We start from the raw sequence: 68,527 nt of genomic DNA, 5'->3' as shown, positions 1-68,527 counted from the left end.
GGTGTGTGTGTGGAGCACAGCTGTCATCCATGAAGCTCCTTCAGGAGACTGGTCCAGAGCTAGACCACCAGGAGACTGGTCCAGAACTAGACCATCAGGAGACTGGTCCAGAGCTAGACCACCAGGAGACTGGTCCAGAGCTAGACCACCAGGGGACTGGTCCAGAGCTAGACCACCAGGAGACTGGTCCAGAGCCACACCACCAGGAGACTGGTCCAGAGCTAGACCACAAGGAGCCTGGTCCAGAGCTAGACCACCAGGAGCCTGGTTCAGAGCTAGACCACCAGGAGACTGGTCCAGAGCTAGACCACCAGGAGACTAGTCCAGAGCTAGACCACCAGGAGACTGGTCCAGAGCTAGACCACCTGGAGCCTGGTCCAGAGCTAGACCACCAGGAGACTGGTCCAGAGCTACACCACCAGGAGACTGGTCCAGAGCTAGACCACCAGGGGAGGAAGGGGTGAGAAGGTCTGGTCAGGGTTCCCACCAGCAGGGTGGGGCCAAGTACCTCCTGTCTGGGTCTGGGCCAAAACAACCCAGCAGCCTGACCCACACACACACACACACACATTCACACACATACACACACACTCTCACACACAAATTTACTCTCACACACGATCTTTCTCAAACACACAATATCTACTCTCTCATACGCATTCTCTTTCTCTCCCTCTTACACACACACACTCTCTCTTCTCTCTCTCTCTCTCTCTCTCTCTCTCTCTCTCTCTCTCTCTCTCTCTCTCTCTCTCTCTCTCTCTCTCTCTCTCTCTCTCTCTCTCTCTCTCTCTCTCTCTCTCTCTCTCACACACACCTCCAACCCAGCAGGTCCCAAACACACACATTTAAACACCTCTCTCCCAGTGCCCCCCACCCCCACATTCCTCCAGCTCCTACACAGCAGGAAGATCACGCCACTTTGAGCCCCACAGGGAACCACGGTAACAACCACCCCACAGGGGTCAGAGGTCACTGGTGGAGGCTTCAGCACCATGCCGCCACCCCCCCCCCCCCCCACACACACACACACACGCGAAAAGGAGAGATGTGAGGACTCGCGCTACACTGCCTGACGTCACGTCCGGTTGGTTGGTGTCTTCGTGCGGCGATCGGGGGAGCGCATGCCTGACTAGTGACCGCATAACGTAAACACGCGGGGAAGGTGGGGGGCACGATGACCTCATCAAGAGCGGTCTGTGTTATCATCATGTTCACACTCGGGTGCACGCTGCCGCCATGGAAGGTGAACGCGGTGAGCGCGCACTGTTTAGAAAATATGCGGTGTGAATTACAAGACGCCGGGGATCGTACAGAACAGTATCATTTAAACGACATCAAGCACGTCTCCTTTGTTGTCAAAGGGATTAGAATTAGCAGAACACCAGTATAATGTCTGATCTTTCTAAACGAGTTCCAGTAAGCTATGCTGCCCTACATTAATGTAAAGCTGTTGGTGGATTTAAGCCTGTGTGCAGAGGGTTACTTGTAATAAATTGGACATCTGCGTGATAGCCGATGCAGGTTCTAGAATTAATGGTATTCAGGCTGAGAAGACACATTTGACTAAGATTTATATTTTTGAATTCCTCAACACTCTCCATAGTAAAGTCAATGTATCACTGTCGGTAATGGTTCACTGGAGAATGGAGATGTGAGAGACAGCAGAGACGTGTCTGAAATCTGAATCAAGAACAGTCGGAACGCTGCCTATATACACACCTACAACCTTAGAATGAAAAATATCTATCTTCCTAAAAATACGAAAGCACTTACATGTTGCTCCTGGCAGCGCATGTCCCTCCACATTGGTATCTTTGCTTTCCATTTTGCTCATTCAATCAAGCGCTTTTTCTGGTCTCCCTTTCACACTGTCTTTTCATTCCTCAGGCGGTACGGAGGAAAAAAACTTGGTTGAGTCACTCCCGGTGCTCCGTAGCGCGCTCCCTGTTTCCAAGTGGAAAACGCTGGCAACTCCGCCGAGCCGCTACCCCGTCGGTACTTTATAAAATAAATGAGTAAATCACGCGGTGAATAGGCAAATCTGTTGTGGGGAAACTCTCGCGGCTACAGCACCGGCAAGAGTTCCCACTAGACCGGGGCCGCAGCGTTAGAGGCAGAGTGAGAAAGCGAACCAGGGACCGAGGTACGGGAAGTTAGTCACACAGACAAAACAGCTGATCACGGTATGCTCATTGTGCCGAAGGTCCCAGGCTGGCTGGACTGGAATGGTCCATAATCAGAGAGGGGTGCATGAAATGGTAGAGATTAAATCTTTCTCCAAACTGTGTTTATATCAACACAAATATCCAACTAAAATACAACGCAAGCGCGTAATAACCATGATTATATTCAACGGACTAGGCGCGTTAAAAACTACAAACGTTATCTCCGACACAAGTGAAGAATTTACCTCGATTCCGAATAGATTCATCCGCTAGAAATGAACAACTTACTGAACAGTCCATACGGCAGTTTAGTAACTGATAACATGTTTTGTCCACAATATGCGAATTGTTTAGTTTTTGTCTATCTATATGTAGCCTACAATATGGTTTTATTTGAGGGGGCGGCTAAAGGGACGTCCTCGTATTTCGAGGTGTTGTCACTTGCAGTTAGTAACCTCCAGTCAGACCTGCAGAAACATTTCACCGGGAACATACCAGACAACAACTTTTAACGTTAAAACGAGGCGTAGGCCCAACACGGGACAAAACATGTTTCCGATCGTGCTATCACTAACTAAATATCTCAAACAATATATCTTGGACAAACCACAGAGATTAGCGAGCCGGCATGTTAAACCCCCCCCCCCCCCCCCCCCCCCCCCCCCCCCCCCCCCCCCCCCCCCCTCTCTCTCTCTCTCTCTCTTAGAAGCCCCCCCCCCGACCCCCCTCCGAGACACGGATCTCTTAAACTTTCTTAAACTTAGACTTAAACTTTCACCCCTGGACAAGGCATCAGACTCCGTGTAATGAGATGTTGGTAGAGTGTTTAAAAGATGCTGACGGAGGCGGATCTAGTCCTCTGGGATCAGGATTGAGCTGGAGCCGGTGTCTGATTGGGTGTAAAGGGAACAGGAACGAGCTGGAGCCGGTGTCTGATTGGGTGGAGAGGGAACAGGAACGAGCTGGAGCCGGTGTCTGATTGGGTGGAGAGGGAACAGGAACGCAGGGCAGCACCATCCACCTCCAGCTGTCTGCAGTCTCTCACACACTGAGCTAACACACAGATCACTGCCAAACACCATCCTGATGCACATTCGTCTACATGCAACAGGTTAGATGGATACAAGCACGCGCTCAATAAATACAATTTCACGTGAATGCTGAGTAAAGTTATTAGTATGTTATAGGAGACCAGCTCATTACCCCAGACACAGAGAAGGTAGAGAGGTCCAGCTCATTACCCCAGACACAGAGAAGGTAGAGAGGTCCAGCTCATTACCCCAGACACAGAGAAGGTAGAGAGGTCCAGCTCATTACCCCAGACACAGAGAAGGTAGAGAGGTCCAGCTCATTACCCCAGACACAGAGAAGGTAGAGAGGTCCAGCTCATTACCCCAGACACAGAGAAGGTAGAGAGGTCCAGCTCATTACCCCAGACACAGAGAAGGTAGAGAGGTCCAGCTTGTAGAGGAGATCTTCCCTCTTGTCCTGAAAGACACTCACCACCTGTGGATCTCAAACAGCATCTGCTGGGGGGGGTGGGGTGGGGGGAGGGGGAGGAGTTGGGGAGGAGGGGTGATGTGGCACGCTTGAGGGAGAACCCCCTAACCTCCCACCCCCCCTTAATACACCCGCTGGGGGGGGGGGGGGGGGGGGGGGTCAGGCTCCTTTGTGCAGCTGTTGAGCCACGTTAACACAAACCACCAAGAGCCACCTGCCACTGCAACTGGAGCAGGGGGGCTGGGGGGCTTAGAGGCTGTGTGGCTGTGGGGCTGGGGGGCTGGGGGGCTGAGGGGCTGCAGCTGACACCTCTTAAGGATAGGAAAGAAGAAGAAAAAGAAGAAAAGAGTCAGAGAGGATGGAGAAAGGCTGGAGAGAGGCTGGAGAGAGGCTGGTGAGAGGCTGGTGAGAGGCTGGAGAGAGGCTGGTGAGAGGATGGAGAGAGGCTGGAGAGAGGCTGGAGAGAAACTTAAGGTATTCTAAGATTGTTCTTGTGATTTCATCTCTGTCACAGGTCCTTTGATTCACATAAATGTGATCTGGTACTCAGAGAGTCACAACTGATGCCCTTCAGCCCATCTCATCCAGTTCAAGCTTTCTATCTCCTACCACTGATGGAACTGAAGTTAAATGTTCTTTCAGAGGGTTCGATGTCTAATTTTAGGAAGACGAAAAGGCAGTTAAGAATTAATACCCCCATCTTCAGAGAATGATTCACCCCAGAAAGAGCTGGCGGCTTGTGAATATTTATATGTCCATGGCTTGTTCACTCATAACTGAATGGTCCTTTTCAGAATAGGGACATGTCTTTGTGTTATCCTATCCTACCTCTTCTCACTCCTGCCTCCATGCTCACATTCTCTTATACAACTACACGCCTCTCCCCTCCCACGCTCCCCTGCCCTTAGACTTCAACTGACACCTGCATCTTAGAGTGCTGACTTTGAAGTCTGGATATCTGTTTTAACATCCATTTGCACATTTGTATTTTTCTGTCTGGTCTTGATGCATGACTGTGTTCAGCTTGTGGTAGTGCGGTCTCCCCTGCCCTGGCCCCCTGCCCCAGCCCCCTGCCCCCTGCCCCCAGCCCCAGTCCCCAGCCCCCCTCTAATTGGGAGCAGGCCTGTGTCACTGAGCAGGGCTGTGTCAGTGAGCAGGGCTGTGTCACTGAGCAGGGCTGTGTCAGTGAGCAGGGCTGTGTCAGTGAGCAGGGCTGTGTCACTGAGCAGGGCTGTTTCACTGAGCAGGGCTGTGTCAGTGAGCAGGGCTGTGTCACTGAGCAGGGCTGTGTCACTGAGCAGGGCTGTATCAGTGAGCAGGGCTGTGTCACTGAGCAGGGCTGTGTCACTGAGCAGGGCTGTGTCAGTGAGCAGGGCTGTGTCACTGAGCAGGGCTGTGTCAGTGAGCAGGGCTGTGTCAGTGAGCAGGGCTGTGTCACTGAGCAGGGCTGTGTCAGTGAGCAGGGCTGTGTCACTGAGCAGGGCTGTGTCAGTGAGCAGGGCTGTGTCACTGAGCAGGGCTGTGTCAGTGAGCAGGGCTGTGTCAATGAGCAGGGCTGTGTCAGTGAGCAGGGCTGTGTCACTGAGCAGGGCTGTGTCACTGAGCAGGGCTGTGTCAGTGAGCAGGGCTGTGTCACTGAGCAGGGCTGTGTCAGTGAGCAGGGCTGTGTCACTGAGCAGGGCTGTATCAGTGAGCAGGGCTGTGTCAGTGAGCAGGGTTGTGTCAGTGAGCAGGGCTGTGTCAGTGAGCAGGGCTGTGTCAGTGAGCAGGGCTGTATCAGTGAGCAGGGCTGTGTCACTGAGCAGGGCTGTGTCAGTGAGCAGGGCTGTGTCACTGAGCAGGGCTGTGTCACTGAGCAGGGCTGTGTCAGTGAGCAGGGCTGTGTCACTGAGCAGGGCTGTGTCAGTGAGCAGGGCTGTGTCACTGAGCAGAGCTGTGTCAGTGAGCAGGGCTGTGTCACTGAGCAGGGCTGTGTCAGTGAGCAGGGCTGTGTCAGTGAGCAGGGCTGTGTCACTGAGCAGGGCTGTGTCAGTGAGCAGGGCTGTGTCACTGAGCAGGGCTGTGTCACTGAGCAGGGCTGTGTCAGTGAGCAGGGCTGTGTCACTGAGCAGGGCTGTGTCACTGAGCAGGGCTGTGTCACTGAGCAGGGTTGTGTCAGTGAGCAGGGCTGTGTCAGTGAGCAGGGCTGTGTCAGTGAGCAGGGCTGTATCAGTGAGCAGGGCTGTGTCACTGAGCAGGGCTGTGTCAGTGAGCAGGGCTGTGTCACTGAGCAGGGCTGTGTCACTGAGCAGGGCTGTGTCACTGAGCAGGGCTGTGTCACTGAGCAGGGATGTGTCACTGAGCAGGGCTGTATCAGTGAGCAGGGCTGTGTCAGTGAGCAGGGCTGTGTCAGTGAGCAGGGCTGTGTCACTGAGCAGGGCTGTGTCAGTGAGCAGGGCTGTGTCACTGAGCAGGGCTGTGTCACTGAGCAGGGCTGTGTCAGTGAGCAGGGCTGTGTCACTGAGCAGGGCTGTGTCACTGAGCAGGGATGTGTCACTGAGCAGGGCTGTGTCAGTGAGCAGGGCTGTGTCAGTGAGCAGGGCTGTGTCACTGAGCAGGGATGTGTCACTGAGCAGGGCTGTATCAGTGAGCAGGGCTGTGTCACTGAGCAGGGCTGTGTCAGTGAGCAGGGCTGTGTCACTGAGCAGGGCTGTGTCAGTGAGCAGGGCTGTGTCAGTGAGCAGGGCTGTGTCTCTGAGCAGGGCTGTGTCAGTGAGCAGGGCTGTGTCAGTGAGCAGGGCTGTATCAGTGAGCAGGGCTGTGTCACTGAGCAGGGCTGTGTCAGTGAGCAGGGCTGTGTCAGTGAGCAGGGCTGTATCAGTGAGCAGGGCTGTGTCACTGAGCAGGGCTGTGTCAGTGAGCAGGGCTGTGTCACTGAGCAGGGCTGTGTCAGTGAGCAGGGCTGTGTCAGTGAGCAGGGCTGTGTCACTGAGCAGGGCTGTGTCAGTGAGCAGGGCTGTGTCACTGAGCAGGGCTGTGTCACTGAGCAGGGCTGTGTCAGTGAGCAAGGCTGTGTCACTGAGCAGGGCTGTGTCAGTGAGCAGGGCTGTGTCACTGAGCAGAGCTGTGTCAGTGAGCAGGGCTGTGTCACTGAGCAGGGCTGTGTCAGTGAGCAGGGCTGTGTCACTGAGCAGGGCTGTGTCAGTGAGCAGGGCTGTGTCACTGAGCAGGGCTGTGTCACTGAGCAGGGCTGTGTCAGTGAGTGAGGGCTGTGTCACTGAGCAGGGCTGTGTCACTGAGCAGGGCTGTGTCAGTGAGCAGGGCTGTGTCACTGAGCAGGGCTGTGTCAGTGAGCAGGGCTGTGTCAGTGAGCAGGGCTGTGTCACTGAGCAGGGCTGTGTCAGTGAGCAGGGCTGTGTCACTGAGCAGGGCTGTGTCAGTGAGCAGGGCTGTGTCACTGAGCAGGGCTGTGTCAGTGAGCAGGGCTGTGTCACTGAGCAGAGCTGTGTCAGTGAGCAGGGCTGTGTCACTGAGCAGGGCTGTGTCAGTGAGCAGGGCTGTGTCAGTGAGCAGGGCTGTGTCACTGAGCAGGGCTGTGTCAGTGAGCAGGGCTGTGTCAGTGAGCAGGGCTGTGTCACTGAGCAGGGCTGTGTCACTGAGCAGGGCTGTGTCACTGAGCAGGGCTGTATCACTGAGCAGGGCTGTGTCAGTGAGTAGGGCTGTGTCACTGAGCAGAGCTGTATCTGTGTCACTGAGCAGAGCTGTATCACTGAGCAGGGCTGTGTCAGTGAGCAGGGCTGTGTCAGTGAGCAGGACTGTGTCACTGAGCAGGGCTGTGTCAGTGAGCAGGGCTGTGTCACTGAGCAGGGCTGTGTCACTGAGCAGGGATGTGTCAGTGAGTAGGGCTGTGTCACTGAGCAGGGCTGTATCACTGAGCAGGGCTGTGTCAGTGAGCAGGGCTGTGTCAGTGAGCAGAGCTGTGTCAGTGAGCAGGGCTGTGTCACTGAGCAGGGCTGTGTCACTGAGCAGAGCTGTGTCAGTGAGCAGGGCTGTGTCACTGAGCAGGGCTGTGTCAGTGAGCAGGGCTGTGTCACTGAGCAGGGCTGTGTCACTGAGCAGGGCTGTGTCAGTGAGCAGGGCTGTGTCACTGAGCAGAGCTGTGTCAGTGAGCAGGGCTGTGTCAGTGAGCAGGGCTGTGTCACTGAGCAGAGCTGTGTCAGTGAGCAGGGCTGTGTCACTGAGCAGGGCTGTGTCAGTGAGCAGGGCTGTGTCACTGAGCAGGGCTGTGTCACTGAGCAGGGCTGTATCACTGAGCAGGGCTGTGTCACTGAGCAGGGATGTGTCAGTGAGTAGGGCTGTGTCACTGAGCAGGGCTGTATCACTGAGCAGGGCTGTGTCAGTGAGCAGGGCTGTGTCAGTGAGCAGGGCTGTGTCAGTGAGCAGGGCTGTGTCACTGAGCAGGGCTGTGTCAGTGAGCAGGGCTGTGTCACTGAGCAGGGCTGTGTCAGTGAGCAGGGCTGTGTCAGTGAGCAGGGATGTGTCAGTGAGTAGGGCTGTGTCACTGAGCAGGGCTGTATCACTGAGCAGGGCTGTGTCAGTGAGCAGGGCTGTGTCACTGAGCAGGGCTGTGTCAGTGAGCAGGGCTGTGTCAGTGAGCAGGGCTGTGTCACTGAGCAGGGCTGTGTCAGTGAGCAGGGCTGTGTCACTGAGCAGAGCTGTGTCAGTGAGCAGGGCTGTGTCACTGAGCAGGGCTGTGTCAGTGAGCAGGGCTGTGTCAGTGAGCAGGGCTGTGTCACTGAGCAGGGCTGTGTCAGTGAGCAGGGCTGTGTCACTGAGCAGGGCTGTGTCACTGAGCAGGGCTGTGTCACTGAGCAGGGCTGTATCACTGAGCAGGGCTGTGTCACTGAGCACAGGGATGTGTCAGTGAGTAGGGCTGTGTCACTGAGCAGAGCTGTATCACTGAGCAGGGCTGTGTCAGTGAGCAGGGCTGTGTCAGTGAGCAGGACTGTGTCACTGAGCAGGGCTGTGTCAGTGAGCAGGGCTGTGTCACTGAGCAGGGCTGTGTCACTGAGCAGGGATGTGTCAGTGAGTAGGGCTGTGTCACTGAGCAGGGCTGTATCACTGAGCAGGGCTGTGTCAGTGAGCAGGGCTGTGTCACTGAGCAGAGCTGTGTCAGTGAGCAGGGCTGTGTCACTGAGCAGGGCTGTGTCACTGAGCAGAGCTGTGTCAGTGAGCAGGGCTGTGTCACTGAGCAGGGCTGTGTCAGTGAGCAGGGCTGTGTCACTGAGCAGGGCTGTGTCACTGAGCAGGGCTGTGTCAGTGAGCAGGGCTGTGTCACTGAGCAGAGCTGTGTCAGTGAGCAGGGCTGTGTCAGTGAGCAGGGCTGTGTCAGTGAGCAGGGCTGTGTCACTGAGCAGAGCTGTGTCAGTGAGCAGGGCTGTGTCACTGAGCAGGGCTGTGTCAGTGAGCAGGGCTGTGTCACTGAGCAGGGCTGTGTCAGTGAGCAGGGCTGTGTCACTGAGCAGGGCTGTGTCACTGAGCAGGGCTGTGTCACTGAGCAGGGATGTGTCAGTGAGTAGGGCTGTGTCACTGAGCAGGGCTGTATCACTGAGCAGGGCTGTGTCAGTGAGCAGGGCTGTGTCAGTGAGCAGGGCTGTGTCACTGAGCAGGGCTGTGTCAGTGAGCAGGGCTGTGTCACTGAGCAGGGCTGTGTCAGTGAGCAGGGCTGTGTCACTGAGCAGGGCTGTGTCACTGAGCAGGGCTGTGTCAGTGAGCAGGGCTGTGTCACTGAGCAGGGCTGTGTCACTGAGCAGGGCTGTGTCAGTGAGCAGGGCTGTGTCACTGAGCAGGGCTGTGTCACTGAGCAGGGCTGTGTCAGTGAGCAGGGCTGTGTCACTGAGCAGGGCTGTGTCAGTGAGCAGGGCTGTGTCACTGAGCAGAGCTGTGTCAGTGAGCAGGGCTGTGTCACTGAGCAGGGCTGTGTCAGTGAGCAGGGCTGTGTCACTGAGCAGGGCTGTGTCACTGAGCAGGGCTGTGTCAGTGAGTAGGGCTGTGTCACTGAGCAGGGCTGTATCAGTGAGCAGGGCTGTGTCACTGAGCAGGGCTGTGTCACTGAGCAGGGCTGTGTCAGTGAGCAGGGCTGTGTCAGTGAGCAGGGCTGTATCAGTGAGCAGGGCTGTGTCACTGAGCAGGGCTGTGTCACTGAGCAGGGCTGTGTCAGTGAGCAGGGCTGTGTCAGTGAGCAGGGCTGTGTCACTGAGCAGGGCTGTGTCAGTGAGCAGGGCTGTGTCACTGAGCAGGGCTGTGTCACTGAGCAGGGCTGTGTCAGTGAGCAGGGCTGTGTCACTGAGCAGGGCTGTGTCAGTGAGCAGGGCTGTGTCACTGAGCAGAGCTGTGTCAGTGAGCAGGGCTGTGTCACTGAGCAGGGCTGTGTCAGTGAGCAGGGCTGTGTCAGTGAGCAGGGCTGTGTCACTGAGCAGGGCTGTGTCAGTGAGCAGGGCTGTGTCAGTGAGCAGGGCTGTGTCACTGAGCAGGGCTGTGTCACTGAGCAGGGCTGTGTCAGTGAGTAGGACTGTGTCACTGAGCAGGGCTGTATCAGTGAGCAGGGCTGTGTCACTGAGCAGGGCTGTGTCAGTGAGCAGGGCTGTGTCACTGAGCAGGGCTGTGTCAGTGAGCAGGGCTGTGTCACTGAGCAGGGCTGTATCAGTGAGCAGGGCTGTGTCAGTGAGCAGGGCTGTGTCAGTGAGCAGGGCTGTGTCTCTGAGCAGGGCTGTGTCAGTGAGCAGGGCTGTGTCAGTGAGCAGGGCTGTGTCAGTGAGCAGGGCTGTATCAGTGAGCAGGGCTGTGTCACTGAGCAGGGCTGTGTCAGTGAGCAGGGCTGTGTCACTGAGCAGGGCTGTGTCACTGAGCAGGGCTGTGTCACTGAGCAGGGCTGTGTCAGTGAGCAGGGCTGTGTCACTGAGCAGGGCTGTGTCAGTGAGCAGGGCTGTGTCACTGAGCAGGGCTGTGTCACTGAGCAGGGCTGTGTCAGTGAGCTCTCTGCGTATGAACTCAGTGGGAGATGCAAAGTTCTCCTGTATCAGAGCAGCAGCAACATGTCATGACAACAGCAGTGTGCAGAGCTGCTACTGATAAGAGCACAGAAGACAGTGACACAGTGTCCAGCTCTGACCTCCACCCGGGAACACACCAGAGGTGCTGTGTGGGAGAGGTAAACCGATACACCCTAACTGAGCTGACATCCAGCTACGAGGAATGATGTGGACCGGACATGAGTCCACTGAATGATAACACCATAACACTGAATGATATTATAATAACACTTAATGATAACAGTGATAACACCGAATGATAACATAATAACACTGAATGATAACACTGAATGATATTATAATAACACTTAATGATAACAGTGATAACACCGAATGATAACATAATAACAGTGAATGACAACACTGAATGATACTATAATAACACTTAATGATAACAGTTATAACACACTGAGTCTGCTGGACTGCTCCAGGAGCCGTGCCAACGCCACAGGAGCCCAGAGGTCAGAGGAGGTCAGAGGAGGTCAGAAGAGGTCAGAGGAGGACGGCTACTGTGAGTGGTCAGTGTCACCCTCTCCCCTTCAGGAAGCACAATAGCAAGAATGTCCAGAATGTTCCTGGAGAGCGGAGGGAGTCTTTAGTGATGCAGAAGCTCCACGCACACTCTATTATTATCATGACGGTAACATCTACGGATTGTCTGCTGTAATGTTGTGAGGCACAGCCAAGGAGAGGGGAGGAGATAGGAAGTACTAGGGTAAGGAGACAGGAAGTACTAGGGGAAGGAAACAGGAAGTACTAGGGGAAGGAGACAGGAAGTACTAGGGGAAGGAGACAGGAAGTACTAGGGGAAGGAGACAGGAAGTCCTAGGGGAATGAGACAGGAAGTCCTAGGGGGATGAGACAGGAAGTCCTAGGGGGATGAGACAGGAAGTCCGAGGGGGATGTGGTCATGGTGGGGTAGCCATGTTTGTCTTGGATTAAGACTATTAGTCTATCAAGTTAGGATGTGTAAATGTCGGGTATATGATTTTTTATCACGAAAATACCAAAGGCCATTGGACAGGGAGTCGGAATGCCCTTTGACTCGTAGCAAAGTGTCAGTCTATTGTACCAGGCTTTGCAAACAGGATGCACTGAGCAAACAGAGTCAGATGAAGAGAGAGAGTGAATCAGAGAGGGGAAGATAGAGAATGAAAGAGTGAGTAAGAGCGAGCAGGGGGGATGGAAATAGAACCAAAGAGAGAAAGAGAGAATTTGTGAGACTGCTGTTTTACACGAGGGGAGGCACACACATGCTCAACAACAAACTGCCTGGCAGATGATGATGTAATTACACAACAAACGTGCTGTCTACACACACAACACACACACACACACGGCTGTCTACAGGCAACAGGGTTCTCCCACAGCACGTGGACCTGGCTCTCTCCATCATGCTAGCCCCAGGGTCACACACACACACACACACACACACATAGCTTCTGCTCCAGCGCATTCCCTGTTTGTGAGTGCAACGCTTCATTTCACCTCCCCCCTCCCTCTCTCCCTCCACCTACCTCCCTACCTCCACCCTCCCTCTCTCCCCCTACCTCCACCCTCCCTCTCTCCCCCTACCTCCACCCTCCCTCTCTCCCCCTACCTCCACCCTCCCTCTCTCCCTCTACCTCCACCCTCCCTCTCTCCCCCTACCACCCCCCTTCCTCTCTCCTTTCCCCTTCCTCCCCCCTCCCTCTCCCTACCACCCCCCATCCTCTCTACAGCCCAAGCCCCTCTTTCTCTCCCCCCTACCACTCCCCCCTCTCCGCTTCTCTCCCCCCTCTGGCCTTTCATTACCATAACAAACCATGCAGGGAGAGGGAGTACCAGAAAGCAGAGTGGGGAGGGAGGGAATAAAGGAGAAAAGAGGGAGAGAAGAGGGGGAGACGTTCCCAGGTCTGTGAGACAGGTCTGTGAGGCAGGTTCCCAGGTCTGTGAGACAGGTCTGTGAGGCAGGTTCCCAGGTCTGTGAGGCAGGTTGCCAGGTCTGTGAGTCAAGTCTGTGAGGCAGGTTCCCATGTTTGTGAGGCAGGTATCCCACCCCTACCCCACCGGAGCCCACAGTGGTTCGGTCCACACTAATGGAGTGGAGAGAGATAAGAGTGGTTCGATCCACATTGTGGAGGTGGATAGAAGGGTGGTTTGGTCACTCTATGGGGGTGGATGGAGAGATGGGTGGGCTCAAGCAGCTGTAAGGCTTGGCATGCTGAGAAGACAGTAATCCCTGAGGAGCTAGGCCTCCCAGGGTGACCAGCCCCCAAACCCCCCCCCCCCCCCCCCAACTCTGATCCTTATTATGCACCTATCAGTGAATTAGCCCTGCTTCGCAAAAAATTAGGAAGACACAGGAAGAGGATGAGGAGGGGGAAGAGGACGAGGGGGGAAGAGGAGGAGGGGAAAGGAGTGGAGGAAGAGTTGGGAGTAGAGGAGGAAGAGGGGGAAAATTAGGAAGAGAAGGAACAGGAGATGGTGGAGGAGGGGAGAGGAGGAAGAGGAAGGGAAAGTGTAGTGAAAGGAGGACACTAGTTGAAGTGTTTCTTCGATCAAACGCTGCGGCGTTTATTACACAATGTTCATTTCTGGTGCGGCGTTTATTCGATGGCGGCGTTTAATAAGTAATACACAAGGAGGTCAAACACAAAGCCAAGTGTAAAATTGAAGCCAAGCGTTTAGTCGGGAGTACAAGTGCGAACCATTCACAACACTTTTACAAAGACCCCACTTACAATGCTTCGTTGCGGGCACTGTGACAAATGAATCACGCAGCCAATTAGACTGTCGTGTCATTAGTATTTCAAAGTCTATTGATTAAAACGCAGGTTTAATTACTACCGGTGACCTCCTTGTCTATTCTTCGAAATTCAGTTTTTGGTGCAGCGTTTAATCGAGGGCAGCGTTTATTTGAGGGCGGCGTTTAATCAAAGAAATACAGTATACATTGTACATACAGGGGCGCCGCCAGGAATTTTGGGCCCCATAAAATTTAAACAATTAAAAAGTGCATTTCTATTCGTTTTTCTATCTTTTGAGGCCCCTGTCAGTCAGGGGCCTTGGAATTGTCCTAACGTTTCCCCCCTACTGTGCCAGCCGCGTTGCGGTTGTGCACTGACCTATATGACAGACATACTATATGACACATAGCAACATAGTGTGTTATTTGAAGATGAATATGAAAAGACTGTTAAGCTGACTTCTGAAGGCAAAATCTCATATTCTGTCATTGAACGCTCTGCACAATGCTGTCTTCTCTCACTGCATCACAGCAGTTAAATAAAGTACAGTAAAGCAGAACTTTACTTTATCCCTAGAGGGCCAATTTGTTGTGTAACAGTAAAAACAAGACAAACTAAAGAGAACACGCAATCAATATGAAAACAAGAAGTACTTTACAGCAAACACCAGAGTCAAATCAGTCTACTATCAACCAAGACATGGAAGAGAAGACACATCTAATCCCAGCTAAATGACCTCTGAAAACAACAGAAGTTGAATCTTGTTAGTTGGACCAAGCCTCTTACAGTGGAGACCCCTTGTTGTGGAGACCCCCCCCCCTTGTTTTCAGTCAGAGTTAATGAGAGGCGACTCCTGCCGTCTGCGACAGCTGTCAGCCAGACCACACCTCTGAACAACATATTCAGTTTGGAGACGCTTTCATCCAAGCGACAGAAGACTTTGAGATGTGGTCACTTTCCACTCTGTCTGGTAAATACAGACTATTCCTTAACTCTGACCACCGAGAGACTCCGCTTCTGATGATTGATGCTGTTCTGATACCTGCTCCTGGACTCTCTACATGCACTGTAGTGCATGCAGAGACAGGTATGTCGCTACGGATAAAAACATCTCCTAAACTAATAAAATGTAACCAGATGGATGTTTTGATCACTGTGTGACGGTGACAACAGGAAGTGAAAACCTAAACCCAGACTCTGGATTAAGTCGGGGTGGGGGGGGGGGGGGGGATGAGGAGCTGAGATTAAAGATATCTGATGAAAGCAGACTCATCACTCTTCGCCTTGACACCAACTAAGGACGACAGAACAAATACCTCCGTCGATTTACTGCTCCTCCACAGTACCATTCGCTAAGCCTTCTGGGTAATTGGCTGGGTAGCTAGCGGTCACTTGAAAGGAAGGCCTAGTGTGTGTGTCTGGATGGGGGGGGTGGTTGTAGATATGACACATTTGTCACACACGTACATAGATGTGACATATTGTTGTGTACCTGTGTGGTTCTTGAGGTTCTAATGGAAGCTACTGTCGTGCAGGAGATGAAGGCTTTAGGGTTTGATTTAATGGAAGGACATATTTAGACGGGGGGGGGGGGAAGAGAGAAGGAGAGCCAGAGAGGGAGAGAATGAGAGAAAGAGACTGCGGGGAAAAAAGACACAGAGGGAGAGTACGGCTGTCAGATTTTCCATTCTCTCACAGGCTGAATGTGAAATCTAAAGCGATGGGCTGCCAGAAAAGCCCAGCCTAGTGAACAGATGATCCACAGACCAGAGCAGGACTCCAAACTCAGACACATGATCCAGGCTGCTCCAACGCCACATCACAGCTCCTAACCACAGGGACCCTGAAACATCTAGATGTGTGTTCTCTGAAGATAAACGTGTTTCTGCTGAATCAGTTCAAACAAACATCATCCAGGCCCATCATCCATGACCCCAGTCTTTCGAGGTTATTGACATGATTGTTTGTCTGCGGGCCACAGAAGCCAGGCCGATCTGAACCAGGATCAGAGAGCCAGACGTGCCGACCCAGAACATGAGGTGGTACTGCCAAGGAATCACATTGATGCATGTAGCAGAACGCTTTCATCCAGAGACTTCCAAAAGAGAGCTTTACAAAAGTGCACAGGTCACTGATCATAACAACGAGATGCCCCAAACATTGCGGGTAGCCCAAAACATGAAGCATACATTGTGAAAACTAAGTAAGTCCCAAGGGGAAGAACAAGGAGCACACAGCCAGGACGCCTGGAGCTGAAGCTCTCTGAACCAGCCGCAAACCTTCATACAACAATCATAATAAGAAGGCTAACATTTTGAACGTACAGAGGTGGGGGGGGGGGGGGGGGATTGACCTGTGTCTTCTTGATCTGCAATCAAATGCTCCAACTACTGAGCAACACACACAAAACTACAGATGAAAGGTGATGATGATGGTTCCAGATCAGAAGGATCAGCAGAACGACCATGTTTGAAGTTGTGAGGCAGGCCTGCTGTGACCCAGCCCAAGCCAGCCCAGCCCACTCTTCTTCTCCTGGAGGGAACAGCACCGGGCAGGGGTTCACACACCCTCTGCTGGTCACACGTGGAACTGCAGGTTATTTACCTCAGAAGGCAAGCTGGAAAACTCCACAGAAGAAACTCATGTGTCAAAAGACAAACTTAACTCAGAGAGCCAAGCCTGTTCCCATAGTGAGGTCCAATCCTCCATGATGCTAAGCTAGATGACTCATACCAAACCAAGCGTGTTTATGTCACTGACTTTCGTTCACATAACTCAAGTGGGGCCTCTAAGGATGCTGGGTAATAATGACACACTGGAAAAAATGGATAGCACCACACAGACACACAGGAAGAGAGACAGAGGGGGGAGAAGAGAGAGAGACACCAGTGTAGCAGTTCCCGTAATCCTGAATGAGCAGGATGACAGGACAAACCAGGCAGCAGTCTCCTTGGTGATCAACAGTACAAACACAGTCGGGCGGAATGAGAGGAATTCAGACAGAGCAGCACACCCTCCTGCAGACCACGGTCCCACACTGACGCAATCCCTCCCTCCACCCCCCTTCTCTCCGTCTCTCTCCCTCCCTCCACCCCCCTTCTCTCCGTCTCTCTCCCTCCCTCCACCCCCCTTCTCTCCGTCTCTCTCCCTCCCTCCACCCCCCTTCTCTCCGTCTCTCTCCCTCCCTCCACCCCCCTTCTCTCCGTCTCTCTCCCTCCCTCCACCCCCCTTCTCTCCGTCTCTCTCCCTCCCTCCACCCCCCTTCTCTCCGTCTCTCTCCCTCCCTCCACCCCCCTTCTCTCCGTCTCTCTCCCTCCCTCCACCCCCCTTCTCTCCGTCTCTCTCCCTCCCTCCACCCCCCTTCTCTCCGTCTCTCTCCCTCCCTCCACCCCCCTTCTCTCCGTCTCTCTCCCTCCCTCCACCCCCCTTCTCTCCGTCTCTCTCCCTCCCTCCACCCCCCTTCTCTCCGTCTCTCTCCCTCCCTCCACCCCCCTTCTCTCCGTCTCTCTCCCTCCCTCCACCCCCCTTCTCTCCGTCTCTCTCCCTCCCTCCACCCCCCTTCTCTCCGTCTCTCTCCCTACCTCCACCCCCCTTCTCTCCATCTCTCTCCCTACCTCCCTCCCTTCCTTTCATTCTCCCTCCCTCTCTCTTTCCCTCCCTCTCCCTCTGTCTCTCTCTTCACTTCAGAACATCACGCCACATTCTATCAACCTTTTTTTTCTTTATTTTTGTTCCCGTCGGTTACAGACAAGTACACTGAATGACTCTCCGAGGAGTAGGTTGTTTCAGACAGAGCCTCCTTCTAGACGTCAGGGGTCAGAGGTCACCAACACACAACATTAGTACCATTTGTTTTTTATGTTGTTTATGTCTATGTTTCCTGAAACGTCCACTTTCACCTTGAGCATGTAAAAATGATAGAGTACTGCTTAGCTTAGATAGACACCGTCTTTTAGAAGAGCATTGTTGTGCTATGCTGCACTCACCTTACAGCTGTAAAGTGAACAAAACACATTCAATCAATGAAGTAACTGTCTTGTTTATTTACATAATGTGTCAATATATACAAATGTTAGTAGTAGTTTCAGTATAAAATTGCATCAGTGTAGACAAGTTAAATATCTAATCTCAGAATATGTCATGAGCAACAACTTTGATATTTTTCTCTCCTGAATTGTAAAGTTGTCATCTTAGTACATTCATAGGCCTATCTTACTTATTTCATGTGACCAATCAGTGGACACTGTTCTCAGGAAGTGGGCTGAGCTGGGCTCTGGAGTGACCAATCAGTGGACACTGTTCTCAGGAAATGGGCTGAGCTGGGCTCTAGACCTCCTCTTGGCAGTGATGGCAGCCCAGATACGGCACAACATCCCTCCTCTGGAAACAACACAGACCTGTCACAACACAAATAGCACCCTGGCAACACACACTCACACACATATATATATACACACACACACTCACACAAACACACAGTCACCTTCGACCCTGCTCCCCCCCTCATTAGCGTTCCTGTAGCGACTTCCTGTTTGTGTTCCGTGGGAGCGTGGTGATTGGTGGGGGCATCTCACCTGATCCCACAGTACACCAGGTCATCTCTGGAGGCCGTCAGCAGGAGACAGTCCAGGCTGAACCTGTGAGAGAGCAGCTGGAGAGACAAACACAGTCTCATCACCAGCACCAACACAGTCTCACCACCAGCACAGTCTCACCACCAGCACAGCCTCACCACCAGCACAGCCTCACCACCAGAACCAGCACAGTCTCACCACAAGCACAGTCTCACCACAAGCACAGTCTCACCACCAGCACAGTCTCACCACCAGCACGTCCTCACCACAAGCATCAGCACGTCCTCACCACAAGCACAGTCTCACCAGTTGTCAGTGTGTTGTCAGGGTGTTATCATGATGCAATCAGTGTGTTGTCAGGGTGCAGTGTGTTATCAGTATGTTATCAGGGTGCCATCAGTGTGTTGTCAGGGTGCAGTGTGTTATCAGTATGTTATCAGGGTGCTATCAGTGTGTTGTCAGGATGCTATAAGTGTGTTATCAGTGTTATCAGGGTGCTATCAGAGTATTGTCAGGGTGCAGTGTGTTATCAGTGTGTTGTCAGGGTGCAGTGTGTTATCAGTGTGTCCCCTACCTTGTCTATGGTGTCCTGGTCCACAGGAACAGCCCTTAGCCAGTTGACCAGGCCCTGGTCGTCATCCCTGGCAGCACTGGGTGGCGCAGCGCGTCTCTCTACAGGAAACACAAGATCCGAAGGCGTTGGGATACATAAATCAAATGTCAACAATAACATGAAAATGTAAAACTGTAGGGTCCTAAACCTGACTCAGAATCAGAATGTAGGATATCTGCTGGCGTGGTTATCTGTCGACAGATCTTGGCTATCTGCCGACAGATCTTGGCTATCTGCCGACAGATCTTGGCTATCTGCCGACAGATCTTGGCTATCTGCCGACAGATCTTGGCTATCTGCCGACAGATCTTGGCTATCTGCCGACAGATCTTGGCTATCTGCCGACAGATCTTGGCTATCTGCCGACAGATCTTGGCTATCTGCCGACAGATCTTGGCTATCTGCCGACAGATCTTGCCTCCCTGTAATACCACACCACACCCCTCTGCCTCCCTGTAGTACCACACCACACCACACCCCTCTGCCTCCCTGTAGCACCACACCACACCCCTCTGCCTCCCTGTAGCACCACACCACACCCCTCTGCCTCCCTGTAGTACCACACCCCATGCCTCCCTGTAGCACCACACCTCTCTGCCTCTCTGTAGTACCACACCACACCCCTCTGCCTCCCTGTAGTACCACACCACACCCCTCTGCCTCCCTGTAGTACCACACCTCTCTGCCTCCCTGTAGTACCACACCCCTCTGCCTCCCTGTAGTACCACACCCCTCTGCCTCCCTGTAGCACCACACCACACCCCTCTGCCTCCCTGTAGTACCACACCACACCCCTCTGCCTCCCTGTAGTACCACACCCCATGCCTCCCTGTAGTACCACACCTCTCTGCCTCCCTGTAGTACCACACCACACCCCTCTGCCTCCCTGTAGCACCACACCACACCCCTCTGCCTCCCTGTAGCACCACACCACACCCCTCTGCCTCCCTGTAGTACCACACCCCTCTGCCTCCCTGTAGTACCACACCCCTCTGCCTCCCTGTAGTACCACACCCCTCTGCCTCCCTGTAGTACCACACCCCTCTGCCTCCCTGTAGTACCACACCCCTCTGCCTCCCTGTAGCACCACACCTCTCTGCCTCCCTGTAGTACCACACCACACCCCTCTGCCTCCCTGTAGTACCACACCACACCCCTCTGCCTCCCTGTAGCACCACACCACACCCCTCTGCCTCCCTGTAGTACCACACCCCTCTGCCTCCCTGTAGTACCACACCCCTCTGCCTCCCTGTAGTACCACACCCCTCTGCCTCCCTGTAGTACCACACCCCTCTGCCTCCCTGTAGTACCACACCCCTCTGCCTCCCTGTAGTAACCCTAACCTCCCTGTAGTACCACACCCCTCTGCCTCCCTGTAGCACCACACCACACCCCTCTGCCTCCCTGTAGTACCACACCCCTCTGCCTCCCTGTAGTACCACACCCCTCTGCCTCCCTGTAGTACCACACCACACCCCTCTGCCTCCCTGTAGTACCACACCCCTCTGCCTCCCTGTAGTACCACACCCGTCTGCCTCCTTGTAGCACCACACCACACCCCTCTGCCTCCCTGTAGTACCACACCACACCCCTTTGCCTCCCTGTAGTACCACACCCCATGCCTCCCTGTAGTACCACACCTCTCTGCCTCCCTGTAGTACCACACCACACCCCTCTGCCTCCCTGTAGTACCACACCACACCCCTCTGCCTCCCTGTAGTACCACACCCCATGCCTCCCTGTAGTACCACACCCCTCTGCCTCCCTGTAGCACCACACCACACCCCTCTGCCTCCCTGTAGTACCACACCCCTCTGCCTCCCTGTAGTACCACACCCCTCTGCCTCCCTGTAGTACCACACCACACCCCTCTGCCTCCCTGTAGTACCACACCCATCTGCCTCCCTATAGTACCACACCACACCCCTCTGCCTCCCTGTAGTACCACACCTCTCTGCCTCCCTGTAGTACCACACCCCTCTGCCTCCCTGTAGTACCACACCCCTCTGCCTCCCTGTAGTAACCCTAACCTCCCTGTAGTACCACACCCCTCTGCCTCCCTGTAGTACCACACCACACCCCTCTGCCTCCCTGTAGTACCACACCCCTCTGCCTCCCTGTAGTACCACACCACGTCCAGAGGTGGCAGCAAACCACATCCTTCTCATTACAAGGTCCATGAACGCACTATAGACACGGCCCAAAATATGAATCTCCCTGCATCCTCCTGAATAAACATCTGAAGGTGTGCTCGGCCACAGAAAGCCTGGCCCAGCGATGATGCACTGTGCTCAGAGTGAGATTGGACGGCGTGGAGGTGAGGCCATACAGACCTGGGGGGTTCGCAGCCTGCCTGAGATGGTCGATCTCTTCCTGCTTCCTGTGGACGGACATCCTGACCAGATCCTGGTACTCCCTCTCTTTCAGCTCCAGCTGAGTTAGCAGTCTGGAACGCAAACCGACACCATCACTACCTCCTTCACTACCCCCATTACTTACTCCTCACCCCATCAGTAAAAGGGACCTTACAAATAAAGATTATTTTACCTTACAAATTTTAAATTATTGGTTGTCAGTAAGAACATGATAGACCAATGGGTTTGTTAAATGTTGAAGTAGGCCTCTGTACAGGATGTTAGCTACTGCTAGTGTTTACTATGATCTAAAAACGGTTAAGATTCCTAACTATTGAATGAACTAGGAATTAATGAGCAGACAAGAAAACAAACACTGTTTCGGCACCTTCTGGTCTCCAGTCGTAGGTTTCTCAGCTCCTGACTGAGGGGGCAGAAGCTGCTGAGGGCGAGGGCGGTAGGCGAGTCGAGGCTGGCCGCGGCGTCCTCCGGGGCCTCTGTCGCCCCCGGCAGAGCTGGAGGAAACACTTCAGGAAGCTCAGGATCACCTGCATGCTCCCGGTCAGAGGAGCTGTCCTCCGTCTCAAAGGACGACTGAAGCTGGAGCCTGAGCGCTGGAAAACATGGAGGAGTGAGAAAGAGAGGGAGAGAGAGAGACAGAGGGTCTCACCTGAGAGACAGACAGACAGACAGACAGACAGACAGACAGACAGACAGACAGACAGACAGACAGTTACCTGGCAGCAGCACTGTGATGGCGTCCCGTACGGCCTGTCTCAGGAGGTTATCCAGAGCAAACATCCAGTGAGGCTTCACCTGCTGATGCCTCAGAACCTTCTTCACCTACACACACACAAACCCAGGTTTGTTCTGCTATCCTAGGTGAGGGTTACTATACATTTCACACACCATTTATATATTCTAACAAACTTCATACATTTACCACACATTTCCGTACATACTTTACCACACACATCATACATAACTACACACTTCATATATTAGATTTCATTTATTACTACACACCTCCTGCTTTACAAACCCCAGAGCCTCTTTGCACCCCCTCTGATGAGTGTGGAGACCTACCGCGTCCTGAAAGCTGAACAGCACCGCCTGCAGGCTGTTGAGGGGTACTGCGGCGGCCAGCAGCGAAGCGCGCAGCTTCAGGAGACTGCTGGTCAGCAACTTTCTGTCCGGGGAGCGGATGTTCTCCCTCAGGCAGCCAATCAGATCGCAGATGTGTTCCACAGTGACACACGCCCCCTCTGTCTTCTGAGAGAAGCGAGGTCCGAGGAAGGAATGCACACACACACACACAGATACACACAGTCAGACACAGACACAGACAGTCACACACACACACACCACATTCAGAGAGTGGTGTCCCAGCCCTACCGGAGGCAGCGTGTCCTGGATGTTGGCGAGGACGAGGCTAATGTCGTCTGTCAGGACCCTGTGCAGGGTGGCCCTCCTCTCGCTGTCCTTCCTCAGCAGGAACAGGCCCAGGTTCTCCCCCGTGGACGAGGGGCTGCCCAGGTCCCCCACAGGCTCCTCCGGAACCCTGGACACCAGGGGGCGCCACACGCGTCAACAAACCACCTCAGGGGCGAGCCTCGTAGGCCGAGGCCCTACTGCAGGGGCTCTGGTTCGATTCCAGCCTGGGCCATTTCCTACATGTCCTCCCCCCTCTCTCTCCCCCCTCTCTCTCCCCCATCTCTCTCCCCCCTCTCTCTCCCCCCTCTCTCTCCCCCCTCTCTCTCCCCCCTCTCTCCCTGTCCCTGTAATACTGTCGCTGGCTCTCAACAAAGCAGAGATGTCAAACATAAGACACCCACCCACAGCTTCCATTTGAACAGAAACAGGACTTGCTTTTTCAATAATAATAGTAATAATAATAGTACTAATGCCTTCCACCCTATTTATACTGGTCCCTTCACTGTGGGCAATCTCAGGGCGCTAGGTCGTTAAAAAACGAATTCAAGCCATCAATAAATAGCAAAAACGAGATTGATTAAAACCCATTAAAGAGTGCATCCACTTAGGATAAGTGCTATTAAAGATAAGGCTTAAAACTTCCACAGCAGTGCTGCTGGATATCACAAAGTAGCGTGAGGTACGAGACGCCTGTCACTAATGACTCACGGCAGGAAGCAGCTGCTGGTAGGCGGGCTTTCGGCGATGTCACTTCCCCTGAGGCCAGACTTCGACCAGCGCAGGTCGAGGGAGCAGGAGAGGTCGACCATGTCAGAGGTCGTGTCCTCCACAAACACCGCGACAGGCACAGACATGCTGCGCTGGTATTCTGCATCACATCAGTTCACAGATCAGACATGCTGCGCTGGTATTCTGCATCACATCAGTTCACAGATCAGACATGCTGCGCTGGTATTCTGCATCACATCAGTTCACAGATCAGACATGCTGCGCTGGTATTCTGTATCACATCAGTTCATAGAAGTGGCAGGTGAAGCCTCTGGAGCAGGTGAAGCCTCTGGATGTTTGCTCTGGATAACCTCCTGAGACAGGCAGTACAGGGGGTCCTGACCCGGAGAGAGGGGGATCTGACCTGCAGAGAGGGGGATCTGATCTGCAGAGAGGGGGATCTGATCTGGAGAGAGGGGGATCTGATCTGCAGAGAGGGGGATCTGATCTGCAGAGAGGGGGATCTGATCTGCAGAGAGGGGGATCTGATCTGGAGAGAGGGGGGTCTGATCTGGAGAGAGGGGGGTCTGATCTGCAGAGAGGGGGATCTGATCTGCAGAGAGGGGGATCTGATCTGGAGAGAGGGATCTGATCTGCAGAGAGGGGGATCTGATCTGGAGAGAGGGGGATCTGATCTGCAGAGAGGGGGATCTGATCTGCAAAGAGGGGGATCTGATCTGGAGAGAGGGGGGTCTGATCTGCAGAGAGGGGGGTCTGATCTGCAGAGAGGGGGATCTGATCTGCAGAGAGGGGGGTGCGATCTGCAGAGAGGGGGATCTGATCTGGAGAGAGGGGGATCTGACCTGCAGAGAGGGGGGTGCGATCTGCAGAGAGGGGGATCTGATCTGCAGAGAGGGGGATCTGACCTGCAGAGAGGGGGGTGCGATCTGCAGAGAGGGGGATCTGATCTGCAGAGAGGGGGATCTGACCTGCAGAGAGGGGGATCTGGGTCTGGGGCTCCGGCCGGGGCCTGGTCCTCTTCCTGGGGCTGGTTCTCAGGAACCCGTCCCTCAGGAGCAGGGAGGCCGTGGCCCTGCCATCCGGGTCGGGGTTGAAGCAGCTCATTAGGAAGCGCTTCGCCTCGTCAGACATGCAGGCAGGAACCTCCGGGTGGATCTTGAACATGCCCACCTGCAGATCACATGACCTTCCCTCGTCAAGCTGGTGGAGGTGTCAGCATTCAGGATCAGACAGTTCTTCTGCAGCTGCACTGTTCTGTTCTGATTAGCAGATGTGGGTGAAACTGAGGTATTCTGCTTTTTGCCCTGAACTTTCACATCTGTGCTGTGGTGAGGTGCTACATAGGTGTGGAAGAGCGGGCTTCCTGTGAGTCACCAACTTCCTGTTGTGGTACTCAGGTGTCCATGCAGACGCCATGCCCTGCTGTAGCTGTCTGCTCAACAGACCAAGCCTGGGTGTTCCATAACAGCCTGGGTGTTCCATAACCCCAGATCCTAGCACCTTCAAAATTTTTCTGACAAAAGCCGCGGGTTATACCCCGATTTTACATCGTTCTTGTGGTGGTGCGGTTTACATTTCGATGCGGCTTAAAGCATGGTTTTATAACAAAACAACAGTAGAAACACTTTTCTGAATGCTATTTAACTCGTTAAGGAGTAGTGCCGCACATATGTGATCGTTCGAATGCGGGTCTCACAGCGTAACGTCGCATGCGATTTCAAACATTCCAACTGAATATCTTCCAATGAACAAAAACTATGGCACAAACGCTTTAGTATGGCTTCATAATGTACTAAATGAGACAAGTAACAACATTGCATGGTAGTAGCATTGCTACGAGTATTATGCTAGCTAACTTAGCCCGTCAGCTAACTAAAGCTAGCTAGCTGCCGTTTCAGAAAAATAACTTGCGCTTTGGGGACTGTCGGAAATATTTAGAACTCACGCGTCTAAAGGTAAATATTAGTTTATTCCTGGGCAATAGAAAACATACGTTACGCACTTACTTTAGTTTTCGAAGTGTTTTATACATCCTACAAGATCGCCTATACTCGTGCATTGCTTGGTATCATTGTTCCCGTATCAAGTGCGGCATGTATTCCCGCGCGGTTTATACTCAGATTTACAAACACAAAGTTCCTATTCTGGTGGGGTGCGGTTTATAGAAAATGCGTCCTATTTTCCTAAATGTACTGTAATAATAATCATAATGTACACTTTTATCCACAGAGACGTGCAGTCCAGGCGGTATTTGAACCTGCGGCCTCTTACATCTGCAGTCCAATGAATGCTCTAACCAGTAAGCTACAGATCAGAACAGGCTGAGGTGAGGGTGTGTTGCCTTGAACATGGCTGCCTGAGGGCTTCCCAGCTCGTGGAAGGGGGGCTTGCCCGTGGCCATCTCTATGACAGTGCAGCCCAGGGACCAGATGTCCGCCGGCTTGCCGTAGCCCCGGGGTCCCTGGTCTATGATCTCTGGGGCCATGTACTGCAGAGTACCTGGAACACAGCACAGCCAGCACTGAGCCCACATGCTCCACAGCACATGAGGTACACACACACACACACACACACACTTCATACCTGATGGTATACTTTATACATAACCACACACTTCATGCATTACAATACATACATGAACATACATACATTTATAAGTAGTTGTATGCTACACACTTCATACATTACCACACATGTGCTACAGGTAGTCCCTCCATCCCTCCCTCCTCACCAGTGAAGGTCTCTGTACAGGGGTTGATTCCAGCCAAGCGTTTAGATGTTCCGAAATCAGAGATCTTCAGAACGCCACTGTAAGTGTTGATCAGCACATTATCCCCCTAGTGGACAACACAGGAACTACCATGGTCATTACATCTTTTCAGCTTCCAGGCACGGCTAACAAAAAGAATACTTTGTGTGCAACACTAACATCTCAATTAAAATACTGCATAGTGCATTGCAGCAAAATCAACATGGTGCAACATGTAACTATTTAGAGGCCCACCTTGATGTCTCTGTGGACAATCTGGTTGTCGTGGAGATATCGGAGTCCCTCCAGGATCTGTTTGGTGTAGAAGGTGATGGTGGCCTCGTTGTCCTTCAGGGGCCCCCACTTGGAGCGCAGCAGCGACGACAGGCTGCCTGACGGGGGCGGAGGAACACAGGGCTTCACCTTCTACAAGAGCTAGATCTACGATGCGCTGCTAGGACCAATCCATATGTCCTTCAAATGTCCCCATTTCCAGTCTTTAACCATCTCGATAAAGGGAACATAGTTAGCTAGTTAGTTTTTCAGGATGTTGCTTTGAGGGTTATATGGACACCAGCCACCAGGGGCAACACTCCCCACATGGATCGCAGTGTCCCCACATTATGGTGAAATCCCAGTTGTTCACTCCCCTAACACGCCCTGACTTCCTGTCACACTCAGACGGCAAGTTCCTGGAACCCAGAATAGATGTGTGTCGTAACTGGCCTGTCTGGATCCCTACACAGAAGTATGAATCCACCACACCACTGAGGTGAGAGACATGCCCTGCTAATTACAACTGAAGCTACGCCCAAATCCTCACAATCCAGCTCCTCAGAATCATCTCCAAGGATGACATCATGTCACAACTGTCAAAGAAAATGTCTTGCTGGACTGTGTTGATTTGAATATAGTCAAAGACGGCGGTTTCAATACAATTTATTTAGACTATACAATTACATATGAATAAACAAAGCTTTGCTGATCAGTCATTAACGAAGGGGGTGCCATCCACGCAGATCGTTCGTTCCATCTTCAAACAATACTTTTAATGAACACAAACAATGAAACAGGACACAGTCCTTCTCTAGCCTAAGTTCAGAGCATCTATGCATATGACCAACATTTCTACAACACGCCACACACAGCTGGTGTGAACATGATGGCCAGCGAGAGATGATTCTGGAATGAATGTATGAAATAAACAAGTAAGGGGTTGAGGCAGAGACAGACAGCTAGAACCAGAGACTAGAGAGACAGACAGCTAGAACTAGAGACAGACAGCTAGGACCAGAAACTAGAGAGACAGACCGCTAGGACTAGAGACTAAAGAGACAGACAGCTAGGACCAGAGACTAGAGAGACAGACAGCTAGGACCAGAGACTAGAGAGACAGACAGCTAGGACCAGAGACTAGAGAGACAGACAGCTAGAACTACAGACTAAAGAGACAGACAGCTAGGACCAGAGACTAGAGAGACAGAAAGCTAGAACTATAGACGAGAGAGACAGACAGCTAGGACCAGAGACTAAAGAGACAGACAGCTAGAACTAGAGAGACAGACAGCTAGGAGCAGAGTCTAGAGAGACAGACAGCTAGGACCAGAGACTAGACAGACAGAAAGCTAGAACTAGAGACGAGAGAGACAGACAGCTAGGACCAGAGACTAAAGAGACAGACAGCTAGAACTAGAGAGACAGACAGCTAGGACCAGAGACTAGAGAGACAGACAGGACCAGAAGACACCTGCTGGGGGTGTACCTCCAGGGTTAGAGACAGACAGACCCAGAAGAGGGGTTGTACCTCCAGGAACTTCCTCCATGAAGATCTTGATGAAGTGGTCCTGGCTGACTGAGCCCAGGTACTGCACAATGTTCCTGTGTTTCAGACGCTTGTGCAGGGCGATCTCTTCATGGAGGGGCTGGGAGTAACTGGACACACACACACGCAGTCGTTAGCACTAGCTTAGCTATGTCACCACCCTTTTGTTTGTCTAATGTAAAACAGACAATGCAAACTAGGACGCTAATAAACATAGCTAGCTAGCTAGCTAGCTTCATGTAACTTCCAGCTTTGTCAACAACCACACAGAGGGGCGAGGTCACGAGGTCATGACCAGCAGAGTGGGAGGGTGGTGAACCGCTGAATGCTACATTAGTTTGAAAACAGAAGGATTCTATTTGAGTAATACTGAAGCAGCTGTCACATAGGAGAGACAGAGCCCGTTCTGTGGCCTGCAGAGGGTGAGCTTCATAATATCCCCTTCCTGCTTGTCAGGCTTGGGGCCACTAGCCCCTCTGAGAGATCAGCTCTGAAGCTCAGAGACTGTAGGTCGAGGCCTGGTAAACATGCACAGTCTGTGGGGAAAACTGTTCTGGGGTGGAGCTGCACAGGGAGATGGCTGCCAAATAGTTTCTAGAAATATCCATTAGTGCTCCTGGGAAAACATGTTTTCCAATCACAGGGCTGCACTTTAGTTAACTACAGTAAACTATTATAGCCTTTCAGATAATCATGTGATCATTTAGCAGACGCCTTTATCCAAAGCACTGGCCAGAAGGGGGATTTGAACCTGGGACCTCTTGATCTGCAGTCAAATACTCTAACCTCGAGCTACACCCATCCCCAGGTCCCTGGGATGATGGAGTGAGAAGGGAGGAGAGAGTGTGTGTGTGTTCCTTACGTGCTGTCTCTCTCTGGTATCTCCTTGATGGCGATGCGTACTTGGTTGCTCAGGTCTCTCCCAGCGTACACCACTCCGTACGTGCCTTTACCCAGAACCACCTTGTCTCCGCTGGGGCTGGTCTCGTAGATGAACTACCGGAGGGAGACCACCCGCTCGGATCACAACCGTGTGTGCATAGGACTGTGTGTGTCTGCATAGGACTGTGTGTGTGTTGCAAGTGTGTGTTGTATGTGCATTTGGTCGTGGGACAGAACGTAGATGTGTGTGCAGTACATGCGTGTGTGTGTGTTTGTGTTGCTGGGAATAGATGTGGAATTTCACAGGCTACCATAACCAAATATGTGGAAAGGGAGCTGAAAAACAGATGTCTTCCAAGACACCACTGACAAACACGCACAAACACACAGTGTGGCAGAGGGGGAGGGAAGAAGGGAGAGTAGCCAAGGTAGGAGAGAGGGAGGGGGAGGGAGAGAGAGGAACAGGGAGAGGGGAAGGGAATATCTAACCTCCAGTACTCCTGCAGTCAGAGAGCTGGGATCCTCCTGTGTAGCTTCCGTCTGTCTCAGGAGAGAGTTCACCAGCTCACAGAACCTGCCAGAACACAGGGCGTAACGAATGCCCTGGGGCGCTCACACACACACGCACACCTGTAAACACACCCATGCTTACAGACAAACACACACTTGGTCATGCACGCGCACACCCCCCCACACGCAGTGAGGCTCACCCTTTACAGTGGAGTTCGCTGGGAAAGCACAGCTGGAAGTCGTCAGAGTTGTAGAGGACGTACAGGAAGCAGCTCCGCTCGTCAAACTTGGACACGCTGAGGATGACATCACCATCAGCAACACCATGGACCCACTACACATGTTTATAGAGGGATGGTTCTGCTGCACGCTAATGTGACTGAGTTAAACTGGTTAACCCGGTCCTCATTATAAACACTGCCCACCCACGCCACTAAAGACCTAGCTTTTCAGTGGCGTAGCTGGTTAAAGGGGTGTTTAGGAAAGGGGGTGGTCCACGTGCCTACACCTGCTACACTCATTCAGGAATGATGTCAGCATCATCAACATGGAAAACACAGCTGCAAGACTCTACATGTAAAGTACTTACTCGTCAATACAATTAACCATTAAAAAGAAACTAAAACATTTGGGGAGTTACGATTTGGGGAAAGCTTTAAAAGAAGGGAAACAACCCCCCCCATCCCCGACTCCGCCCACAACCATGGTGACTTGTGATGTGGGAGGACAGCAAACACAGGAGAGGTTTGGCAGAGGATGTTTACACAAAATTCTGGAACAAATTAATCATTACAAATGCTTTACACCTTGGAGGAAGTCATTCTAGGATTTGGGGGCATTTAAATATCTAAATTAACATCCATTATCAAGGACAACACTGCTGGAACATGGGGTACGCCTTGGAGGTTTGTTCTTAAAAACACCATAACATCCGACCATGTCACATCGGGGCCAAAGCTGCACAGAGATACAGCTGGAAGGGGCGTCTGGAGAACCATCCACTCTACTACTAACAAAGTTTCCTCTTTCAGCCAAGTCAAATGTTTACATGCAGAATCATGGAATATTCCTGGACACAAGTATCCTCACAAGAGCCTTTCGTCCTTAAGAGGGCTGGAGACAGAAGACGTCAAGAACGTGTGTTGTAATGGAGGGGAACAGGGGGTAGCGTGTTGTTATGGAGGACAATGGGGGGTAGCATGTCAAACACAAACGGAACAGAAACAATTACTTCTTTAGCCAAAGTGGCGACTGACTGAGCAAGCAAAATAAGTGTAAAGTACACAGTGAAGTGGATCCTCTGCTTCAAAAGTAACACAGATGCCCAAACACACACACACATCCTGTGAAACAGCAAAGTTTAAGGAGTGTGTGAGAGAGGGTCCATGTGATGTGCTGTGATTGGTCCATGTGCTGTGCCGTGATTGGACACACATACCTCACACCCCGGATGGCAGCAGCTGGGAAGGTCCACTGGTGCAGGCCTTTCTGAGGAGAGACACAGCACGCCATCAGCGCACACACAGTTTACACACACACACACACACACACACAGTGTACACACACAGATACAGTGTACACACACACAGATACACAGATACAGTGTACACACACACAGATACAGTGTACACGCACACACACACAGATACACACATACAGTGTACACACACACACAGATACAGTGTACACACACACACAGGTACATTTACATTTAGTCATTTATCGCTCTGGATAAGAGCGTCTGCTAAATGACTAAATGTAAATGTAATTTAGCAGACGCTCTTATCCAGAGCGACTTACAGTAAGTACAGGGACATTCCCCCCGAGGCAAGTAGGGTGAAGTGCCTTGCCCAAGGACACAACATCATGTGACACGGCGGGGAATCGATCCGGCAACCTTCTGATTACTAGCTCGACTCAGCTCAGCCATCTGACTCCCAGATACAGTGTACACACACACACACAGATACAGTGTACACACACACGCGTCTGTATTTGGTTTCGAAGAGACCTAGTGGAGCAGACTAACTGAGGTGTGGATGAAAACCCAGCACACCTTCTCTGGTTAAACATTCACTGGCTTTAACAGCGGCTCCCAGAAGGCTGCTGGAGCGAGCCGTCACAACAGTCTGGCCTCACAGCAGTGCCCTGCTACGTGACAGTTATCCTCCTGGGGGGGGGGGGGGGTACCCTATACATGACAGTACTTATTCTCCTGGGGGGGGTACCCTATACATGACAGTACTTATTCTCCTGGTGAGGAGGGGGGGGGGGGTGGGGTGGAAGGGAGGTGGGTGGGTGGGTGAGGCAGGTAGGAGGTGAGTGAGGTGTGTAAGGAGGTGGTCAGATGGCTGAGCGGCTAGGGAATCAGGCTACCAATCAGAAGGTTGCCGGTTAGATTCCCAGCCGTGCCAAATTACATTGTGTCCCTGGGCAAGGCACTTCACCCTGCTTGCCTGGATAAGAGCGTCTGCTAAATGTAAATGTACGGAGGTTGGCACCTCAGGTTACCTGGGGGGGGATGACGTGTTTGAGCTGCACGGTGCAGCTGTCGTCCTCCTCGCTCACGCACACGATGCTGGGCTGCAGCAGCTTGCTAGGCTCCATGACCAGCACCTCAAACAGCAACACAACACATTTACACTGGAGAAAACGGACTACATTACCCAGCATTCAGTTACACAGCAGACTACATTACCCAGCATTCAGTAACACAGCAGACAGCTGACTACATTACCCAGCATTGAGTTACACAGCAGACAGCTGACTACATTACCCAGCATTCAGTAACACAACACACATCTGACTACATTTCCCAGCATTCCCTCACACTGGAAATAATAAACTACATCACCCAGAATTCACTTACACCGGAGATAGCTGACTACATTACCCAGCATTTGGTTCCACTGGAAATAACTGACAACATTACCAAGCATTCAGTTCTAACAGTGCTAGCTGACTAAATTACAGAGCATCCAGGTACACTGTAGCTAGCTCTCGACAACAACCTACATATTCTGCTGTGCTGTCTAGCCCCGTCCATTAGAGACCAGGAGGATATGGGAGCTGTAGTCTTACATTAGAGGCCAGGAGGATATGGGAGTTGTAGTCTTACATTAGAGACCAGGAGGATATGGGAGTTGTAGTCTTACATTAAAGACCAGGAGGATATGGGAGTTGTAGTCTTACAGGGCAGCGTCCGGTGGACTCGGAGGGCTTGCAGGCCTGCAGCAGCAGCTCCATCCAGAAGTCCATGGTGTCCTGGTGAGGAGAGCGCACCTCCGGGGGCTTGGAGAACTGACGGTACAACACATAGGTCTCCATGATGGAGCCCACGTACCTGCAGACAGGACAGCATGTGAGCCTCCTGCCAGGGACACACAGGACTGCTGTGTCCCAGAGGGGCTCTGGAGGGGGGAGACCTTCAGACAGGGCTCTCTGTGGGGCGTAGATGGGGGTTCAGCAGGGGGGGGAGGGGGAGGAAGGGCTGGAGGTGGTGGGTGGAGGGGAAGGGAGGAGGGGAATGGAGGAGGAGGAAGGAGGGGAGGCCTCACCACATTGGGGCCTTGAGGCGGTAGAGTTTCTCTGAGGCCTGGATGACCTTGCGGGGCTCGTTGGCCAGGATGCTGGCCCCCAGGTAGAAGCCCACATCCCAGTAGTCCTGCATCTTCTCCAGGGAGCCCTTCCTCCCCAGCAGGGTGCTCAAGGTCACGCCTGGACACACACACACACACACACACACACACACACACACACACAGAGAAGCAGGAAGACACGCACACAACGGCAGGACGACTCAAACACACACAGGCAGGAAGACACACATACACAGGCAGACACACACACACACACAGGCAGACACACACACACAGGCAGACACACACACACACACACACAGGCAGACAAACACACACAGGCAAACACACACACATACACAAACCCAAGCAGAGACACGCATGCAAGGTTTATTTAGCCATTTATAAATGAATGAGATTGACTATGTATAGCTGTTTTAATAATGTATGAGTAATGTCTTATAAAGGATTAACTTTTCACTACTAACTAATGCATTAAGCAGTAGAGGAATTATACAGTATTGTCTAGTGTAGTAAGGGTTCTTATGGTTTTAGGGCATTAAATAATCATGACCTTGGAAACACAGACTAGGCTAAACCACTAATGTATCCATGTACACCAGTGTGTATGAAGACATTATAGAACGGTACAAGTAGCTAAGCGGCTTGCTCAACTAGTAGGTTTACGAAAAGAGATTAATAAAATCCTTCCTTTAGTTCTTTATAGTGATAGTATTTAACCCTAGTACTAACCCTAGCCCCCCGCAGTCCTGTTGACATGAGCACAGACAGGGATAAACACAGGAGGTACTGTAACTCAACACACCTATTTTTCGCAGCTCAATTGAGGTGTCAAATTCATGCCCTGCAGCCATGAGCAGGACCACGTTGTTGATTCCAGAGTGGAGGCTGGGCTCGCTCTCAAACGCCTTGCCGTACCTGCAAGCCCAGGCGCGTTGGAGCGCGTTAGCGTGGGAGCGCGTTAGCGCACTAGCATGTTAGATGGAACACACCTCACACCTCCCTGAAGGCCATCAGCTGATCTCCAGCTGATTTGAAATGTTAAGATGTGAATGATTGTTGTACGTGCCTTTGCTTAAATGCTTCTGCTGAATGAATACAATATAAACATGTACTGGAGTAACAGGAACAGAGAGGGTTAGGGAGGTCAGGTGAGAGGGGGTGGTGCTGGGTTAGGGAGGCCCAGAGAGAGTGGGGTGGTGCTGGGGTAGGGAGGCCCAGAAAGAGGGGGTGATGCTGGGGTAGGGAGGCCCAGAGAGAGAGGGTGGTGCTGGGGTAGGGAGGCCCAGAGAGAGGGGGTGGTGCTGGGGTAGAGAGGCCCAGAGAGAGGGGGTGGTGCTGGGGTAGGGAGGCCCAGAGAGAGAGGGTGGTGCTGGGGTAGGGAGGCCCAGAGACAGGGGGTGGTGCTGGGGTAGGGAGGCCCAGAGAGAGGGGGTGGTGCTGGGGTAGGGAGGCCCAGAGAGAGGGGGTGGTGCTGGGGTAGGGAGGCCCAGAGAGAGGGGGTGGTGCTGGGGTAGAGAGGCCCAGAGAGAGGGGGTGGTGCTGGGGTAGGGAGGCCCAGAGAGAGAGGGTGGTGCTGGGGTAGGGAGGCCCAGAGACAGGGGGTGGTGCTGGGGTAGGGAGGCCCAGAGAGAGGGGGTGGTGCTGGGGTAGGGAGGCCCAGAGAGAGGGGGTGGTGCTGGGGTAGGGAGGCCCAGAGAGAGAGGGTGGTGCTGGGTTAGGGAGGCCCAGAGACAGGGGGTGGTGCTGGGGTAGAGAGGCCCAGAGAGAGGGGGTGGTGCTGGGGTCTCACCAGTAGCTGGCCTGGTCTCTGCTACTCTGCTCTCTGAACCCGGAGCTCAGGAACATGTCTTTGTAGATGCGGCCACACAGACAGTACACGTCCGACGCCACCTTCCCCTCAGACTCCACGAGGGGCAGGATCACAGACAAGGCCAGGGCACGATCTCCTGGACGATTCCTCCTGGTCATCACAAACACGAGGAGGGTAGGGGGAAGGGGGAGGAGGGGAGTGGAGGGGAAGAGGAGAGGAGGGGAGAGGAGTGGAGGGGAGTGGAGGGGAAGAGGAGAGGAGGGGGGGCAGGGCGAGGTTAGAACAACAATCTCCTAGCTGTGGACTAGGAACAGTGTGGACCAGGAACAGTGTTCCAGAGAAATCCTCTCTTTCCCCTGACAAGGGTACTCAGTTTCAGCTGATAGCCTTATCCGAACATCAGGGTAAATAAGGGTGTAACTACTCAAACAGGTGCTACAAGACAAGTACCTGTTTAGTGCAAATATGTAATGGAATTTGATGTTCTGTTGGGCTGTGACGAGGCACATGGGTAGGTCAGTCAACGTCTCCACCAGCTTGATTATAGCATCGTAGTCCTGCAGAGACAAACCAGTCTGCATCACAGTACATTATTCACAGCTATAATCCTTATCACATAGTGTACTCCATGTGAAGACAAAATCTACAGGGAAGATAGATGAATTCTCACTACTACTGACTACTGCTGCAGATGAATGTTTGTAGTAAAGATCTTGTTTCCATTGCAGAGAAGAATAGAGACATGTTGGTTTACCGATGCAGTGTTTGTTTAACATAGTTATGTTAGCTGTGCATTTCCTTTAGTGTTGACAGACTGTGGTCATTCATTCTACAGAGGTCAAGAGTGGGCGTCATTGTGTTAACCATCCTACACACACACACACACACACACACACACAAGCCTCAACATCAGACCAGGAAGCCCATGCAAAACAGTCACCACCAGTCACCAAGACTTTGCCCTTCATTTACCTGCATGTCCTAAGGTCAGTAGGACCTACCTGCATGTCCTAAGGTCAGTAGGACCTACCTGCATGTCCTAAGGTCAGTAGGGCCTACCTGTATGTCTGTAGGTCAGTAGGGCCTACCTGTATGTCCCTGTAGGTCAGCAGGGCCTACCTGTATGTCTGTAGGTCAGCAGGGCCTACCTGTATGTCTGTAGGTCAGCAGGGCCTACCTGTATGTCTGTAGCTCAGTAGGGCCTACCTGTATGTCTGTAGGTCAGTAGGGCCTACCTGTATGTCTGTAGGTCAGCAGGGCCTACCTGTATGTCTGTAGGTCAGTAGGGCCTACCTGTATGTCTGTAGGTCAGCAGGGCCTACCTGTATGTCTGTAGGTCAGTAGGGCCTACCTGTATGTCTGTAGGTCAGTAGGGCCTACCTGTATGTCCCTGTAGGACAGCAGCAGGTTCATGACGATGTCGGGGCTGAGCAGCTCCACTGTGTCCAGGCGGGCCTGGATGCGGCCCAGCTCCTGACTCAGGTCCTGCCCGCTGAAGCGCTCACGTGCCGTCCGGATCTCACGGCGGATGGACTCGCGGAAATACTCGCTGTGAGGAGAGGACTTCAGTCAAGATCAGGGGCGCTTCTGGGGGGGGGCAGTGCCCCTGTGACAAATGTTTGAATAAGGCTCAATACTTCTGAACACAGTATTTTGCCTGTTAATGCCTGCAATGAGGAAAACTAACAATAATGTTTAATGTAACTAACTGCCCCCCCCCACCTCCTCCTCGAGTACCAGCGAAGGAAAAGATCGGGCGACTCCCCCCTCCCCCCTTTTCGTTTCTCTGGTAGTCTTGTAGGAGGTCTGACCTGGAGTGAATGTGCACGTTGTCCAGCAGGTGAACTAGCCGTTCCACCAGCGGGGTGAGCAGAGGCTCGAGCATGAAGCTGGGCTGCATCAGGTCGTTAATGCCCTTCATGAGGCTCGGGTCGCAGGCCAACACCTTGCCCTGGGGAGTCACGATGTACGGGAGGAAGGTGTAGCTTCCACACTGTTCCTGGGGAGAGACCGAGGTTTGGTCTTTATAGAAAGTTATTTTGCAAAGTTCACAAACTAACTTTATCAACGTGCTGGCTAGCAACGTCCGCACCATGTGCCGCTTTCTGATTACAATGTTTGGCTCTAGACAATAGCCTACTTTGACTTGACTGACTGTGTCCTATCAGATTTCAGTTTGCAACACATCAGATAATATACTGTACTGGAACCTATAGGGAAGGCCCGACTTATTACCCGATGGATTCTTAACCGTGTCGAATGTCATTGTAACATACTGTAGCTTGCTGATCTAAAAATTGGCAATGCCCGCTTTCAATAACAGTGCGTTGTGAATAATTGACCGTTTCCAAAGCTGATCATCTGTAAACCAAATTGTAATTAAGCGGCTAGAACACAGGGACTGCATCTGCTGTAGCCTACCTTAAGGGCTTGTAGGTCACTCTCCTGCTTGTAGAAGTACAAAATGATGTTGTTGGTCATGCTGAAACTCTCTCTCACACCCAGGTGATAAAACAGCGACGGCTGGCAGAAGGTGTCGCTCATCTCCACGACAGCAACATCTGCAGGGGGAAAAGTCCAACACATTCCTTTACATGTCTCTGACAAATGTTTATCACACAAACTTTCTCAAACCGCCAAAATATGCTTTGGTTGCTTTTGAGTAGGCAACATGCCTGCACTTGCCTGCGTTGTAGAAGCTATCCAGAATGTCCGTCGTTCCGAGCGAGATTCTTTCGAATGGAATGGATTGAAACACCGCATGTGTGTCCGCGCAAGCTTCCTTGAGACATTTTAATGACAAATTCTCTTCAGCTTGAGGCACCGATGCATCTTCGGTCACTATGTACGCCACAGCGACAGCCCTATTGCGACTCCGGGGTGAAATCAGGTTTTTGTTGGTGCTGCTTAAGTCCAACGTCAGGGGATCCTGCCATAGAGTTCCTGACACCCACACGGGATCCTTTCTCTTCACCTCGTGCAGGCTCATTCGCCGGCGTTCGGTTGTATACATGCTGTCGATACAGCAAGCAGTCAGACGCGCTCATTCATGCTGCTGTACCCTTTTCTGTGATAATAGGAGAAGTGATCCTGTATTCCCCAGGTGTGCCTTGCCAGTCTCTCCTCTCCGGTGACATTCCCGTAACCCCTCCCATTTCCACTCGCCTTCTTAAAAGTGAAACTCAAACTTAGGGCTGGTTTTTATGGCTCTTCTGCGACATCTGCTGTCAAACAAGGTTGCTCAATTTTTATTTATTTTTTAAACCCACAAAACAAAAAAGAAGAACTTGCTATGACCTCATCGAAACCTTGAATAAATCGGCACAGGAATCGCAGTACAGAAGAAAAAAACAACACATGTATTTTTCAGACTTTATTTACAATACAAAACATCTCAACAGAACTATGAATATGGATGTGAGGACGAAACAAAAGCTGGAAAAAAAGAATCTTGTTTGGAATACTTGTGCAATGCGGTACACTGCGCGTGAGGACTTTACACGGCACTCCGCACAGCTAGCACAAATGCACAAAACAAAGGCAGTGACATAACTCTTGAAAGTTGCAATTATTCTGCACAAACACACAAATGAATCCATAGTTCACATTCAGTGCATCCTGTGCAGTTACAGTTAAATTCCGGACATAAATAGGCTAGTCTCCAGCAATTATTCTTTGTATCCAATGTTCTAATCCAAAAATAGATCTTTTTGTAAAGTAATTCCCATGGGCATGAAGCACTTAGTTGGCCGTTACATGAGCACTGTCAGAGATTGTAGACATGTGACCATCCTACTGTCCTTGTCTATCGACCTGAGAATAAGGAGTCTCTACCTTCAGACCTCTAGGCCAATGGCAGGTAAATGCAGTGTGTTTTACAACAGTACACTATACAATGCAAACAGACCTTACAACTTCTGGTTAGTCCCGTTCACCCTGAACGGTGCCTAACCCCCAAAAAACAGCGTCAGTTCAGGTCGTTGATCCACTCCTGGTTTGGGAGGCAGGCTACAGAGGGACAACCCCCTCTACCCAGAATGCCTCCTGGAGGGCGGGGTCACTCGTCCAGCCCGTCATCCTCCTCCTCCTCCTGCTTGGCGTCCACCTCGGCCGTGTCCGAGGTCTCGTGCAGGATGACGTACTCGCGGCTGCTGAAGCCGAACTTGAGCACGTCCTTCTCCTTGAGCTCGTAGTAGCGCTGGGCCTCAATGCGCTGGTTGTTCAGGTAGGTGCCGTTGCCGGAGCCCAGGTCGATGATGTAGGGCTTCACCCTCCGGCCCGAGGTGCCGTCCGAGCGCGTGAACTCCACCAGCCTGTGGGCGCGGGGAACTACGTTACTAAGAAGGCAACACTACAACACAGCAGAATGACCTCACCCAAAAAGCAACCTTAAAACGAGCCACCAGAACATTGTTACCCAGAGGGCAACCTTCAGACAAGGCAACAGAACTACATTACCCAGAATGCAACCTAAAAATAAAAACACTTGGAACCACAACAGACACGGCAACATTACAACAGCACATCAGAACTAACTACATTACACCGAAGGCAACATTACAACACATTATCAAGCAAGCACTGTACCAAAATAACTTTATTAATCAAGGAACCAATTAAATTAACAAGGCACCAGAACTAAAGTACCAAGAAAACAGCCTCACCAAAACAGACTAGAACTACATTACCCAGAAAGCAACACCAACAAACTGAAAATCTAATGTCTAAGCTTGTGTCAAACCTCCAGAGAGGTTCAAGAAGGGACCAAGTGGAAAGAGGAGGCCTGTTCTCACCTGTACTGAAAGACAGCGTGCTGCTTGGAGCAGGAGGGGTGGTCGATGGGGATGTCGGCAATCTTCCTCTGCCTGCCCAGCAGGTAGGCACTCTGCCTGTGGATGTACATCACTGGGAGAGGCTCGTCGTTCTTGAAGGGGTACAGTCTCCACCGGCGCTTGGGGATGCGAGCCTCTGGGGGCTCGTTGTACTTGATCACCACCCCTCTGAAGGTGTTGGTATCTTCCGTCAGGGCCCCAGACAGTCCAAAGTTGGGCTTTTCCTTGTCCACGGGGGGGGAGGCGCTGCCCTCCCTCTCCTGGGGTTGACCGAAGGCTTGCTCCTCCCCGCCCTCCTCAAACCTCTGCCGGTTCTCTCTGCGTCTGTCGTCATGCTGCTGTCGATCTGCCTGCTGGTGCTGGAATGCCTGCTCGTCTCTCTCCCGGGGTCTCTCTCCTCCCCGCTCCCTCGGCCGCTCCCTCTCCTGGGATCGGGAGTCCGTCTCCCACCGGCTCCTCCGCTCCAGAGGAGGCTCGTTGCGCTCGCGTCTCCTGCGATCGTCAGCGCCTCGGTGCTCCTCTCGTTCCTGTGGAGACGGAACGTGGGGCCAGAAGGCTAGATAAGCTCCGACTGTAATGTGACATAGCACTGGGGAGTAGGCTAACTTTTTATAAGTTGGGTTGCTAGTAGAATGACCAGTGTGAATACTACTCATCAACTGATTTAAAAAATAAATAAATACATTCCGTCATATCCAAACTGCATGTAATGGGTCAGAATTACCCGCTTGATCTTGGAGTTATCACCTCCGCGGGGAGGGCTTCCGCTCCTCTTATTTCTGGGTGATCTGCTGTTTCGTCTCCCCGAAGCCCTTTCCCTTGAACCTGGCGAGCGGTCCCCTGTCCGGGCCGGCGACCTAAGCATGAGGATAACAATAATAAACTGGCCAATTAGAACCAAATTGTCAAGATCTTAATTCAAAATTGGCATCACTCTCACGTACCTGTTACAGCAGATCACAACGAATGTGGTAGATAACGTTCTGGTTCCAGGAGCTAACGCTTATGCTAACGCGTAATGGCTAGCTACTAATCAGGAAGAATATAGCTAGCTCTACTAGCCTAGCCATCTTTAGTGAGCGACTTGGTCCTGAATTGACGACTAATACGTTTATATATGTAGCTACCTAAGACATACAGTTAGCTGGCTACAGTGTTGAATACCTGCTAGTTCGTCTCCTCTGCGGCGGCGGACTGGAGCTACGGTCGTTGGATCCGGACCTGGAGCGGCGTGATCGGTGTGGCCTAGGAGGACTGACTTTTTCTTGTTTGATTTTTACTTTTGACTCGCGCACCGGGGATTCTACCCGTCTATGCCGTCTCTCCTTGTCCATCAGGAAATGTATATATTGTTGACTCAGTAAATGTAGCTCAAAACAAACATATAGATGGGGGAAAAACTCAAATTCAAAAGCGTTGAAAGTTCTGTTGTTGTGCAATGGATGTGTTGCACTTCCTGTACGCTTGTTGAAAAGAATGTCGCATGAACTCCATAACTATAGTTCCGCTACAATATTGGATCCTAACCTTTCATTATTGAACCGGTACCCACAAGTTTAATGATCATGAAATTGGTTGAGTAAAGAAAAATTGTTTATTAATTTTACTGTTTAGAGTAAAAATGACTAAATGTAAAACAACTTTTAGCAGGTACCATCCATCAGGAAGGGCATGGGCATTACGTTCCCATAGTAACAGTAAACAATGAGTTGAGACTTCATTCACGCCTCACAAACATTTCTCGCAACTTTTAACACTAGTGGCACTAAATTAAGTTGTAAAAGTAGCGGTGGTGCGTATTACAATATGATTCCCCCGGCCGATTCGCTGCTGAAATATGATAACCCAGTTTTAGTGAGCAAAAATACAGAAAAGAAGTATCCAAAGGTAGGTTACAGTAGCCTTTTTATCTTTTGCTTAGAATTCTTCCAAGTGATGACTGCGCAAGAGCCAACTGTACTAACTGCTAGCTTGCTGAACAACTACTTTATATTTATTTCAACCATAGCTTGGTAACAAAAGTTTGAATGTTCTCACAAGTCTAATGTACGCATTCAAAATTCAGGCACGACCATTGAAAGTGAGCCCCCAGCAACCTCCTCAAACAGGCCCTGTTCCAGCTCCACCCAAACCAAAAACCCCATCCGCGGACGGCAACAAGCAGCAAACGGAGGAGATACTCAATGCTATTCTTCCTCCCAGGTACCGTCTGTGTAACATTCTCTGTGCATTTAACGGTTATTTATTGTTAAAACACATTTCTTCAAACAGTCACCCATTTTCTCAAAACTGAAACAAAACCAAATCTTCAAACTCAAAATTTGACCTCAAAATCAAACAATGCTTTCAGATCATAAACACAGCAAATCAATATATAAACACTATGGAATCATTAGACACAACACCAAAAAATGGAGAGCACAGCATCCAGGGCATGTAGTTCAAGTTCAAGTCTTTTATTTGTCAGGTGCACAGAACAACTAAAAAACGTGTTGAATGCCCTCTGGTGTGCTGGATCCAGCCTTGAAAACACTCCAAACCTATGTCACCACAGGCCAATTCCATTGCATGTAGGAGATTTACCTTGCTAGAGGATATGGGTTTCAGTCATAGACCTTCAACCGCCACACAGAGAAAAACTCTTCAATTGGGTTGAGAAAAGGGCTGTATGGTGGAAGGCAAACATTTACAGTAAAAATTGCTGGTTTATGTTGAACTGTTCACGTACAGTGAAAGCTGACATTGTCCCAAACCACCATTAGAACCAAATGTGAACAATTTTGAGTCATTGTGTTTTACAGATGACAACTGTGTTGTAGTTGTGTTTACTGTCTGTGCCTGTGTTTACCATTTTGCAGCACAAGTGCATCACAGAGCAAAATGTGTTAGGTGAATGAGAATGTGTTCAGAGTTTGGCAAAAAGTGTGTCTGATTCGACAAACGGGTTTAGGCCACTTAACATTTGATTCAGAGAATGAGGTTTAGTGTTTTAGCAATAGTGAAAAACTAAGTTAAAACCCACTTCCTCCCTGACAGAGAATGGATGGAGACTAACCAGCTGTGGGTGCAGCAGGTGTCCAGCACACCTTGCACCCGCATGGACGTGGTGCACCTGCAGGAGCAGCTGGACCTCAAGCTGCAGCAGAGACAGGCCAGGGAGACCGGCATCTGTCCCGTCCGCAGGGAACTGTACTCCCAGTGCTTTGGTAAGGACAGGGGAGTAGGACTCATCATATGTGGGGGTCTGGAAATAAAAAGTAGGGGGAGACAGAATTGTTAAGTATATTAAACAGGCGCATCCTCAGTTATGAAAAAAGTTGTTCCACCCACAATTTGAAAACGAACCTACGCCCCTGGGTAAGAACATGGTCTGATCATTGAGACAACGGCTGCAACTGTTAATCAGATCCTATTGTTTGCCGTGTTCAGATGAGTTGATCAGACAGGTGACCATAAACTGTGCTGAGAGAGGCCTGCTGCTGCTGAGGGTGAGAGATGAGATCAGGATGACCATCGCTGCCTACCAGACTCTGTACGAGAGCAGCGTGGCCTTCGGGATGAGGAAGGCCCTGCAGGCAGAGCAGGGCAAGTCTGACATGGAGAAAAGGGTGAGTTCCCGGGAAACCGACGAGGGTATTCAAAAACGAATCAAATTAGGGGTGTAGTACTAGTCAATAACCCCCAGAGGGCGCCATCTTCCAGCTCTTAACAGTTTGCGTTGCAGCCTCGGTAAGTTTGTCTCGACGCATCTCTCTCCTCCTCGTAGATTTCAGACTTGGAGGATGAGAAGCGGGACCTGGAGAGGCAGGTGAACGAGCAGAAGGACAAGTGTGACGCCATCGAGAAGAGAGAGAAGGAGAGGCGACAGGTGGAGGAGAAGAAACACACTGAGGAAATCCAGTTCCTGAAACGCACCAACCAGCAGCTCAAGGTCAGACGCTCCACAACCCCAGGAGCTTGGATCTCCCCCCTACCAGCACGTCCAGACAAATGAAAAAGAACTTAACACACATAAAACCTTGTAATGTCTGCCCCAAGTGTACACAAAACAGCTGTCTGAGAATGAAAGGGACTGAATTCCTTTCCAAGTGTTCAGATGTTGTTGTTCCTCTGAAAGGCTAACTGGTTCATCCTCCGTGTTCACATGTTGTTCCTCTGAAAGGCTAACTGGTTCATCCTCCGTGTTCACATGTTGTTGTTCCTCTGAAAGGCTAACTGGTTCATCCTCCGTGTTCACATGTTGTTGTTCCTCTGAAAGGCTAACTGGTTCATCCTCCGTGTTCACATGTTGTTGTTCCTCTGAAAGGCTAACTGGTTCATCCTCCGTGTTCACATGTTGTTGTTCCTCTGAAAGGCTAACTGGTTCATCCTCCGTGTTCACAGGCTCAGCTGGAGGGGATCATTGCTCCCAAGAAGTGACATCATCATCCCAGGACCTGTGTTTTAATACAGCATTATGTCATTACAGTCTCGTCTCCATTACATTCTCTTCCCCAAAGAGCACAACTAGGAACAAATAACCCAGAATGCATTGATGTTATTAAAGTCCATTTTATTGAGCCATCTTATAAAAGGCACAACATGTACAGTGGAAATAAATACACATTTTCTGACTCTTGAATTTCAAGATGCATTACATGTGCACTCGGCAAATGAAAAGAAGTGGAGCCTTTGGGTAGCAAACTCAACCCCCGTAGCAGCTGAAGGAGAGGGAGAGAACAGAGAGGTGATCTCCATCACTACCAGGAAGAACACGCAGGTCAGATGAGAAATTCCTCAATCTGACTTCACGTCCCTGTCTGTCAGCACCCCATTACTTTGTCGAAAAGACAAGACCTTGGACTTGGTGGGGCCGTTAGAAATCAGGATGGATTACAACTGTCCGAGTGGGACGGGGCTCCGGGCTAGCGCTTTGATCTCTTGGCCTTCTTGCCCTCTGTGGCCGCCGCCGGCAGCTTTCTGTTCTTGTTCTTGTTCTTGACGTTGTGCGTTTCGTAATATCGCGCCCCCACCTTCTTTGCCTTCTTCGCACGCTCCATCGCTCTCCTCTGTGAGGGGGGGAGGGAGGGAGGAAGGGGGGAGAAGACAAATGGTTCAGATCTGGGGCTGAGGAATCTCAGAACATGTCCTTCCTGCCAGCTGTGTGACAGACAGACGGGAGCATCATCTGTCATCTGAAACCTGGAGGGGGGGTGGCGGGGAGGGGGGGGGACTGTACCTGCTTGGACGTTAGCTTGGTGGGCTGAGAGGGCCGTTTCTGCTCCTCCTCCTCCTCCGCTTTCCTCTTCTTGCTCCTCTGGATCGCAGCTTGAGGAACACAAGACGTGCTGAATGTTAGGGCTGGGTGACAACTTGATAGTGAGCTTTTAAAGACTTGTCTGCAGTACAGTGTAATCCCATCTTGTAAGAAATGCTTTCAAGAGGGCCCGGCAGGAAGCTGCCCTGTGTCGGGAGACTTCCAAGCTCAAGCTAGCGCATGTCCACACATTACAGGCCAGTGAGAGCTGACGAGACACGGAGATGGGTTACCTTTCAGCTGGGCTTGAGCCGTGGCCTCCTGCTTTGCTTTCATGTCAGTGAGCACTGAGTCAGAGAACTCCTTGGACACCCTGCCCAGAGGGAAACAAAACACGGCAGCACACCTGTCACAAGCACGGAAACTACCTGGCCAACACAAACGGCTCATTTGGCCAAGTTAGCCAGGGCAGAAGCTGACGTCAACGGCGATGGAAATGCCGGCTGATCACAGATCGGGTATGGCTCAGTGGTTCTAGTGTTTGACTGCTGATCAACAGGGCGAAGGTTTAATACCCCTATGTCACAGAGTCTGCTAAATGAAATGACTGCATCCTAAGTGTGAACAGCTGGAGACACCAGATCTGTTTAGCCTCAGTTGAACCAATTATCTGTCTCTATTCCTTTCTCGCTCTTTCTGACTAAGCCCCTGAGAGGGGGTGTGAATGATCTGGGCTTATTAGTGAGTGAACGAGGACCCGAAACAGCAGACTAGAAGAAGAGCGGACCTGATGCCTGAGAAGCGCTTGGTCTTGGCCCGATCCAGGAACTGCTTGTACTTGGCGATCTTGTCGTCCAGCTCTCGGATCACCTGCCGTGAACTCTTGTCTGCCTTGGCAGGCTGCTGGCCGGGGACACTGGTGGACGTTTCTGCATCCCCTTCTCCAGGCACCAGCCCTGCATCCTCCACGTTCCCCTCCTCTTCCTCCCTCTCCTCTTCCTCCCTCTCCTCCTCCTCCTCCTCGGAGCCTGAGAAGTCAGCCAGGTCGAGGTTGTCCGTCTCCACGGGAACCAGGTCTTCCTCGTTGAACTCGGGCACCACGTGGATTTTGCCAAAGTTCTGCCGCACGGAGGACAGGATCTTGTGGAGCTGCTCCTGCTTGCGTCTCTGACGCTGCTGCTGGACCTGCTGCGCTGAGGACGTGGCCACCGCACCAACCTGCTCCATCTCCTGCATCTCCTCCTCCTTCACCTCCTCCTCCTTCACCTCCTCCTCCTCCTTCACCTCCTCCGCGCTCGAGGTCGCCTTCAGAGGCAGCTCCTTCACCTGGAACCGAAACAGCAAGACGGAGTCAGGACTCAGTAGATACTAGAGAGAGTGTGTGTGTTTCAGCAGTATGGGTGTTTCTGTTTCAGTATGTGTGTGTGTTTCTTTGTCTTAGTGTGTGTTCAGGGGTCCTGCGTGTGTGTGTGTTCAGGGGTCCTGTGTGTGTGTGTGTGTTCAGGGGACCTGTGTGTGTGTGTTCAGGGGTCCTGTGTGTGTGTGTGTGTGTGTGTTCAGGGGACCTGTGTGTGTGTTTCTTTGTCTTAGTGTGTGTTCAGGGGTCCTGCGTGTGTGTGTGTTCAGGGGTCCTGTGTGTGTGTGTTCAGGGGTCCTGTGTGTGTGTGTGTGTTCAGGGGACCTGTGTGTGTGTTTCTTTGTCTTAGTGTGTGTTCAGGGGTCCTGCGTGTGTGTGTGTTCAGGGGTCCTGTGTGTGTGTGTTCAGGGGTCCTGTGTGTGTGTGTGTGTGTTCAGGGGACCTGTGTGTGTTCAGGGGTCCTGTGTGTGTGTTCAGGGGTCCTGTGTGTGTGTTCAGGGGTCCTGTGTGTGTGTGTGTGTGTGTGTTCAGGGGTCCTGTGTGTGTGTGTGTTCAGGGGTCCTGTCCCAGTAGGTCCTACCTGAGGTTCACCCTCTGGTCCAGGAGGCTTCACGAAGAAAGGGATGCGTCCCCTCTGCCAGTCATTCAGCACCATCTTAGACACGGTGGGCAGGTCTGGCTCCCCTCCCTGGAACACACACCACATACACCGCTTACAACATCTAACTGATCAAGAGGTTGCAGGTGGGAGGGGTGGAGGAGGAAGGGTGGGAGAGAGAGAGAGAGAGAGAGAGAGAGAGAGAGAGAGAGAGAGAGAGAGAGAGAGAGAGAGAGAGGGAGGGAGGGAGGGAGGGAGGGAGGGAGGGAGGGAGGGAGGGAGGGAGGGAGGGAGGGAGGGAGGGAGGGAGGGAGGGAGGGAGGGAAGGACCTGACCTTGAGCAGTTTCCCCGTTCGGAAGGCCATCTTCTCCAGGAAGTCCTCAGCAGACGTCCAGGAAGGGATGCGGTAGGTCTTCTGGATGTACTCTGGCTTGGCCCGCTCCAGCACTGCTGCTATGTGCTCCTCCGGGTTCTTGATCTTCTCCACTTGGACCTTCAGAGACACACAAGGGCATTCATGTCTGGTCTATATATATATACACAAGAGGATTCATGTGGGCAGAGCAGATGAACAGGAAGCAGGAGCTGTGCTGTAGAGGGGTGGACTCACCACTCCCTTCAGCACGATGTCACTCTCGCTGTCCTCGGAGGGGTACACCACACCAGGGCAGTCGATCAGGAAGATACGGCGCATCAGCGTGATGTACTGCCACACCTGAGGAGACAGACAGGTCAGACAGACAGCCAGGTCAGACAGACAGCCAGGTCAGATAGACAGCCAGGTCAGACACACAGGTCAGACAGACAGCCAGGTCAGACAGACAGCCAGGTCAGACAGACAGCCAGGTCAGACAGACAGCCAGGTCAGACACACAGCCAGGTCAGACAGACAGCCAGGTCAGACAGACAGCCAGGTCAGACACACAGGTCAGACCGCCAGGTCAGACAGACAGCCAGGTCAGACAGACAGACAGGTCAGACAGACAGCCAGGTCAGACACACAGGTCAGACAGTGGAGAACAGCTGTCCATTTCTAATCACTGATTCTTGACCTTTAACATGGTTCTGGATAAAGCTCAGAAGTAGCATTTGATGGCAGATCAAGGTTGCAGGGTCATATCTTGCCCTGTATTTTTCTCTGGATAAAAGCTAAATTAATACATTATTATAGTGCAACTGTTTAATAGTTAATTTTTTCTTGAGCGACATTTTACTGAAGTGACCAGCTTGAAACAGCTTTTAAACCTAACAACGAACACAAACCCTATTTCTAAGGCATGCTGATGTCTTTAGTCATCAAGCTTCAACATGATTTCTTATTGTTTTGAAGTTAGAGCATTCGTTGAGCTTTTTCTGTACGCGTTTCACACATGAAATCAGTCAAACTAAGCGTATCTTGTGATTTGGTGAGATAAGCCAGAAATTATGAACCAGGGAAGTGAAATCGAATCCAACATGAACTTCTGGAATGTTTCAGAGGGAAGCTAACCTAACGGAGGACTGTTTTGAATCAGGGTCAGAGCGGTAATCACGTTCCCCCTTCCTCGCCCCTGGAAGACGTTACTCACATTCCTGTACTCAGGACAAGGAGGTAGGTTCACACTGTACTATACACAGATTAACACACACACATGCACACACACGCATATGCATGCACACACAAACATGCATATGCACACACACACACGTATGCATGTGTACACACATATGCACAAATAAACACACACACTTCTTCCCCTCAGAACCTTGTTTGGTTGCAAGACAGCAAGCAGCCCTTCTCCTGCCACCAGGGTCTGAAGGACTAACGCACGCTGGCCACACGCCCATACCACATGTCGCAGAACGGGCGACAAAGAAAAGCGTGGTTGTGCAGGTAACTGGGGCCCCCTGCAGGCAACTGGGGCCCCCTGCAGGCAACTGGGGCCCCCTGCAGGCAACTGGGGCCCCCTGCAGGAAACTGGGGCCCCCTGCAGGCAACTGGGGCCCCCTGCAGGAAACTGGGGCCCCCTGCAGGAAACTGGGGCCCCCTGCAAGCAACTAAGGCCCCCTGGAGGCCACTGGGGCCCCCTGCTGGGAGGGGCGGTGTGGGTGGTTACCTTGGTTTCCCCAGCGAGCGGGGCCACGTTGCAGACCTTCTTGGAGCGCAACGTGTTGATGACGGAGCTCTTCCCCACGTTGGGATACCCGATGAAACCCACACTGATCTGCTTCTTGTCTGTGTGCAGCTGAACCACAACCACAACAGGTTATTACCAAGTAAGGTTACACACACAAGGAATTTGCTTTGGTAGGTTGGTGCATAACAATAAACAGAGTAAGTAGAAATACAGAAAAAGATAAAATAAGTACTGTACTAAAATGTATAATTATAAAATATGAAAAATTGACAACAAGATACCAACTGTTACTGAAGAAAGTAACGCTATCAGACACCTGCTTCCTCAGTGTCGCTACATTTAGCCACTTTTCACCTTTTTAAGCGAAAAAAAATATTCTTGAAACAAATCTGACTTATTTGGTACTTTGATATCGTATTTGTTGTTAAGCAGCAGTAAAATAATTGCCTGATTTGTGAGTTATGTAACATTTGCCTTTCTTAAGTGTTGTAGCACTCTCAATGTTTATAGAAGTAGGCTGTTACACATATACAAATGAGAAGTATCTACGCAATACATGACGTCAGAATGTAATCTAGCGACTTTTAGCTGCTATTTCAGAGCTAAAAGTCTAAGAGCTAGGAACTTTCTCAGAGAGCCAATAGCGTCGTCCTGTGAGATTCTTTTTTTGGCACCACTGCCTCCTGAACAACACTGAGGCTGTTTACCGCAGGGGAAACCAGAACTCCAATATTGTTACTAGCACAAGGTGAACTAAACATTACTCAGGACCTTAGCATCTCCTCCAAAATACATAAACGGATGACATCTAAAAATAAAAACCTGTGTTTCCTCTGGGGAGCAACAGCATCAAAGTACACATGGAGGCACTCATAACTGGAATTATGAATATGTTCTTATCCATCCTGTTTGTTCCAATGGATCTTGAGTCTGACAGACATCTAATCTGGTTATCTCTTCTAGGCCTTTCTGTGAGCAGTGGCCAATCCAAGTCATTTTACGAGGGCAGAGTGTAGAACAGCTGGAACGCTTAACCCTCCAGCAAGCACTTTGAATAGTTGAATTTAAAGGCTCACACAGACCCACAACGAGATGTTTTCAGAGTACCATGAACTAGATTTATGTTACCAAGAGCTATCCTCTTTGGAACTTCCAAAGCCCTGGTTTACGACCCCTAGAAATGCTCCTCAGACACGCGGCCCCCCTCTGCCAAGCCAGGATGCTGGCAGCAGGGTGCCACATGAACGCTGCCACTGCACTTTCCCTGACAGCAGGGTAAACGGTTCAACAGGTAGATAGGTTAAGGGGGCGGGGCCTACCTTTCCAAACTGCCGGAGCAGCTGGATCAGGGAGCCCTTGCCGAAGGAGTTGGTGAGGCTGGCATGGAACGCCAGAGTGGGATACTCCTGGGACAGCACAGCTACCCAGCGCTTCTGCAATCACACACACAGTACAGCTGAGACACACACAGTACAGCTGAGACACACACAGTACAGCTGAAACACACACAGTACAGCTGAAACACACACAGTACAGCTGAAACACACACAGTACAGCTGAAACACACACAGTACAGCTGAGACACACACAGTACAGCTGAGACACACACAGTACAGCTGAGACACACACAGTACAGCTGAAACACACACAGTACAGCTGAAACACACACAGTACAGCTGAAACACACACAGTACAGCTGAGACACACACAGTACGGCTGAAACACTACACAACCTTACTGAAGTATTCATTCATTCATCCATCCTCATCATCAGTTTCTTTAGCAGATGCTTTCACCCAAAGCAATATATGGGGGGATTCAAACCTGCAACCTCTTGATCTTCAGTCCAAATGTTTAATTATTGAACGGTAGATCGTTTAACTACAGATCGAGAGGTTCCAGGTTCAAATCTCCCGGGTGCGTCGCTTTACTATTTAGCGTCTGCTAAATGAATACATCACACTGCATCAGGTGTCACAGTAAAGTGTGGATGTGTCCAAGTTGCTGACCAGCTCGTGTCAAAGGTCAGGGGTTAAAGGGTAAGGTTTCTTACTGTGACCCAGGCCGGGATGAGGTCACATTTGTTGAGCACGAAGATCAGATGCTTCCAATGCTTCTCCTTCTTGATGTAGGTCTCGATGCTCTGGGAACGGGTCCCTAGAGGGTCGCGAGCGTCCAGCACCTGGATGACCACGTCAGAGGAGTCGATCACCTGCAGAGGGAAGAAGGAAACATGAACCCAGGTCTGGGGCAGAGCCACAACTAGCTGTGAGTTACCTGAGGGGCCCACCTTACCTGGAGCAGAGCCACAACTAGCTGTGAGTTACCTGAGGGGCCCACCTTACCTGGAGCAGAGCCACAACTAGCTGTGAGTTACCTGAGGGGCCCACCTCACCTGGAGCAGAGCCACAACTAGCTGTGAGTTACCTGAGGGGCCCACCTCACCTGGAGCAGAGCCACAACTAGCTGTGAGCTACCTGAGGGGCCCACCTCACCTGGAGCAGAGCCACAACTAGCTGTGAGCTACCTGAGGGGCCCACCTCACCTGGAGCAGAGCCACAACTAGCTGTGAGTTACCTGAGGGGCCCACCTTACCTGGAGCAGAGCCACAACTAGCTGTGAGTTACCTGAGGGGCCCACCTCACCTGGAGCAAAGCCACAACTAGCTGTGAACTACCTGAGGGGCCCACCTCGGCTGAAACACACACACACGACTATTTCGATGAACCACTGCCTCACTCCAAAAGTTCAAATGTCCCTGTTGGAGGCACTAACAGACCCTGGTTATGGGTCTGGAAGAAGCATCCTGCATCACACAAACTCCAGCCGGTGAGGATGAAGAAACATCCATGTTGAGGACGTGTTCTGGCTGCACCGTGCCTGGTAGCCAAGATGTGGTTGTACAGTGCCGTGTTATTTAGTACTGTGCCATACAGACTGTTCCTTGGCTCTGACCTCTGACCTACAAAACACTGTTAGAACTCTGCACGTTACTTGATCTGCTGTACGTTCTCCATGCACTATTTGTTGGTGGCTTTGGATAAGCGCGCCTGCTAACTGAACACATTTTAGTGTGAAGGAGCTGCTCCTCTACTGGTGAACAATGCTGACTCAGCGAGGGGTGGAGAGATCCTTTACCTTGTACAGCTCCCCCCAGATCCTCTTGGACTGACCCTTCTTGAAGATCTCCTCACGAACCTCGTCCCTGAAGACACAGACAACACTCGTCAAATTTACACTCTCTCTCACACACACACTCACTTTCACTGCTATGAGGTAGAGATGTGTGTGGACAGTGTGTGTGTGTGTGTGTGTGTGTGTGTGTGTGTGTGTGTGTGTGTGTGTGTGTTTGCGAGCGCGTCTCTCTGGTGGCTCACCTGACCCCTGTGTCCTCGATGACCAGGTCCCTGTCGTTTTCGGAACTGTAGGTCTGGGCCGAGGCCTGGGCCTTCTCTGCCAGGTCCTTCACATCCCCCACCAGCAGGCTGGGCCTCTTCCGCTGGGCCTTGGGCCCAAAGGTGGTCCCGAAGCCCTCCGTGTCCAGGATGTGCACCTTGGCGTTCTGGCCGGGGAGGAGAGGGAGGTATGGAGGAAGTTAGTTACGCCTGTTGAGTTGTCTGGAGGCTGGTGGAGCTAGCAGGCTGGTGGAGCTAGAAGGTTGGTTGAGCTAGCAGGTTGGTGGAGCTAGCAGGCTGGTGGAGCTAGCAGGTTGGTGGAGCTAGCAGGTTGTTGGAGCTAGCAGGCTGGTGGAGCTAGCAAGCTGGCGGAGCTAGCAAGCTGGCGGAGCTAGCAGGTTGGTGGAGCTAGCAGGCTGGTGGAGCTAGCAGGCTGGTGGAGCTAACAGGCTGGTGGAGCTAGCAGGTTGGTGGAGCTAGCAGGTTGGTGGAGCTAGCAGGCTGGTGGAGCTAGCAGGCTGGTGGAGCTAGCAGGTTGGTGGAGCTAGCAGGCTGGTGGAGCTAGCAGGCTGGTGGAGCTAGCAGGTTGTTGGAGCTAGCAGGCTGGTGGAGCTAGCAGGCTGGTGGAGCTAGCAGGCTGGTGGAGCTAGCAGGCTGGTGGAGCTAGCAAGCTGGTTGAGCTAGCAGGTTGGTGGAGCTAACAGGCTGGTTGAGCTAGCAGGCTGGTGGAGCTAGCAGGTTGGTGGAGCTAGCAGGTTGTTGGAGCTAGCAGGCTGGTGGAGCTAGCAAGCTGGCGGAGCTAGCAAGCTGGCGGAGCTAGCAGGTTGGTGGAGCTAGCAGGCTGGTGGAGCTAGCAGGCTGGTGGAGCTAGCAGGCTGGTGGAGCTAACAGGCTGGTGGAGCTAGCAGGTTGGTGGAGCTAGCAGGTTGGTGGAGCTAGCAGGCTGGTGGAGCTAGCAGGCTGGTGGAGCTAGCAGGTTGTTGGAGCTAGCAGGCTGGTGGAGCTAGCAGGCTGGTGGAGCTAGCAGGCTGGTGGAGCTAGCAGGCTGGTGGAGCTAGCAAGCTGGTGGAGCTAGCAGGTTGGTGGAGCTAACAGGCTGGTGGAGCTAGCAGGCTGGTGGAGCTAGCAGGTTGGTGGAGCTAGCAGGCTGGTGGAGCTAGCAAGCTGGCGGAGCTAGCAGGTTGGTGGAGCTAGCAGGCTGGTGGAGCTAACAGGCTGGTGGAGCTAGCAGGTTGGTGGAGCTAGCAGGCTGGTGGAGCTAGCAAGCTGGTGGAGCTAGCAGGTTGGTGGAGCTAGCAAGCTGGTGGAGCTAGCAAGCTGGTGGAGCTAGCAGGTTGTTGGAGCTAGCAGGCTGGTGGAGCTAGCAGGCTGGTGGAGCTAGCAGGTTGGTGGAGCTAGCAGGTTGGTGGAGCTAGCAGGTTGGTGGAGCTAGCAGGTTGGTGGAGCTAACAGGCTGGTGGAGCTAACAGGCTGGTGGAGCTAGCAGGCTGGTGGAGCTAGCAGGTTGGTGGAGCTAGCAGGCTGGTGGAGCTAGCAAGCTGGCGGAGCTAGCAGGTTGGTGGAGCTAGCAGGCTGGTGGAGCTAACAGGCTGGTGGAGCTAGCAGGCTAGCAGGCTGGTGGAGCTAGCAGGCTAGCAGGCTGGTGGAGCTAAAAGGCAAGTGAGCTGGCAGGCTAAAAGACAAGCCTTCTCTGTAGCTTTTCTCTGCTTACTGGTGGGAGCTCTGGATGCCCTCCACCATCCAGAGCTTCCATTAGTAATCAGAGAAACGCTAACAATGCACAATCTACCTCAAACGTACTGCTAGGAAGGCCTATCAGCAACCTCAAATATGCAGCTAGGAAGGCCAATCAGCAACCTCAAATATGCTGCTAGGAAGGCCAATCAGCAGGGCTAGCCAAGCCAAGAGGTGATCGGAGGCTCCGATTACTTTGCAACTAAGAAGCAGCCACGTTGCAACACAAAGCAGGGGAAACGCAAACCAAATCTTGTCAGAAGCAATAACGGTGGAATAGCTTTGACCATGTGTATAAATGGTGCTCAGGGATCTTTAGTCTTTGGCCAAAACCATGTGCCGATGTGTGTTCCTCAACTTCCTCGGATCGTTTCTAAATATACAGGAGAGCAGCAGCACTAGTACATCTCCTCCGGATGCAGAGACTGGGGCCTCTTGCTACAGCAGCCATTCATCAACAGCTCAGAGCCTCCTAAAAGCTCTTACACACATATGGAACGATTTAGAAGACAGGTTATAAAAAAAGGAATCAGAGTGAAAACACTCTGAAGGAGAACATGAAGAACTGGCCTAAAGTGTAGTTTGGAGTTAGTCCTGTTATTTTGTTTCTTTTGAGCCATTAAGAGTCTGGGGTCGGGAGGTCGCGTGGGGGGGCAGACAGATGGAGGCATCCTGGGCTGGCTGACTGCAGATCTATTGCAAAACAACACTGATACAGTCTGCTTGATAGTTTGGTTGAGGGCTGGACAGGGGAAGAGGACCAGGGAGGGGAGACCAGGGAGGGGGGGTTGGGAAGGAGGACCGGGGGGGGGTGAGGGAAGGAGGACCAGGAGGGGGGACAAGGTTTAATGCTGCACCAGGTGTCTGTGGGACTCACATGGGCCTTGACTCGGTCGTGCAGCAGGGACATTGGCAGCTTGCTCTGCTTCATCACCACACGATACGGGTCCTTCTTCACCACTCCCATCTCGTCCTGGAACCTCTGCAGGGATGACTGCTTGATCACCCGGGTGTTAGCTGGGAAAGGTGAAGGGGGAGAGAGGGAGATGAGAGTGAGGGTTTGATTGGGGAGAGTGAGAAGGGCGAGATGAACCTCGCCACACAACCACCTAACCTCGCCACACAACCACCTAACCTCGCCACACAACCACCTAACCTCGCCACACAATCACCTAACCTCGCCACACAATCACCTAATGTCACCACGCAACCACCTAACCTCACCACACAACCACTTAACCTCACAACCACCTAATCTCACCACACAACCACTTAACCTCACAACCACCTAATCTCGCCACACAATCACTGAACCTCGCCACACAATCATTGCATCTGACTCAATCACATAACATTACAAATCTCTGATTGATGATTTCCCACTAATATGTTGTATGGGCAGTAGCCTGAAGTAACACAGACTCACCAAACCACTTGATGTTGGGCTCCACTCTGGCCACCGTTCCCGGGGCGACGGTGGACTGGTACTGAAGCCGCTTCACGACCTGGCCTCGGTCGTTGCTAAGGAAATGACATCAGCCCAAGGTTACGCACAGGCAGATGCACCATGGAAATTAAATTTTTACAAAAAATGTTTGTGTGCTCGTCCATATCCAGGGCTTCAATAGACTATGGTGCAGGGAGGGACGTAGGATTGTTTTCAGATGTGGGGGGGACAGCTTTGATCAATAACTAAGGAGGCCTTTAAAGAAAATGGTCTTAATACAAAAGTGGGGGTACAGTTCTGAAGTTTCAAAGTTGCGTACATCCCACCCATGAAACGTAGGTCACTGCTATGATCAGATATGTTTCAGAGTGCCGTGGCGCGTTGCCGTGGCGCGTTGCCGTGAACACACCCTTACCATCGTTGTTTCTGCCGGTACATGTTGAGACGCTTGACGGTGGCACGGTCCCTCATGTGGCTTCCAGCAGCACCCTTGGGCCGGTCTGGGGGAGAAGGGACAGACATCACACTCAGGATACACTGCTGGGTAGGGGCACTGCAGCTCTCTCTAAAGGTCATCTTTAGCACAGGCTGCATCACGGGCACTGTGCATTAGGGACTTAAAAACCCACAGGCAGAGTGCCTCCTAGTTCCATTGTATTACCGAGAAGGCAAACATCCCTACAGACAATAGCTCAAAAACATTGATACTCAAACCAAAACTATCTAGATGGATGAACAGCACTATCAGCTAAGTGGGAAACTACTTTTTTTTTTGTGGTGTGAACTAGCCCTTTAACCTGGGTATAGCTCAGATGGGACAGCTCGGTGGTATGAGCATTTAACAGCAGATCAAGAGGCCACAGGTTCAAAAAACAATTGTAAGTAGCTTTGGCTACTTGAACACATTATGATGAATACGGTGGTACCGGGTCTGGGGCGAGAGGCTGGACAGGAGAAGTCTTAGCTGGCCTGCTAGCGTCTCCCCCTCCGGCGGCCAAGCTCAGTGAGCTTGTTTGCCTTGTTATGATTTGTTTAGGATATGGGGGGATTGTGGGGGGCGACATAGTACAGCATTGTGCCAAGACTTTTCGTTATTAGCACAACCAGTTAGTTGTTTCGAGTTCGCTTAGCCCCAAGTTTGTTGTTGTTTTGGAACACACTCCAATATTTCCGCGCTGGGGAGGGCTGGGGCATTGACTAATAATACCGTTTAATCAATCTCACACTCCACGCCAAGCGACCAAGACCATTGTGTTACAACACTAAGTGTTACTGCATTACATTTTTAACCCTTAATTGCAGGCTAGACAATTCGATCTCAGATCCACGTCCGATTAGGAAATAAGATGTAGGCTATGCTTGTCTTTGACAGATTATCAAATTGGCAGTACAGTTGGAGTCAGTTAGTTATCACTTCAGCACAGCACCGTTAGATCGCATATCCGTTCATGCACTTTTTCAATTTGGACAATGAAGGGTTTAACATGAAATTCTGGACAGTAAAGTAGCAAGCTAGCTCTAGCTTGCTAACTCAGTCTGTAAACAGACTGGTTGAGCCAGACGTGGCGCATGTTGTGTATCTCACCAGGGTTGCTGCTGGCCGACGAGGGATTTATCGTGCTTCTCCCCTTGAACCCTGGCTTCACCATGGTGAGTTTTTAGCTGATAGACTCCAAGGCAAATAAAAAAGGCAGAAATAAGCGTTAAACTCTCAATATGTCAAGTCAAACGTCTTCTCGGCCCTCCATCCACGTGTTGCCAACCCTGCGAGACAACCGGAAGATCGTCACCAAGCAGCGACAAATTTAGATATTTATTATTATCTTTTTTTAATGGAGGTTTAAAAAGCATTTGCTATCGATATTTATGCAATCACTTAGTCTTCTATGTAGTAAACCTAATCGCTGTAGCCTACCTGTAACAAATTATGTTAAATCAATTATGGGAATTGTATTCCAAATAGGCCTACATCATTTATCATTCTTTATAAATATCTTACGTAACGCAATATAAGTTTCCCTTTTAAGGAAATACGATTTTCCAAAGGCTGGTCTAAAGCAATGCAATGTCCGTGCTCTTCATGTCGCTGGGATAACTTCTCTCCAGAACCAGCTGCACGTGGATGTATTAACCAGGAGAGGGTGCAACACAATTGTATATGGAAGGCCTATAACACTTTCGTGTGTATGTACTATATGCGTGTGTATGTAGAGAGGGTGGACTAGGGAGAGAGGGGGGGAGAGGGGGAAGGGGGAGACAGAGAGCGAGAGAGGAAAGGAGAGACAGACAGGGAGACAGGGAGACAGGGAGGGAGGGAGGGAGACAGACAAGGAGACAGGGAGGGAGGGAGACAGGGAGGGAGGGAGGGAGACAGGGAGGGAGGGAGGGAGACAGACAGGGAGACAGGGAGGGAGACAGGGAGGGAGACAGGGAGGGAGGGAGGGAGGGGTTCTTGGAAAAAAGGCTGATGACGCTTCTTGTGTGAGAGGCCTGATGGTATGATAATCATTCTTATCCTATATGACCTAAATCACTTAAACCTGTAGAGATCTTGTGGAATGCGTGGCTCATTGTATCAAAGGCACTGCATGTTGCCTATACGAAGCAGCTTGGCCAAACGTAATAATGATACCCAATATCCATTGAAATCGTGTTTAGAGGCATTGAAAATCAATTTACCATTGATGTAAAGATATATCACTCAAATACCAAAGAAATTCAGGCCTACTATTTTCTTAGTGGTGCTCCACTTACCACAGCAAATATGCCAGATCCCAGGCTGTTGTTATTCTCTAAGTTGATCACCAAAGGCCTGTGGACACACAGGTATATTAATACTGCAGTATTCAGTATTAGTATGGTTTACAAGTGTGGCAGGAAGCCAGGCTGTAGCACCAACCATATTTCTGGCAGTTAGCGCTGGTTTCAGGCACCCATCACCTCGCAGCAGCCATGTTTCTGGCAGTTAGCGCTGCTTTCAGGCACCCATCACCTCGCAGCAGCGGGGGAATGGTCCGGGAAAAGAACCCTGACTGCATCATCCATAAACTGTAAATAGATAGGCTAAATAGACCAAAATGTTCTTAGATCATAAGACTCCCAGAGCATGTCGTCCTCAGAACTGATAGATTTATGTTTCAAACGGGTTGGATCCTTGTTTGGGCGAAACGGAGAAAGTGAAGATATCATATTTGGGGGGGCGGCAGGGGGGGGGGGGGGGGGGGGGGGGGGCTGCGCTGTCTCTTTATCATCGCACACTGAGAGCAGAGCGAGACCAGGAGCCGATCTGAGAGCCAACGCGAGCAATGTCAAGCCTGCAGACGTCATCCTCACTTTCCTTTCCCCGAGCGACGTCGAGATTAAGAGCGGGAATGCAATTGAGTATAATTTGCGTTTATTACGAACATCATGCATCATGGCTCTAAATGTTCCCGTCATCATCATTTTGTTAACAGAGCAACAGTAATACTATTACAAATCTACCAGTCAACATGATGAATAAAACTATCAGAAAACACATAACTTTACCGGGAATTTGTGAGTGAAACGCAAAGTAACTGCAAAACCGTGATAAAGCTTTGTAGTAGGTCGAGATGTTTAATGGGTCACCCTCCAGCCACACTCACTCAACAGCCCCAGTGCACTAGCGGCGTTGTTGAGAGGGATGCGTTTAAGACGTGAGCTCACGTTGTCTAAAGCTGTCTGGAGGAGACCGTGAGGTCACGACGCTCTCAAGCAAACAGGGTAAGCTGAGGCAGACTGAATTAGATTACCGCAATAAATGACAGATTAAGACAGCAATCTTCTATTAAAATAAAGGATTCCGTGCATATTAGATTTATTATTGAACTATCAATAAAAGCTTGCAGACCTGGATCCTTGGAGCTCTTGTGTGCCAGATAAGTTGTAGAAGCAGACCCAGAACTTTCCTCCTTCTCCTCCCTGTCCCCCCTCTCCTCCTTCTCCCCCTTCGACCCCCTCTCCTACCTCTGCTCCTCCTCTTAGGTACCCTCACTGTGCAGTGTCGGAGAGAGGGACAAAAGAAAGGAGGAAGGGAGGAAGAGAGGAAAAGTGGAATTTGAGGTACGGAGGAAAGGGAGGAAAAGAGGAAATTAAAAGAAAGGAGGGATGGAGAACATGTTTATTTAATTTCGGTCTCCACAGAGGCCCAGAGACAGACAGAAAGATCCAGACATCATTCTCCCGAGGTATTTAGTCTGTCCGTCTCCTGGTAGTGTAGTTCCCTGCGTGTCAGTGTGCAGCCCTCGCTGCGTGACTGGCCTCCCATGAGGAGGAGGAAGCCAGGCCTCTTCCCAGCAGCCCCAGCAAGGTAGTCTGTGTTCAATAAGGTCTTCCATGAACCCCTATCTGATGGTTATCACTGCCGAGGCCTCGTAGACTGGTGGGCGGAGTTAAGGCGCTGCTGCCGAGGCCTCGTAGACTGGTGGGCGGAGTTAAGGCGCTGCTGCGGAGGCCTCGTAGACTGGTGGGCGGAGTTAAGGCGCTGCTGCCGAGGCCTCGTAGACTGGTGGGCGGAGTTAAGGCGCTGCTGCGGAGGCCGTCTGCTTTCAGACTGGACGAGAGCAGCAGGGATGGGCTGGCGCTGGTGGCATGGTGCACGGGCGGTCTGGGTGTGTGAAGGGGGGCAAGCAGGGGTCACAGGTCAAGCAGGGGTCACAGGTCAAGCAGGGGTCATAGGTCAAGCAGGGGTCACAGGTCAGGCAGGGTCTCTGGCGCTCCGTCCCAGTTCCATGCGGTTGTGTTTTCATTAGCAGAACAGGGACATGTAGAACAGGGGGATCTGAACCTGCAACCTGGAGGGGTCAGAGGGGGAGCGTGTGGAGGCATGACACACAGGGACCCCTGTTAGCGTTTGGATGGTCGATGTTAAAGATGCCATAGTTTATTAAATTAAATACAAAATTTAATGAAATTACGTTATCAAATTTGTTCCGCACTGCTGTCCAAAATAATAAAAAAGAAAAGTGGTTTCTCCAGTAGAAGTAAGTAAGTAAGTAAGACTTTATTTATATAGCACTTTTCATACAAGAATTGCAGCTCAAAGTGCGAAAAGCCGTTGATCGACTGCTGTGGGTAGGCACAAGAACAGCTCTACAGCTCTGAGGACTATCAATGTCAAACACTGTCTCTCTGTTGCTTGCATTACTTTCAAATGTGTTAAAAAGTTGAAAACTAGAATGTAAGGTTATCGTCTTACAATAATATGCTTCATGTTTGTCTCAACGTTAGCTCTAGCTCTCTAGTCTTGGAGAGGAGGGGAGGAGAGGAGAGAGGGGAGGAGAGGAGGGAGAGAGGGGAAGAGAGGGGAGGAGAGAGGAGAGAGGGAAGGAGAGGAGGAGAGAGGGGAGGAGAGGGGAGGAGAGAGGGAAGGAGAGGAGGAGAGAGGGGAGGAAAGGAGGAGAGAGGGGAAGAGAGGGGAGGAGGAGAGGGTAAGAGAGGAGGAGATAGAACCAGAGGAGAGGAGGAGAGAGGACAAGAGTAAGAAACCTTGGCCACAATATCTGGACTTGTCTTTCTATAACAATGCAAGTATGTCTGTCCTTTTAAGTGTCCATTATCAGAAAAGTACTATGAATAAATAACATATTTTTTTAAAGTTTATCCCATATGTTAGTGATTTTCTTAATATTTCAGAATGTCAATAAATTATTTTTGAAATGCAAAGGGGGGGGGGGGGGGGGCACCAGACCCCTCGGAACATTTGCCCCCCTAGTCTGGTCTCCCTGGCTACGGCCTGGCATTTCACCGTCACTTTTGTTGCTGCAGTGTTGTGGTGTGCAAACTTTTTATTTTGCAGCTTGTGCATAAAATGTGATGGGTTTTCTGGGTGACTGGTTTTCTGGGTGACTGGCTTTCTGGGCGACAGGTTTTCTACGCGACTGGTTTTCTAGGTGACAGGCTTTCTGGGCGACAGGTTTTCTGGGCGACTGGTTTTCTGGGCGACTGGTTTTCTGGGTGACTGGCTTTCTGGGCAACTGGTTTTATGAACGACTGGTTTTCTGGGCACTAGAGAAGTTTAGTAGGCCTCATCGCTGGAAGCTGTGACATCATTGTTATCAACCGCAACATAAAAAAAATTCATGGGCTTGATCGATCTCCCTTTAACCACAAATCACAAGTGGGCCTTTCCTATTTAGTGGAAACCCATGCATAGGCCTGTCTGTCCGTGCTGCGTAAATCAAACGGCTTCTCTCTCCTCCTAGCAGTGGAACACTAGCTGCTCTGGGCTGAAACATTCAAACTGTCGCCGCTGATGCAACAACGAGGAACATTTCCCTGCCTTGACAACCCTGGTGTTGACACCAAGAGTGTGAACATCCAGACCATCAAACTAGGTTCATAGCCAGAATGGGGGCTTTAAAAGTCATTTCCTACACCGAAAAGACATTTATTAGTTCGGTTGAAAACGATTTTTCCACTTTAGTTTTGTGTTAGATTTGATCAGATAGGTATCTCCAGTGGAACATGTGGGAGTGATTATGAGAGGAATAAGCCCAACAAATCTAAATGACTAAACTTTCAAGGGGTTTTTGATGGAACCGTATCAAGGAACACTAAATCAGACTGCTATGCACGACTTCACTAACAAAGAAAAACTCCGGGTGTCTGGGGGTTTCCGTGGATACGGGATGTAAACAGCTCCCCTGCTTTCATCAGGATGACAGTTAGCCCGTCTGCTTCTTCATTCAACAACATCCGTTTGTTCAACTTTTTTATTGAATTTCTTCGCAGCCCGGTATCTCAAATGATTAGCACGCCTGCCATCCCTGTGGTGATTAAGGTACCAATAAAATAATCACCTTTCTGATAAGAAAAAAGTGCAGCTCGAGTTTCTCGGAAACTAATCGCTAATCTGTAGCAAAGAGCAAAAAACATTCCCGAACGCGCAATCTTCCGCCAGAGCACTTGCTCAGTGTAGCTGGCAGCTGAGCCTCTGTTTATAGCCCGTCCAAAACAAACAGGCTCCCTCCACGCTCCCCTGACTCCAGGAAGAGCTGTCATGGAGTTCAGGCCTCTCTCAGCGCCCAGCACATCTCTGCATCTGGTCTGCAGCACCTCGTGATCTCAGCGGTGTGGGGTGTTCGTGCAAACGCGGCTCCGACTTGGACTCCACTCCGAGTGTCAGGAACTGGATCGTGGTCATGATATAAAACTGGAGAGAAAGCTAAAAATAACGGCGTGCACAGTGAGTCTGGAGAGGGCCTGGTGCCACATGCCTCCCTGCCAACATCCCTCACTTCAAAAGAAACAGAGTTCCTTCCTGAGGTGAGCAATACCGTCTCCCTCTCTCTCCCTCTCTCTCCCCCACTATCTCTCCCTCCCTCTCCCACCTCTCTCCTTCTCTCTCCTTCTCTATCTCCCCCTCTATCTCCTCTATCTACCCCTCTATCTCCCTCTCTATCTCCCTATATCTCCTCTGTCTCTCTATCCATCACTTTCCCCTCTATCTAACCTCTATCTATCCTTTTCTCTCTTTCTCTCTCTCTCTCTCTCTCTCTCTCTCTCTCTCTCTCTCTCTCTCTCTCTCTCTCCACCTCATATCCAGTTGTTATCTGCTGCCCTTTCCTCCTCGATAACGACAACAGAGGGTCTCTTTCTCCACCTGGTGCGTGTCACCCACCAGGACACCCATGGGCCTGAGCTCAGCCCCTCAGACGGCCGCGGCTATCTGCCGGCACGGCCATCAGGCCAGCCCAACTCTCCTGCCGGCGCGGCGGGGCGCCGATCAAAGCCAGCCTGCCAAGGCCTCTCTCAGGTCTGGTGCCAGGAGTCCAGGGCTCCGAGAGGAATGATAGCGTCTGGGCTCCACGTTCTCATCCTGATCTTCGTGAGAACGCAGAGTTTGGACTCCCAGGTGTCCTCCACGCCAGATCATGTCCGACATCGTAGTATTGTATTCGTCTGGCGGGCGCTTTTATCCGTAGGGGCGGACAGGGAGGGATTTGAGGCTGCAACAGTCAAATGCTTTACCACTGAGCTATACCTATCTATCAGAAACAGTTAGGGCAATTGAAACTCTTTCTTTCCCCCCTTCTCAATATGTTCTTGTAAGAAAAATAATATGTAGGAGTCAAATCACAGTCCCACCCAGGCTGACTGTGTGGTTGAACATTCTGAGAGCGGAATCAGACTGGAAGTGAGCTGGGGGTTTGTTCTGGAAGACCCTCTACCCAGCCCTGGCCCCTCTACCCAGCCCTGGTCCCTCTACCCCACAACCCTCCTTTACAGGCTTCTACAGTTCACCTTACCTGCATCTCACGCAGTTACAGTTTTTCACGATTGCTAAAACACTAAATCCCATTCTCTGAATCAAATGTTCAGTGACCTAAACCAATTTGTCAAATCAGACACTCTTTTGGCAAAACTCTAAACACATTCTCATTCACTAAACACATTTTGCACTGTGATGCACTTGTGCTGCAAAATGGTAAACACAGGCGGCAAACAGTAAACACAACTACAACACAGTTGTCATTTGTAAAACACAATGACTCAAAATTGTTCACACTTGTTTCTAATGCTGGTTTGGAACAATGTTAGCTTTCACCGTGGTGTCCAAATACAAGAATAGTTCAACATCAACTACCATTTTTTACTGTAAATGTTTGCCTTCCACCATACAGCCCTTTTCTCAATCCAATTGAAGAGTTTTTCTCTGTGTGGCGGTGGAAAGACTATGACCAAAACCCATATACCAGGGTACATTTCCTACAGGCAATTGAATTGGCCTGTGGTGACATAGGTGTTGAGTGTTTTCAAGGCTGTATCCAGCACACCAGAGGGTTTTTTGTCTTTGTTGACCGTACTACAGTAAGTTAGGATGGTTACTGTAATATTTTCAAATCAAATCAAATGGACAGTATTTGTATAGCCCTTACAAGCAACGTCATAGAGGGCTTCACATATGTCCATAGAATGCCCCTCAGCCAACCTCAAGCTTCAAGGAAGACAAGGAAAAACGCACTTGAGGAGGAAAAAAATAAGAAACCTTGGGATGAGCAATTCAGTGAGGGATCCCCTCCTCCAGAGACGGTTGGTGAAAGAGAGGTGCAGAACACAGGCTAAACATAGTCATACATCAGGAAAGTGTTAATGGGTGTTGAAACACCAAAATACAGTGTTTCAAAATCCAAAATACATTTACTTTATTGTTACAGTAAATGAATTTACTGTGTAAACATAGTATTAAGCAATAAGCCCCGCGAGTCCGTGGTTTACGCTGATTTTAGAACAGGTAAGGGGGTTTTCGGCACTCCGCTTCGCGTCGTGCCTAACAACTCCCCTCACCTGTTCTAAAATCAGGGTAAACCACGGACTCGCGGGGCTTATTGCTTTTCTAAAACTGTTACTACAAATATTTGATATGGTTTCATCAATAAAAACAATTAGAAACTAAATAGTTTAATAATAAACCGTCATTCTTCCGCTACTACAAAGTATAGTTCCTACATAAATTGTTGCCACGCAACAGCCAGATGGACATCTTTGCCGTCTTTTTCAATTTGAAATATTCGATGCGCAGTAATATGGAATGTTAAAGAATGTTATGAGGACAACCTGTGAGGTTATGCTGGATTTTACAACGGCATGGAATGCGATATAGCCAATCACAATCAAGGATGGGAACAACCAGTTTTAGAAAACAAATTATTCTTTACGTGTAACTACATGGCCTGGATACTGTGTTCTCATTTTTTGTGTGTTATGTCTAATGCTTGCTCCATAGTGTTTATATATTGATGGGTTGTGTTTATGATCTGAAAGCATAGTTTGATTTTGAGCAAATCAAATCAAATGTATTTGTATAGCCCTTTTTACAAGCAAGCATGTCACAGAGGGTTTCACATACGCCCATAGAACTATGAACTATGATACTATGAACTATGCCCATGAGCATAGGTTACATGGTTTAGGAGCGAGTGTTTGATTTTGCCAAAAGACTCAGAGGTTTTGGAAACGGAGTTTGAATATGTGGTTTTGTGTTTACAGTTTTGAGAAAATGGTTGACTGTTTCAAGAAATGTGTTTTAGCAATCGTGAAAAACTGTAATTCATGTAGATGGTGTAGTTGGTAGTTACAGTGGTAGGTCACTTGACTGCAGACAATGAAGTTAAGTCAAGTACATTTTATTGATCCCACTGGTGGAAATGTGTTTGTATACAGTTATTAAAACACATTCAATCCATCATAAATACTACATGAACAGCATATCTGACACCACACAGAGACAACAACACAATACAGTACAAGGATCACTTCATGTTGAAACCCAGAAATAAGTTCCGTTAATGAATACTTAGTGCCATTCATTTATGCAAATGTAGCCTCCCAATAGCAAAACAAACAAAAGAGTACTCCAGTCTTTGTGTTCTGTGGCTGGACACTCTATACCTTCTACCTGAGGGCAAGAGCTCAAACTCCTACAGTACTACTGATGATCAGTACAAGCCAATATGGCCTGGGTCTTCCTTACGACCGAGTCATCATTTCGGTGCAAACCTTAAAAGAGTTCCTTTTTCTCAGGAAATAGAGACATTGCTGTACCTTCTGCTTTGTACCTAGAGATGGCATCTGTGTTGGTCTGAAAGCACAGCCTGTTATCAGTACCCAAATATTATAATTCTCAACCAAATCAATCTCAGTTCCCTCAATAGTTGTGAACCAGGGAATGGGTACCGACCTCCTGAAGTCAATAATCATATCCTTGGTCTTTGACAAATTCAGTTCAAGGTGAAACTACTTAGACCATGACACAAAGTCATTGACAACCAGCCCATGATCCAGATCTCCTCCCTTCAGTAAGCTGACTTTGACCGTGTCACCTGCAAACTTTATAATGTGTCTATTCTCAAACTTACTCTGGCAACTATTTGTGTAGAGAATGGGAAGAAGAGGAGAGAGTACACAACCTTGGGGTGAGCCAGTGGATGAATGGAGCTTGTGTGAGAGGACGCCATTAACTCTCACACACTGTGATCTTTCTGTCATCAAGTCTAAGATCCATCTAATAATATGAATATTGAGATTGAAGTCAGAGCAAAGTTTCTCTACTAGCAAGTGTGGTTGAATAGTGTTAAAAGCAGAAGAAAAATCAATGAACAGAAGTCTGGCATGAGTTAGTGGGCTCTCAAGGTGATGATACAAGCTGTTCAGCAGCATCAGAGAAGCATCCTCAACATTCATACCAGCTCTATAAGCAAACTGCAGAGGATCCAGAGAACCCTGGATCTGCTGCCTAACAGCCCGTCCCACCACCTTCTCTAAAACCTTCATAAGTAAAGATGTAAGTCAGAGGTCGCCAACCTGTCGATCGCGATCGACGTGTCGATCTCGGAGACTTTCCCTGTCGATCTCCAAAATAATTTCAGAAATACTGATCTCCGACTAATTCATGAACGCGGAGGATTCTTAAACTGAACGCGCGTTCTCTTGTACCTGGATTTGCATATTGGCCTGTGCGTGTTGCAAAGCAATTCACCGACAGAATAAATGGGCGTTTTTTCCCGAAGACGACCTTTGAGAGACCTGCTATCCCAGGATACCTGTGGGCGTGGTTGCCGTTGGTTTGTTTATTTACCCGGCCGTGTTGTCCACATAGTGTTAGCAAGCATGGCAGAGGCACCACGAAAGAGGGCGAAAAACTACAGTTTCCATCATGAATGGGAGGAGGAATTCATCTTTACCTTGGTAAAAGACAAGAGTGTGTGTATGTTGTGCCACCAGCCACAGGCACTGTCTAAGCGAGGGAATTTGGAGCGGCACCACAACACTAACCATCCGAAATTCAAAGACTGCTATCCACCAAAGAGCGCAATCCGCGCCAAAAAAGTTCAGGAGCTGAAAGTGGAGTTGAAGGCTCAACAGTCGCTTTTCTCACAACCTACGTCTCAAAGTAAGGCTGCAACTGAGGCGTCATTTCGTATTAGCCACATTTTGGCTAAACACAAGAGACCTTTTACAGATGGGGATTTGTTTAAGGAACTATTGACCGTCACCGCAGAGACTGTTTGCAGCACCTTCAAAAAAAAAGAGGACATAAAAGCTGCATTCCGTGCTGTGCCTCTTGGTCCTACAACAGTGACACGAAGGATCGAGTTACTGTCGGATAACGTTGGTCAACAGGTGTTGGAGGACTTGTCACTCTGTGAATATTTTTCACTGCAGTTTGATGAATCGCTGGATGTAATGGACACGGCTCAGCTTGTTGTATTTGTCAGAATGGCTTTCCAGGACTTTACAACAAAGGAGGACTTCCTCACTCTTCTCCAATTAAAAGAGAGAACGAGAGGTGAGGATATTTACAACGTTTTTAAAAGCTATGTCCCTGAAAAGAACATCCCCATTCAGAAACTGGTGGCAATCACTACCGATGGGGCACCGGCAATGTGCGGTGTGCACGCTGGTTTTATAGCACTGTGCCGTAATGATCCGGATTTCCCCGACTTCATGAAGTATCACTGTGTGATTCATCAGCAAGCCTTGGCTGGGAAAGTTGTGGACTTTTCTCATGTCATGTCACTGGTGGTCAAAGTGGTAAACTCGATTCGAGCAAAAGCGCTTCAGCATCGCTTATTCAAGGCGTTATTGGATGAGCTCGATTCGGCGTATGGAGACCTGCTTCTGCATGCTGATGTCAGGTGGTTGAGTCGCGGAAAAGTGCTGCAGCGATTTGTTGACTTGCTGCCTGAGATTAAGACGTTTCTGTCGAAAAGGAACGAGGAGCACGAGGAACTTTCAACGGATGCGTGGCTACTGGACCTGGGGTTTCTGACGGACCTAACCGGAAAACTGAACTCGCTCAACCACGAACTCCAGGGAAAAGACCGGCACCTCCTCCACATGATCAGCGCAGTGAATGCGTTCAAGGCCAAACTCTGTGTCTGGACCACGAATCTGAGGAAAGGGACGCTGACACACTTTACAAACCTGGAAAAAATGTCACAGTCCATCAAAGACTCTTCTGACTTTCACCCTGAGCAGTACTGTGTGCACCTGGACAAACTGGCAGCGGAGTTCAGTCGACTTTTTGGTGAGTTAGAAATCATGAAGGATATTGCTGCATTTCTTTCAAACCCATTCCTGCCTATTAATACAGAGGAGGTTGCAGACCAATTCGAGAAAGCATTTGCTTTGCCAAGTGGAGTGGACATGGAGATGCTTGATTTGCAAAATGACATTGAGCTGAAAGCCAGGTCAAGGGACAGTGACTTTTGGGGACTTGTCAGCCGAGAGAAGTTTCCTC

General features: G+C 50.8%; 5 protein-coding genes across 10 annotated transcripts in view; 1 reads left to right on the top strand and 4 right to left on the bottom strand.

Moving 5' to 3' along the window:
* map7d1a (MAP7 domain containing 1a) overlaps positions 1-2,220 on the bottom strand; it is a 33,118-nt gene extending 30,898 nt beyond the window's left edge. For 2 of the 3 annotated variants that reach the window (XM_047026648.1, XM_047026639.1), the window contains exon 1: positions 1,777-2,220. In XM_047026648.1, coding sequence (XP_046882604.1) covers positions 1,777-1,837 — 61 coding nt within the window. In that variant the 5' untranslated portion in view covers positions 1,838-2,220. The remainder of the gene's footprint in view (positions 1-1,776) is intronic. The other variant, XM_047026631.1, reaches the window with a different exon arrangement.
* A 14,963-nt stretch (positions 2,221-17,183) lies between these two features.
* si:ch211-1i11.3 (mitogen-activated protein kinase kinase kinase 5) lies at positions 17,184-37,696 on the bottom strand. 3 transcript variants are annotated; one of them, XR_006956568.1, is made up of 28 exons: positions 37,232-37,696; positions 36,968-37,107; positions 36,358-36,545; positions 35,927-36,095; positions 34,997-35,103; positions 34,526-34,696; positions 33,539-33,651; positions 32,692-32,851; positions 32,327-32,477; positions 31,646-31,750; positions 30,573-30,622; positions 29,335-29,430; positions 29,114-29,198; positions 28,605-28,738; positions 27,725-27,852; positions 26,176-26,312; positions 25,903-26,008; positions 25,513-25,670; positions 24,140-24,341; positions 23,151-23,310; positions 22,404-22,569; positions 22,095-22,280; positions 21,746-21,851; positions 21,397-21,622; positions 20,988-21,100; positions 18,616-18,713; positions 17,951-18,118; positions 17,184-17,847 (listed from the first exon to the last, which is right to left on the bottom strand). XR_006956568.1 is itself a non-coding variant. In XM_047026533.1 (28 exons), exons 1-28 carry the CDS (start codon positions 37,557-37,559, stop codon positions 17,754-17,756), a joined length of 3,951 nt encoding a protein of 1,316 aa, XP_046882489.1. In that variant the 5' UTR covers positions 37,560-37,696; the 3' UTR covers positions 17,185-17,753. The 3 variants fall into 3 exon arrangements, 2 of the variants coding, with proteins under 2 accessions (XP_046882489.1, XP_046882480.1); XM_047026533.1 differs by having other exon boundaries at positions 17,185-17,847; positions 18,042-18,118; positions 22,095-22,277; XM_047026524.1 differs by having other exon boundaries at positions 17,186-17,847; positions 18,042-18,118.
* A 210-nt stretch (positions 37,697-37,906) lies between these two features.
* snip1 (Smad nuclear interacting protein) lies at positions 37,907-40,821 on the bottom strand. Its single transcript, XM_047026660.1, has 4 exons — positions 40,543-40,821; positions 40,103-40,235; positions 39,340-39,905; positions 37,907-38,859 (listed from the first exon to the last, which is right to left on the bottom strand). The coding sequence occupies exons 1-4, from the start codon at positions 40,710-40,712 to the stop codon at positions 38,604-38,606; spliced, it is 1,125 nt and encodes a 374-aa protein (XP_046882616.1). The 5' UTR covers positions 40,713-40,821; the 3' UTR covers positions 37,907-38,603.
* Positions 40,822-40,972: 151 nt separating this feature from the next.
* Positions 40,973-43,848, top strand: dnali1 (dynein, axonemal, light intermediate chain 1). 2 transcript variants are annotated; one of them, XM_047026680.1, is made up of 6 exons: positions 40,973-41,265; positions 41,444-41,580; positions 42,415-42,584; positions 42,808-42,986; positions 43,145-43,309; positions 43,762-43,848. In XM_047026680.1, exons 1-6 carry the CDS (start codon positions 41,185-41,187, stop codon positions 43,795-43,797), a joined length of 768 nt encoding a protein of 255 aa, XP_046882636.1. In that variant the 5' UTR covers positions 40,973-41,184; the 3' UTR covers positions 43,798-43,848. The 2 variants fall into 2 exon arrangements, with proteins under 2 accessions (XP_046882636.1, XP_046882635.1); XM_047026679.1 differs by lacking the exon at positions 43,762-43,848 and having other exon boundaries at positions 43,145-43,753.
* A 65-nt stretch (positions 43,849-43,913) lies between these two features.
* On the bottom strand, positions 43,914-57,047 carry gnl2 (guanine nucleotide binding protein-like 2 (nucleolar)). The gene is made up of 16 exons (XM_047026603.1): positions 56,849-57,047; positions 55,679-55,763; positions 55,243-55,337; positions 54,694-54,833; positions 52,065-52,249; positions 51,826-51,892; positions 50,741-50,899; positions 50,007-50,120; positions 48,667-48,795; positions 47,181-47,285; positions 46,905-47,063; positions 46,552-46,659; positions 45,402-45,940; positions 44,908-44,987; positions 44,597-44,685; positions 43,914-44,426 (listed from the first exon to the last, which is right to left on the bottom strand). Exons 1-16 carry the CDS (start codon positions 56,910-56,912, stop codon positions 44,283-44,285), a joined length of 2,262 nt encoding a protein of 753 aa, XP_046882559.1. The 5' UTR covers positions 56,913-57,047; the 3' UTR covers positions 43,914-44,282.
* Between the last annotated feature and the right edge of the window lie 11,480 nt (positions 57,048-68,527).

Source organism: Hypomesus transpacificus, chromosome 2, assembly GCF_021917145.1.
Source record: "Hypomesus transpacificus isolate Combined female chromosome 2, fHypTra1, whole genome shotgun sequence".
NCBI classification, from domain to species: Eukaryota; Metazoa; Chordata; class Actinopteri; order Osmeriformes; family Osmeridae; genus Hypomesus; species Hypomesus transpacificus.
The sequence above is the reverse complement of the archived record's forward strand: the minus strand, read 5'-3'. Positions and strand labels throughout refer to the sequence as shown.

Excerpts from the sequence above, each read along its gene's own strand:
- si:ch211-1i11.3 (XM_047026524.1), bottom strand. The coding sequence starts at position 37,559 with ATGTATACAACCGAACGCCGGCGAATGAGCCTGCACGAGGTGAAGAGA. Across the intron at positions 35,104-35,926 it reads TGTCCTACAGGGACATACAG|GACTACGATGCTATAATCAA; the intron begins GTAGGCCCTACT and ends TTGTCTCTGCAG. Across the intron at positions 27,853-28,604 it reads ATACCAGAGAGAGACAGCAC|TTACTCCCAGCCCCTCCATG; the intron begins GTAAGGAACACA and ends GTGTGTGTCCAG.
- gnl2 (XM_047026603.1), bottom strand. The coding sequence starts at position 56,912 with ATGGTGAAGCCAGGGTTCAAGGGGAGAAGCACGATAAATCCCTCGTCG. Across the intron at positions 48,796-50,006 it reads TGCTCCGGCAGTTTGGAAAG|CTGCACACAGACAAGAAGCA; the intron begins GTAGGCCCCGCC and ends GTTGTGGTTCAG. Across the intron at positions 45,941-46,551 it reads GACCAGAGGGTGAACCTCAG|GTGAAGGAGCTGCCTCTGAA; the intron begins GTAGGACCTACT and ends TTTCGGTTCCAG.
- snip1 (XM_047026660.1), bottom strand. The coding sequence starts at position 40,712 with ATGGACAAGGAGAGACGGCATAGACGGGTAGAATCCCCGGTGCGCGAG. Across the intron at positions 40,236-40,542 it reads CAGAGGAGACGAACTAGCAG|GTCGCCGGCCCGGACAGGGG; the intron begins GTATTCAACACT and ends CCTCATGCTTAG. Across the intron at positions 38,860-39,339 it reads CACGCTGTCTTTCAGTACAG|GCTGGTGGAGTTCACGCGCT; the intron begins GTGAGAACAGGC and ends CCGCGCCCACAG.
- dnali1 (XM_047026679.1), top strand. The coding sequence starts at position 41,185 with ATGATTCCCCCGGCCGATTCGCTGCTGAAATATGATAACCCAGTTTTA. Across the intron at positions 41,266-41,443 it reads CAGAAAAGAAGTATCCAAAG|GCACGACCATTGAAAGTGAG; the intron begins GTAGGTTACAGT and ends TTCAAAATTCAG. Across the intron at positions 42,987-43,144 it reads AGTCTGACATGGAGAAAAGG|ATTTCAGACTTGGAGGATGA; the intron begins GTGAGTTCCCGG and ends TCCTCCTCGTAG.